At 31.9% G+C, this 69,883-nt stretch overlaps 1 protein-coding gene across 1 annotated transcript; it reads left to right on the forward strand.

The window, feature by feature from the left end:
• Nucleotides 1-13,882: 13,882 nt before the first annotated feature.
• Nucleotides 13,883-42,106, forward strand: LOC127706646 (uncharacterized). The gene is made up of 10 exons (XM_052211301.1): nucleotides 13,883-14,046; nucleotides 18,333-18,497; nucleotides 20,290-20,426; nucleotides 20,735-20,916; nucleotides 21,679-21,826; nucleotides 27,004-27,168; nucleotides 34,081-34,137; nucleotides 36,200-37,736; nucleotides 38,796-38,887; nucleotides 42,000-42,106. The coding sequence occupies exons 1-10, from the start codon at nucleotides 13,919-13,921 to the stop codon at nucleotides 42,104-42,106; spliced, it is 2,718 nt and encodes a 905-aa protein (XP_052067261.1). The 5' UTR covers nucleotides 13,883-13,918.
• The last annotated feature ends 27,777 nt before the right edge of the window (nucleotides 42,107-69,883 follow it).

The raw sequence follows: 69,883 nt of genomic DNA on the forward strand, positions 1-69,883 counted from the left end.
GATACATGTAACTTCAGACAAATTTAGCTTTGGATGGCTTCTTTTTCATCAATACCTTGAAGTTTCAAAACATTTAAACAAGTGCTGTGATTTCAGATGAGAATATTTTTGAAAATTAACAAATCAGAATTAAAGATAATTAAAGATTGCTTGTCGCAGCCATATGTTTCATCTTATCATAATTAAATAGGAATCGCTTGAGTTTCAAATGTGTGCCATTAATGCTACCTTGTGTTTCATGTGTTTGCCTATGAAAATATCTGTACTACACATAGTGAAGATGTTTATATATGTTGAGGAACCAGCTGTTATACAACTTACAGTAAGTGATGCTATACTGTACAATAACTTTCATTTCACGGAGGTTACAGTATACATTAATTCCCCACAAAAGTTCATACCACATATTCTTATTCTTATATTGATAAAATATACATATGTTTATTTTTAATGAACTTGTACACATTTTTATTAAGGGGCCAGCTGAAGCCCGCCTCCGGGAGCCGGATTTTCTCGCTGTGTTGAAGACCCATTGGTGGCCTTCGGCTGTTTTCTGCTCTTTGGTCGGGTTGTTGTCTCTTTGACATATTCCCCATTTCCATTCTCAATTGTATATGTTTGAAAACATTTTCTCTTAAATCTTTTACAATTTACGGAAATAAGCATTGATCAATAATGCCAAACTACAGCAAACCAAGATAAAACCCGCTGTACTACCAAAAAACTGATGACCGAATTCTCGCTAAGAAAGCCTGTAAAAAATTGAATTTCAATATGGTGATTCGAGTTTTTGATAAGGATTTTATATTTAAAAGGTTTATGATTAATATCCCTTGAATTTGTTTCACTCAATCACGAGATAAAATCCCTTACGTTATTGAAACATAGTGCAATTTTGCTTAAAGAATTTAGCATTGATTCCCCCATATATCCGTATACGCATAACATTTAAATGTTAACGATTGTTAAAAATTGTTGTTGACGACTATTTAAAAAAAATCAAAATTTGACATGTTAGTCGAATTTGCTTTGAAAGAATGATCGATTAATTTTTGCGTAGTCACCCAGTGACAATAAATTCATGTATATTCAGAACAAATATTATAGACGTCGTCAACCAAACTTAATTCATGTCTAAAATATATCTAGTTTCAACTCTTTGGAAATATTCCTAGTACCTTTCGAGCCAAATCCATTTTTGTCTTAATCCATCTTCTACAGAAAAGTCTTTTTCGAGGACTATTTTAGCTACACGTATGCGCAGATCTTTTGGTAAAGAAAAAAATCTATAACGCAAAGATAGGAAGAAAATTATAAAAAAAAATATTGTGTGGCGCTAATACGCGTCCGTAGACCTGTTATGAGGAGTACCTAAATTGCATCCATGCTTAACTTCACATCCCTAAAAATCAAACAACTGATTTTTTTTTTTATTTCTCCATATTCTTAGAACAACTTGGCAACATTCCATGCTTACTATGCATTTTGTAAGAAATGTTTGCCTGTGACATTATATAAATAACACATAGCTGAGAGGATGGTAGAGCAGATTGTTACCCCGAGAAAACATTGTCAACTGAAGCGAAGCCAAGGTTGACAATGTCTTTTCGAGGGGTTACAATCGGCTCTATCACCCTCTCAGATATGTGTTATTTAATTTATTATACTGAATGTTCTGTTATTACTGTCTATTAAATTTTCAAATTCAAAGTAATAAACTATGTCGTCGTGTACATAACAATCATCCGTATTTATTAAAGCGCACACTTGAGCAAGCGTCTCCGTGAAGGGCAATAGAGTATTTGCTATGGGATAGAGTAAATTGTCTCCCTCGTATTAACCAATCAAAATCTGGCATTTTGACTTGAAGTATAATAAAATTCAATTGTTCATTTTTTAGCGTTGACGTTTGTCGATATTTCCGTAGATTTTACTTTTTTCGTGCACTGGATACTTCATCTGTTGGTATATAATGTGGCCGTTATGTGTATATAATAAGAATAAGAATAAGAATATTTTATCACATTACATACAAATACATATGATTATGTACAACAACTGTTATATATATAAGGTCAGGACAGAACCAGATAATACAAATAACATCTATAAAATATACCACTAAAATAAGTATACGCGTGGCTAATTATATCATATATATATGAATATGTTTAGCAATGTTCAAATATGTGCATACGGGCAAATTATAATATAAAACACAAATTGTTTAGTCTCTAAGAAAACTTGTAAGATTTCAGTTGCTTTTTAGGGTATACTTGGTGCAGTTTGTCTTCTGTTACGTTAATTACCCTACTAATTTAAGGTGATTAACTGATTTTTTTTATAAATATTTTAATTAAAAAATAATATATTTTGATGTGTCTAATATCAATACACTGAGCATTCTATTTAGAAATGTAATCATCAATTTTTATTTTTTTATTTTTAACATATTCGAATAAATATCTCATCTAATGAAACTAATGTATTTCAATATGCGTCAAAGCTGGGACATGATTCTATTCCTAGGTCAAAGATACAATTTATTCATATTCATTTACTTTTATTTCTTGTAAATATTTTTCATATAGGGGCCGAATCGACTTGGGACGGAACAACTTTGGACGGGATCGACTTTGGGCCGAAACGACACGAAACCGTAATTCTATATGACTTAATTTGATTGGAGCATAAAGTACACAGCCAACCAATCAAAAAAGTTTTTATGGTACCACCGATACAAATAAGGAAAAATGAGTAGCAGGCGCAGTATTTACAAACAAAGTAGTCAAGATAAACAGCACACAGTGGAACAGCAGGACATTGAAGAACTTGGAAAAATCATTGAAAGCGAAAAAAGTAATTTTGAACAAGATGTTACTGCAAAAGAAACCAATACGAATCTGATGATACCTCAGAAAAAAGGAGGTCAATGGAAGGAACACGTCTATGATTTAACTCAATGCACAACATTTCACGGAATTCGGTATCTTGGGTTGAAAGATGCATCGTTAATCAGCAAGTAAGAACTATACATCATTACCTCACATGCGCCTCAACAATAAACAATCTGTTAAAAAAGAAACATCCGATGCACACCCCTATACATTCCGGCTTTTAGACGCTCAACCAATTTCGATTGGCTTACATTATTGTTTTGATTATATATATATATTTATTTAAGATAAAAGGCACAGATATAGCACTAGACATAGTGGTCCTGATATTGTTTATAGACACTAAAATGATTTACATCATACATGTTTACTAAAAATTATAATTTAAAAAATAAAATTATGAAATTTGTCATGATATTATGATAATATGATTGTGATCGTGTTACATATTTCTGGTTAAAAGCTGGTAGTGTGCACACACACCCCCCCTTTAAAAAAAAAATGATACAGGTATCTCTTATTATATCTGTATTGTGAGTTAAATCATATTTTCTTTCTGATTTTAATTGTACATGTTTATGTATACCTTCTTTTCCACTGATCTAGGGTTTGATTGTTATGAAAAGGTAAGCTTCATCTTATCTTTTTGGCATACATTTCCAGTCGTGTTTATGTAAATGCTCTTTTGTTCCGACGTTGGAAAGTTCCGGGCGGAAAGAACTAACTAGCCGAAAAGTTCCGGAGGAACTTATTAACTAGTTACTTTGTTCTTCCTCTGGTTTAAAAGTTCCACCGGGAACAAAGTGACTAGTTGAAAAGTTCCACCGGGAACAAAGTGACTAGTTGAAAAGTTCCAACGGAACATATCAACTAGTTAGAAAGTTCCTTTTTGCCAAATTAGTCAAAACCGGAACTAACAAACTAGCCCTAAAGTTCCAACGGAACTTATCAACCAGGCAGAAAGTTCCATTTGGAGAATTGATGCAAGGTAAAAGAGAAACATGTTATATTTGAACCTTTCAAAGGGAAACCAAGATACTGATTACAAAAGTCAACAGGAACTTATCAACTAGCCACAAAGTTCCTCTTTGGCAAATAAGTCAAAACCGGAACTAACAAACTAGCCCAAAAGTTCCAATGGAACTTATCAACCAGTCACAAAGTTCCATTTGGAGATTTGGAGAATTGATGCAAAGAACCACATGAGGAGGGGGGTATTCTTCGGTTTCATGTCGATCCGGCCCCACGTCGATCCGGCCCAACGTCGATCCGGCCCATATTTAAAGTCGATCCGGCCCAATAAAAAAATATATTTATAAGGAATAAAAATAAATATATAAATTAATTGTAATTCATAAATGTTTATGAATTTTATTATAATGTAAAAGGTGTACGGTAAAAAAAAATTGGCCTTTGACAAATATTTTTTTTAGATGAGTTTAAAACAACTATGTTGATTATGTTTTCATTACAAGTTTTCAAGATTATTGGGTATAATTATAATAAAAACGTATATAACAGAATTTAGTACAATCAACAGACATCAACATTAATCAGCAGTAATTAGCATTTTCTTTCAATTGACTGTGATCTTAACAAGTCTTTCATCCTGTGTAATAACAAATAGTTACATACACAACGGTACAAGCCGATCCCCAAGCTGATACATACAAACTCCACTTCTACAAGATGGTTCCAGCGCTCATCAAGGAAGCCAAAACTGTTTCGAGGCAGGTGCGTCTGGTAGATGAACAGAGTCTTGCCCGTTGGCAATGCACCAAGTATCAACGGTCACAGGGACGCCTCTCTTCACTATGGGAGCAACTTCAAGACGGTACCATCACCACCTTATTCTTCCTTCATGCCGTCGGACATATGTACGACATTCCTGTGCCAGACACAGAACCAGAAGAAGACACTGACAGCGAGTGATTTAATTGACATTGAGTGAACTGTATGACTTGTATTATGTTAGTGCGGCTACAATCTATATGTTTATATAACATTTATTTATTAAATGCTTCATGAGTATTCTTTATGTTTAGAATAATATATATAGTGCGTTTGTTCTTGGTGAGCTAATCAAATTGAACAATTATAGTGCTGTTAGTTCTATATATTATATATGTACTGCGTATGATAGTTACTGTATATGTTATTGTAGTGCTGCAAGTGTGACCCCTTTTATATTATGTAAGTGACAGTGTAACTGTTAGTGTAAATGATTTAAGTGTTAAATATATTTATGTGAGTGTCAGAGATAGTGTGTTTGTTAGTGTGTATGAATTTATTGTTATATTATAGTAGTGATGATCAGACAATTGTTGAATAAACAAACCAATTATCGACTAATGATTTGATTAAACAAGTCATTATGATGAGTTAAAATTTATAGGTTCCATTGGACAGTAAATATTTATTTAGCTATTCTGTGTGTGAATTAAATAAAATAAAAATCGCCATGACATTCAAAGTTATCATGGAAAATAACTTGATATTAATATGTTGAAGCTGCTATACAAACAGACACAATCACACTCATTTTCGTATCGATTTAAAATAATTCTATGACTGGTACTCCAATACTTCACTTATTGTCATCCATCATCGATACTTTTTACAAATTCCATTTATACTGTTAAAATTTGTCACAAAATCCTCCAAAGTCAATATAGTTTATTCATATTTTATTATGGGGCTGGATCGACGTAGGGACGGATCGACGTGGGCCGGATCGACTTGGGACGGATCGACTTTGGGCCGGATCGACTTGGGGCCGGATCGGTTTGGGGACGGAACGACCGGATACCTATTCTTCCCTCTCTTGAGGGTACTATGAATACTAAATTTGCATGATAATGCAACTTATTCCGTTTTATGTGAGCTATGAAATACAACTTAAATTTTGCATATTTGTCCCCAAAGAAACCCCTTTCAGTGCGTTGGGTATTCTTGTAAATTAATGATTTGCTCTTATATATACTGATTCTCATTCTTCCCCCTCTTTCTACAAAAAGGACGAAATATGGTAGATTCGGAACAATGTAACTAGTTGTTCTGTTCCGCCAGAACTATTCACCTAGCTACATTGTTCCGGGACTTTTCAACTAGCTACTTTTTTCCGGAACTTTTCGACTGCACTCGGAATAAAATAACTAGTTGGAAAGTTCCATCGGAACGAAATAACTAGTTGAAAAGTTCCACCGGAACAAAGTGACTGACGGAACATAGTGGCTGTTACATTTACACATAGAAATTGATTCTGTCAGGAGTATTTAGATAAACCATGACCATGATGACTGGACCTAGAAGATAAAATTTAAAAACATTCAATGTTGCCCAAAAATCGAAACCTTTCCTGGATTTTATGTGCATTTTGTACCTACAGAGGTGTCTACAGAAGGTACCAAAATAAACTAAGTTTGGAAATTTGTGTTGTTCCCCTTAACCAAAGACAATAACTGTATAGTGATTTGCATTGGTTGATATGGGTTTTACATATCTGCATAAATAAAGGCAACAGTAGTATACCGCTGTTCAATAGTCATAAATCGATTTAACTAAAACAAATCCTGTTCACAAACCAAAATCGAGGGAAACACATCTACTATAAGAGGAAAACAACGGAACAACATAAACACTGAACTGCTACAAAAACAAACGCCAACATACATAGATATCTGCATAACTGTGTAACTGAGCGATCACCGTCAGTATGAAATGCAATTCGGGTGTTCAGGTTTTTTTTACCGGCATCTGCAACCGGCAAATGTAAAACAATTTAAATGAGAAAACCGAGTAAAATTTTGTGGTGATAAATCAAAATCATGTTAACGTCTGTTTACCAACGAACAGATTTTTCAAAACATGGACCCATGCATATGAAATATTTTTTACACAGATTTCATAAAAAAAATGCTAACGAAACAAAGAACAAATAAATTTCACAGTCGAGTCTAGATTACTCCAACTCACTAACAGGACGCAACTTGAGTGTTCAAGTACAAGAACATAATTTATGAAAATTTCGAAGTGGGCAGTAGATTATTAGATACCTTTTTGTTTTCAGAAATGATAACTGAAGCTGCATGACTGCATGCGCATTAAACCAATTAAAGTTTTTACAACATTTAGTTAGAATATCAGGACAAGTAAATGACGAAGTCGAGCCATATGTACACCGTACAGTGTGCATTTACATTTTGTTAAGCAGGTCTCGCAGTTAATTAAACTACAAAGCCGAAATATGATGAAAAGTAAGAAACAACTGAAAGTGTAATGACTGATACTTTGTTATGAGAGAACATGATTTATCTATTAGAACAATGTAACTGCGAGTACTCTTAGATTGGTGTTGTGTGTCATGTGTCTTGTATTAGTTAATATGTTGGTTGTTTTTGTGCCTCGTGTCAATCTGACGATTCAAGCTATTTCCAACTATCATTTACAGTTTGTTCTTATGTTGTACTGTTACACTATTGTCCTAGATTATGGAAAAGGGATGGGTGAGCGACCACATACAATTTAACTGCGCAGCATTCTTTGTGTGTCTGTCATAAGTCAGAAACCTGTAATTCAGTTGTTGTCTGTAATTGGTTGCTGACTGTCATATTTGATTTTGGTTTATTGTTTTCTCGATTGAATTATTTCACATTTTGTCATTTTGAGCCTTTAATAGTTGATAGTTGATGATAAGGTATGGGGTTTGCTCATTTTTGAAAGCCGTTCTGTGACCTATAGTTTCTTCAATTCACTTCATTTCAACTCTGGTTGATAGGGTCTCATTGGCAATCATACCATGATCACGGCTGTCATTCAGTATATCGAGTAACATGATCGTGAAAGAATAAGTAGCAGTGGTCAAGTATTGCGATTGGATCGTGAGAGATCTGGTATAAGGTTGTGAAGGAAATTTTTTTCGAGAAGACACATGCAACGTCAGTAAATAATCTAGTTTAATGAATTATAATGACAAATATTGCAAAAATAAAACTGTCTGTAAAAATGGATCAACATTATGGTCAGTATCCAAGAAAAATCAATGTTTAAAGGTACACCGTTTTTACAAAATTGCTCATCGAAATTTCAAAGACATGAAAATGTAAACGAACATGTTTTTTTTCTTCATATTTTGAATGTATAAACAACTTTTATCTTTAAAATGTCATTCCATAACTGTTTAAAGTGATTCTGAAAGATATTTTGTAGTAATTTAATCAGAAACTTTGAAAAAATGGAAATATTTGTAAAAATTTTATATTTCGGATCATGAAAGATCAGGTACCACTTTTTGATGATCGCAAAAAGGATAGTGAAAGATCTGTTAACGCTTATTCTTTATTGCAAAAATCCGCCAAAAAATCAGATCATTCTTTAAACACATGATAATTTATATTTGTAATTGGTATAGCAAACGATATTGGATTTACATGATTTATTCCAGTTCTCTTTGTTTGTTTTGTGAATTGGGCTATGATGGTTCAATGCCTTTGGATCTGATTATTTGATAATACCACACAGACTAGTTGCCCTATAACAATATAAGTCTGTCTGTTCGTCCTGTATAAGTTTGGTGTATTAAGAGATTGTTTCTTCTGATTTCCATTTATTTTTATGCACATACATTTGTATTTCATATCTATAAAATGAAGGTCCTTGTTGATTTTTGTAAAAATTGTTTGAAAAAAAACGATGGAAAGCAACTGTCATACATGTATACTTGACTTGGCACAGGTATTTCATAAGAAAATGGTGGGTTAAAGCTGGTTTCTAGCTAGCTAAAATGCTCATTTGTACGACAGGTGTTTTTAAATTCCCGTAATATTGCCAAAATGGATGAGCAACCCAAACAGACATATGGTGGTCTGCTGTTGTCCTTGGTTCATGTCTGTCATATTTGTTTTTTCGTAAATTGTTCTGTAATAAATTAGGCCATTAGTTTTTTCAATTGAATTGTTTCATAATTTTCATGTCGGGGCCTTTTATAGCCGACTATAGTATATGGTATGGGTTTTTCTCACTGTTGCCTATAATTGCTTACATCCACTTCATTTTAACTTTGGTGGATAGTTGTCTCATTGGCAATCGTACTACATCTCCTTATTTTTATAATAATTGGTTAACGTGGCAATACAATGTATAAATGGGATCCATCAGCGAAAACTGTGTAAACATACATCACAGAAATACAACACAACTGAATAAAACATTCAAACACACATACAATTAAATCAAACAAAGATGCAAACATAAAAGTTTTTTGTACTTGATAATACAGTCAGTATAGTAAAGCATAATGACATATTATAACACTTTCCGGATAAAATACAAAATAAGCAAAATATAAATACAAGGGTTTATGAGATGTAACAACACTACAAAAACATCATGTGCCCGAATCGCGTCTCTAGATCTGGACCCATCCACATAAGGAACTAAAAGCCCAAAACCTGAAAGCTGGATGAGCATATACCGAGCCACGTCAAGATTCACATACAATCAATAGGAACATTATAGTACTAAGACAAATAAAAGAAATTCTGTAAAATAGATAAAATTCTACACAGCTTCGACTCCTAGAATCTATAACTCAAGACCATCCTGTATTATTTATGAAGTAGACACTCAATATTTATCTATTATAAGTCTTGGTTAATAGTGAACTTGGTACTTTCCAATGAATCTTTTGAGAACATGGACGAGTTGTTCTTTGCCATTAATTGCCAAAACCCTGGCTCATTTCTTTTTTGCTCAGACACTGACGTTTTTACAATTCTGAGTAGCAGCTGCAAGCTCCTAAATATCGTATGAGTTGAGAAATGTATAATCCGTACGCGGGTGAAGTTGGTATATTGCTGCTAAGGTGGGGAAAAATTATAATTAAAAAAAAATCATCTCGTTTGTCATAGACTCTGGTATTGAGATAACATATGTAGTCAAATTCGGGGTATGTCTAAAAATGAGGCTGAGGGAGCCGTATATTATGTGGTGTCTGTAATCTTTAGTTCAGGACTATTAAAAAAGTTTGTTTTGTCAGCATACTTTTATTTTACTGAACTATCTTACACACTAAAGATCAAGTTTCAAATATATCATGATATATTGGAATGCGACCATTGTAGATACGAAACGTGATTGTTCCTTAATGATTCGAATAGGACCGTTTGTCGCCTTTTATGTTTTCTTAAAAAGTACTGCATTTTTTCTTTACCATAGTGCTCAGTATCATTAAGGAAGTTGAATCAATTTGACAGACATATATTTTTTTTTTCTGATTTGTTCCACCTTTTGAAAGTACAGCAGATTTTGAAGTAAAATTAAAAACTTAATTACATTCACGGTCTGATACCCGATCTTTCACGATCTGATCGCAATGCATGACCAACGTTAGTTATTCTTTCACGATCGATTTTCTTGATATACCGAAATTATGACACCCGTTATAATGATATCTCCTTATCATATAAATATTATTTTAAATGAAAGATTTGTAGGTTGAAAATTCGAAAGATGACTAAGAATAAACCAAAAGAAAATTGTGTGAAATTACTTCTATTACAAACATCTTGAAAAAAGCCCAATTTGATTTGGTGATATATACGAACTTAATTGATGAACGAAAACTCCGTCAGGAACATCCACACTTTATTTGGTATTTTACAATACATAATCTAGTCATTAATTTATTCATTGGATTCTTTCATTAGGTCGAATGAATTCACAGTTTATTTTGGATGTTCATTGTCAAGGTCAACAGCAACAATGTATTAGTCTATATACCATAGTTATATGTTCATAAGTTTTCAATCACATCACGATGCGAAGCTATTAGTTTCAAATGATATACATGCCATCTTACAGGAGTAATTGCCCATCAAAAACGACTTTTACATATTTTTGTATTTTTGGTCAAATCTATACCCTTACAGAACTGAAACGTATGCTGCAGATCTGCAGCAGACTTCCTGCAGGTTTGCTGCAAACAAAAAGCTTGCAGGAATTCTTTGAATAATGTTTGCAGCTATAGCTATATAGCTGCAAACCTCCTGCAAACATTGCAGCTTTTTGCTGCAAGTTTGCAGAAACAATTATGTTTGCAGTAAGATTGCAGGAAAAACTAGAATATAAGGGATATTCACAGCTAGATTGCAAAAATCTTTGACAATTCTATATGTTTACAAGAGCATTGCAAGAATCACATAAAATGACTGAGCATGCCTATTGGTAACTTCCTGGAAGACAAAGATTTGAAATTCAGTGCTTTATTATGTTGATGGTGTTTGAGTCATGTTATATATTAGTATTCAGAGAGGCATATTAGGTTGGATATTAAATGTTTAGTTTTCAAAGACATTTTTTGTAAGTACAAATTCTTCATAAAACTGTAAACTTATGAAATTTGTTCCCTCTGTCACGGAATAGAAGTTCCTTCATAATATAAGTTCCAAATGGAAACAATATTCTGGAATATTACTTCCACTGGAATAAATATTACAGTAAATGTTCCTAACGGAATATATGGTATAGAATATTTGTTCCAACAGGCTTACAGCAAATATTTGCAGGAGGCTGATTTTTTCAGTAAGGGTAGTTACTAGCTAATTTAAAAAAAAACCATGTAAAGAACAAAAATCATGAGCAAGACAAGATCTGCAAATAAATCAGCATGGCAAAAATTGTCAGTGACTACTCCTTTTAGTAGTTATTGTCCTTTCATGAACCTATTTTACCCAATTTTTGAATTGTAAACTTTAATTACTGTGTGCATGCAAAGATTCAGAGAAAGACAAGATCTATAGTTAATCAAAATAAATGAAGTTGTCCTTATATACACAATGTAGGAGTAATGGCACTTATATGAATATTTTACCCATTTTCTTGCGTTGGCCAAAATAAGACAGAGAAAAACTATAAACAGCAAAAGTGATCAGCATGGCAAATAGGTCAACAAAGTCGAAATTAGAAATGTACATTCTTACAGATGTTATTCTCTTAAATTACAATTTTTACAAATTTTTTTGGTATTTTGGACAAAAAACTATAGGAGAGAGAAACTGCAGCAATATAAGATCAACAAAAAAGAAATCTTGAATAATATTTTAGTCTTAAATTTTGAAAATGCAAATAGATCTGGGTAAGCGACACAGACTCTTTATAGCCTCCATTTTTTTCAGTTTTTGTTTATAGTAGTTTTCTAGCCTGGATGAAGTGCTGTTCAGACGGAGTTTATGTCAGTTAAAGGGGAACCAATTATAAGTCAATGATATTTGGTATGCAGTTTTTGGTATCAACATCTGCATTTTATAGCTGACTATGCGGTACGGGCTTTGGCAATCATACCACATCTTCTTTTTATATTTATATAAATTCAATGGAGATTATTTGGTCCTGCATCATCAGTCATGGTTGATTGACTTTGAATGTTTTGCATAGTTTACATGTTTTGCCATTTTATAATTTCAACATTTGCATTTAACTATCAAAATAACATAAAGTTGAGACTAATATCTCCGTGTCAACGCTAACTGTTGTCAAACTGATTAAAATTCCTATGATGACAATAATGATGGCTGTTTAATGCCCAGTGGCACATTAAATATTACATATTCAGGACAAGAATATATTAATGGGATACGAATATTAACCCTGCTTTTTACTGAGTTGGATTTTGAACTTACTATTTCATAAGGATCGAAGCAGTCCCCAAGAAGGCATGTCACCTTACCCCACCACATTATTCTGACTACGAGCCAACCGGTCTTTGCTCTTTCACCTTGATGTCACGTGCTTAGCGAAGAATTAATAAATACTTGGTTTTACCTTACCGTCGTTTAAATTCAGATCTATCATGACTCGCTTAATCGTCAAAGCAATATATAGGCATAGCCAAATCAAATTGTTATTTTAAACATATGTTAAATGTCAATTTTACATTTCAAAGTTAATTTTTGAGCGATCTGTGTGTTTTGTTTGAATACAGTTTTGAACTTCAAGATTAATCCATGTTAAAAAAAACCTGAAAAGGGACGTTTCGTAGGAAGGCAATATGTATTGATTGTTAATAAAAAATAAGATAAAATAAAATGTTGTCTTGATAGATTTTTTTATCGGGGAATATGAACAAATAAGTCCTTCTTTGTAAATATCCGCCTGGTTAACCCAGTGGTTTCCAAGGCTTTGAGAAATCATTCTTCTTAACTGGACCAGACTATTTTTTACAGGACATTCACACATATGATATTATTTGGACAAAATTAAAATTTTCACTGGTCATTTGGTCCAGTAATGCATATCACTTTTAATACTGGACCAAACCAATTTTTACTGGTCTTTGCCCAATGTCCTGCCAATGACTACTGTTGACCTGTGTTGTTCGATTGTAGTTTCATCCAAATATCAATACTCAAATGTTATGGGGATTTTTCAAAATTCCAAGAAAGGTCCTAGAAAACCCAACATATTTCATTGAAATAAGGTTTATGTTTGCATATTATATATAACAATGTATTTTCGATGAACTTTCTCGTGTCCAAATAACCATTTAGTCTATATTCAAATGTAAAAAAAAATGTGAATTAACATTCAGGGCTGTAGTTAGTTTAGTCAAGAAATTTTTATTAGATCATTTACCCATTCAGACATATAACTACTCTGTGAATATTCAAACAAAACATAAATCTTTACATAAAGTGTGGTAATTGTAACGTATTATTTTTTTTTTTCATTGAACAATTAGAGATCATTGCAATTTGATATCGACTGATTAATTTAATAATGATGTAACCAAACAACAAATTTAATAAAACAGACAAAGTGAGGTGTAACCTCTCCATCAGTTTTGTTATCATGTTGAAAATGAAACACAAAATGCGAGGCCCGGTGACCATAACTATAAAAAGAAGTACGAAAAGTAGACTTAAATATTAAAGAGAAGATTGTTCTCTCATTTAATAAATTCATCTCATGTGTTTTGTTATTGCAGAGTTTTATGGATTTGCATAATAATTTTCTGTGGTAGTATTATGACATACAATATGGCAGACAGACTGATGTATTATCTACAGTCTCCAGTAAACGTTAATGTGAAGATCCACCACAATACCTCACTCATATTTCCATCAGTTACCATCTGTAATCAGAATGCATTCAGGTATGTATTTGTTAAACTCATTGATTTGAACAGAAATAAGTTTAAGTTTTTTAGCATTGAAATTACAATGTTCTTCTTTCATTTTCCTCACATCTCCCAAATTATTTTCTGGCTGTGTCAATGGTTTATTAAAGTAAAAGTTAAGTTGAACAATCATAGTTCTACTATTGTTTTACCCCAGCAAATAAAAGGGGGATATATTGGTTTACATCCGTCTGTTCGTTTATCACATGAAATTTTTTCTCAAGAACTACAAATGATATCTTTCTGAAATTTAGTATCAAGCTTCATGTGAGCATGTTATACTGTGTGATGCATTTTGAGATTCATCTCTCAATTTCTCCCTGTTTATTGGATACTTATATATTCTTACTAGTGTTGTCAATGGTTAATCGGTTAACCTTTGGAAGGACCGAATATCGAATACCAAAAATGCTAACCGGTTAACCGGACCTTTTTTCAATTTTAAAAGATTTGATGTAAATGTGTATCGAAATCATTAATAAATTTTAAAATGACACTCTTGCTAAATAATTTGACAGATCAATTAATCAGTTTATTGATTACTATAACTGTTAACCTTGAAAACACTCCAATTTTACAAAATTAATTAACCCAAAAACAACTTGTCTATCAACTAGGGGCAAAATCTAAAGTAAACATAATTAGCGTACATTATATTTTAAACAGTTGTAAGCTGATTAAATTTAACAATTTACTTTATTATTTCACTTTGATTAAATATTGCGTAGACCTACAAGTAAAGATTCCACCTCCATCTTCTAAGGCTTTGTCACACTTTCGGGGCACACTTTAAACGAAATGACGACTTAAAAATGTTAAAACACAAATTATGTGAATGGAATTAAAGTAGAGTACATTTGTACGAGTAACACGCTTAAAATCATTTCAAATTGTAACACTATATATTTTTTTCTGAAACACCAAAGAAAATGAAACAATCACCGCTTTTATACTTTGTCAACTCCCCGAGATCAAGAAGATTTTCATCTCAATCTGATGTTATTAGAGGTTGGTTAATTTAAAACGTATCCAAAGTATCCGATACGTTGACGTATACGCATCTGGGAGAATATGCTAAAATAATAACCACGATCGAGAGTATTACCCGATATACAGTCAAGGGTACTACTTGTACAAGTAATCTTTATTTACTTGAAGAAGTAAAAAAATATACTTATATAAGTTAATTATAATGTTTGAATAATCTCCCCTTAATTTTCTCAAAAATTCACTTGTATAAGTAATTTTTTTTTACAATCCCACAAAAATTCTCAATGTATGAGATGTAAAAACATGTCTTTAATGATCTTTCCCAGGTTAGCTCATAGTTTTTTATCCTAAGTATTTGTGCAAGGCCTACAAAAATTGCTCCTTGGGGACTTGTAAATGAGTAGTGTTCTGAAGATAACAGACAAAAGAGATTTTCATTGTCCATGAAATTACACTTAAATGATTAGTTAAGACATCTGCAAAGGACAGACAATTTAAAATTCTATTAGAACAAAGAAGTCCTAAGAATTCAAGAAAAGAAGTCAGATAGGATGACTTTTTCACTTGTATAAGAAAAAAAATCGGAATGTCTAAGGGACATAACTATGCCAATTTTTTTTTTACCTATACAAGTAAATAAAATACACTTGTATAAGTATCCTACAAATTTACTTATATAAGTATATTAACATTACTTCTTCAAGTAAAAAAAAATTACTTGTACAAGTAGTACCCCTGACTGATATACAATTTCCAAAGAATATAAACGTGAATCTATCTTTGTGGCCATAACTGATTAATTTGCACCTGTTTATTTTTAAATGCCTCATTTAAATTTCGAACCATAGAAGACAGTCAATTTTAAGGTTCATGTGGACCCTTATCTCAAAACTTACTCTGAGTACACTCAAACCTGTGCATCTGGAAAAGTTTTAAGGCATAGCATGCCCTAGATAAATAAAATTCAAATGCATTGTATGTTTTAGAAAATTTAAAACTTTTACTGGATTTTGCAGTGCACTTTTTTTCGTCCCTGCAGAAGATGATAAAATTAACCAACAGTTGAGTTTCACTTGATAAGGTCCACTCAGGTACACAGTTTTAATCATAAATTATTGTCAGATATCTATTGTCGACTTCAATTATTACATGTGGGTAAGTTCTCAAACCTCTTTCACAACTTAGTTTATTTTGCCACCTTCTGGAGGAATGAAAAAAAGTGCACTGCAAAATCCTTAAAATTTAAGTTTTTAATTTTCTAAAACAAAATATATTTGAATTTTATTTATCTAGAGCATGCTATGCCTTATAACTTTTCCAGATACACAGGTTTGTCTGTACTCAGAGTTAATTTTGAGGTGAAAATGCAGTCATTTTAGCCAAAGGGTCCACATGAACCTTAAACGTCTTCTTATCTGGAGATATACTTTCCAAAAACCAACATATTCTACAGAGTTTTAAGGTTTATGGTTTATGGCCCTTCTGTAAGCCTGTTTATTACGAAATTTTCAAATTGTACTTATTTCAAAACAGTAAAAATACTGATTAAAAGAGACGTGCCATTTTTTACATATACCAGAGGGAAATGTCGTTCATAGAGATTACATTATTGTCTAATTGCATTTAAAAGAAAATATGGATTTTGTGGCAAATCAAGCTAAGACTTTATTACAGAGACTTTCGTTATAAAATTTAAAACCTAGATTACTAACTATATTCATGATATTATCCATGTTGTTCCAGCGTTTAATTATTGTTTACAAAAAGTCCTAAACAACCTTTACAATCCAAAAAACCTCGTGCTGAGTCACTAAAGTCGAGCGCATCCTAGAAGTTGTACTTGAATTGGTCCATGTTTGTAGTACTTGTTTTAACTAATATCTTTACAAGGTAAATCATTGCTAGCACTGCATGCAGTAATCCCCTATCTATTAAGTACAGAATTGTCAAATATAAGAGTACACGGAGAAAAGCTGTGGATTTTCTATAAAATCTCTACATGTTTAGCATTGAAACAATTAAAGGGTACATAACCCTGAAGACCTTTCTATAGGCCTGTGTATAACGAAATTTTCAAAGTACAATTATATCAACCCAGTCAAAATACTGTATAAAGAGACGTGTCATATTGTACATATACCGAGTGGAAACTCCGTTCAGAGTAATAATATCTATTGTTTCGTTGCAATTAGAGTCATTTCCTAATGCTTGTAGTTTAAAGGTTTGGTTGGCTTGCTTGCTTTGTTTGTATAAATGTTTGCTAAAGAATTGTAATTAAGATTGACATCTGCAATCAATAGATAGGCGGGGCTTCAGCTTGTATACATTATACTTAAATGTTATTAGATGTTAAGAATAATGCAGAGTATAATGTATACAAGTTGAAGTCCCGCCCATCTATTGATTGCAGATGTCAATCTTAATTACAATGCTTGAGCAAACATTTATAAAAACAAAGCAAGCAAGCCAACCAAACCTTTAAACTACAAGCATTAGGAAAATAGCTCTAACAGAAAATTGGGATTGTGTGGCAGATCAAGCCAAAATTTATTACCCATACTTACGACATATGACATTGAAACAAACCAATTAACCACTATGCCATATGGCACAAAATTTAAGGGAGGCATTCAGAAAAAAGCAGATGCAAATTAATCAGATGTGGCCACAAAGTTTTTGATCCCCGTCATTGTTTAAAATAGTACATTGAGTAATACTCGCGATCGGGGTGATTATTCAAGCATATTCCTCCAGATGCGTAGACGTCAACGTATCTGATACTTTGGATACGTTTTAAATAGACTGACCTCTAATAATTAGAAACGTCATAGTAGATATGGTAGCATCACATTCTTTTCAGGAACTTCAAAATCCAGGCTTTCTCAAACTTGGAATTAAGCTTCATGTGAGCTTCCTATACAGTGTTATTTGTTTTCACATACATTGCTAAAAAAATTCCTTTTACCGAATACTTATAGCGGCGGCCGGGTATCATTTAAAATTCAACTTGTTGAAAACTCTCTGCAATTATCCTACAACAGAGGCAAGGCAAGGTACATTTGGTACTGATTTTGAAAACCAGTGAAGATGAGATAACGGGAGTGAACATTCTACAACAATGCAATCTTTTCTTTGGTTTGGAGGGCTTTCATAATAATCATGATTTCGTATTAGAAAAACATCACTAGCATTTTTTCTACACAAATCAATGCATTTATATTTATTTCTTCTTTTGAGCAAGTATATCTAATATAATAGTGTATGTCTTCCAGACTAACAGCAGCGGACGAACATAATTGGTATGATTTTATAGAAACATTGTATAACTCAAAAAGAACATCAACGGGTATAGATTGGAATAAATACAATGCTACAAATCTGACGTTTAGTGAATTGTATTTAAAAACAGGTCACACAAAGGAAGATATGATACACAGGTATAATGCTATGTAATGAAAATGCAAATTCCATAAATTCAAATAAGATTACTATTTTTATCCGTTCTCGTCTCAAGTGTTGGAGGTCGTGAGTTCGATTCCAACTGGGTGAATCCAAAGACTTTAATATTGTTATTTGCTGCGTCTCCGCTAAGTAAGCAGCGTTAATGAGAAGTTATACAAAAGACTGTTCAGCTCGGGATTAGAAAAATGTATCAGGTAGCTAGACATGTATTCCTGCGGACTGTTAATTGTAAAAAAGCATGTTCGGACTTAACGTGTCAGTCTTGTACAAAAGAGCATTCATATTCATATCACATTAACATGTTATCGTCCATAAATGCATGTACCATTTGCCACTGGATGTTAAACACCAATTCATTCGCGTCATCATGCATCATATAAACATTTGGTCCAATTAACTTATTCGCTTTTTGATATGGCTTTGTTAGTTTGTTTTTCGACTTGTGATTTTTTCGACTTGTGATTTTGTATGTCCCTGTGGTATTTTTTGCTTCTCTACAAATGAAGCAGTTTTTTTGTGTCTACCATTTAAAATTTTTAAAAAACTTAGTTTTTAGCAAGATCGTAGTTTGTGACATTTAAAGCATTTTTAAAATTAAAATTTTATGCTTTGTGATGTCTAATAAACCATTATATCCAGTATATATGTATTTGTTGTCATTTGATGAAAAAAAACGAACTTGTGGAAACATTGTACATCCCGCCATTATGTTATTTTGCTATGGTCATTTTTTGTATTCTTGCCTTTCATTTTTGCTTATGTGCTTTGTCTATATGCCATTTTGTTTTTCTTTGTTGACATCTTTGTTTGTTTTTTATAGTGATTACGATTATAACACAATGTTAACTGTTGTACACCTATTTTTGACATTTTTACCTATTGTGTCTGTTTACACATTGTTGTCAATATAATGGACATGAATACAAGTGAGAGGTTTAGCTTTAACTTTAAAACCAGGTTTAATCCACCATTTTCTACATAAGGAAATGCCTGTACCAAGTCATGAGTTCAGTATTTTTGTTATTTTACTTTTTCATCTAGTATCCACTGTAACTGTCTTTTTGACATTGTTACCGGTTTCATCATGTTTTGGGTTAGACATGTACTTGTACATCCGTCTATTTTTGTTTGCTTGACACTTATTCTAAAACAGAATTAAAAAAGTCAAGAAAGCTGATATTTCTTGGACATTTAATTATTATGAAAATAAGGAGATTCGTCATAATTGCCACTGAGAAAACTTTCTATAAAAGACCAAAGGACAAGGATGTTAAATAGGACATAGTACGTACTGCCTTCAACAAGTGAGCAACACCTATATCATACAGTAATCTATAATAGGTCCCATCATAACAAAATGCGATACAATTTAAACGTGAAAGTCAACGGCTTGATATATTCTTCAATAATATACGAAAACAAATGTAACAGATACATGTAGCAACCAACGACAACCACCGAATCACCGGCTCTGGCTTGGAATGGGCATATAAAGAAGTAAAGAGTGTGGCGGAGTTAAACTTGTTTGTGAGTGGTACTTCAAAGCCAAAAGCAAATTGTAAATACATCATGTTTTTCCTAGACTAAAACAGCATATAGTGTCAACAATTAGAGCAAAAGACATTATTGTAATATTTCTTTGTGTAACTGTTTTTGATAAATTCATTGTATTTATTTTATGAATAACTTAATCACTACAACTATTATGTATAAATGGACTCTCGTGTAAAACTGTAAAATTATTAATAAATGCAATCTTACTTATAGTTGCAGTTTTGCTGGTAAAAAATGTGGCGCTAAAGATTTTAAAACTATATTAACAGATCAAGGACTTTGTTTTACCTTTAAGCCAGACATAGACTCTAAATTAAGACACCGTCATGAATTGCGATCATGGCACACAGGTATGTTTGTACACCACTGCTGTGACATAAGCCTATTTACTGAACATTCATTTTTTTTTTTAAATCAGTGTTTTTTATCCTTAAATATATTCACTTGTTTAGATAATTCAGTTAACAGATGATATTATGGATTTAATGCTATACTTAAGACTGAAAAGTTATTAGAGAACTCTACTAGACATTGATGTAAATTTGAAATTACTCAAAAATAGTCAAATTTTTCTGATAAAACACATGGTTTTATTGTATTTTTTTTATCATACCTATGCACCACACGTTTTATATGATATTCAAGATAATTCTTACAGGATCAGATAACGGCTTGAAATTAGTTTTGAATACAGAGCAATATGAACATATGGACGGTCCAAATATCGCTTCTGGCATTAAAGTGCTGGCCCATCATGACACCGACATACCAAGAGTGAAGGAACTTGGGATTTCTGTTCCAACATATTCGTATGCTATGATAGGAGTAGATCTGACAGTCGTAAGTTCACGATAATCCACCCACTTAATACAAACAGCATTCAATACTGGTATAAACAGGAAGTTTAATTCAATAACGATAATATACAACATTTGTAATTCCTCGAAATTAAACATCATGTTATTTAGGAACAATAACTGTCAGACCTCTAAGACTTTGCTACCCTTTAAACGAGTCCGATAAAAAAACTTGTTCTTATTTAGTAGCAGTTAAACATCTTTATCATTATTGCAAATATTTTAAACAACCATAAGTATTTCGAATGCCTCCACTCAAAATAATTCAGAGAAATCTTTAGTAATAGTACAGTTGTAATATGAATATCAATGACCTTATCTATTAACCAACATTTTGACTGATTATTTCATTTACATTGCTCATTGCTTATGTAAATATTATACTTAATGACATACTTGTAGACTTATTAATTACAAGCTTGATCCCAGGTAAATATCACTGGCATGCATGCAAGATAATAATTATGATATTCTTGTGTCTTTTGATAAAATATATTGATAACCAGAAGAAAAACAGCAATGAAGATATAAATAAATAACGAAAAAGAAGAAAAACATGTATGTAACAAACGGTATATGACAAGGCCACATTACCTTTAGCCCAAGTTAGCTGACAAAAAATCAATTTATAACTAATTACATGAAGGAAAGACAATAAATCAATAATTCTGTGTCATTTGTATTATTACAGAGAATCTGTCTTGACTGGTTAATTTAAAAATAATTATACTTTTTTTTATTGCAGATCAAGAGTTTAAGAAAACCTTTTGGGAATTGCAAGGATAAACCTCTCAATTACAGCAGAGAGTATACAAAGGATGACTGTTTATTTGAATGTTTAAGTAGAGTTGCTGAACAAAACTGTAGTTGTAAAAATTACCTGATACCAAAAGGTAAGCCAAGTACTTGTGCATTGCAATTCTGAATTTGGGGATAAACAATTTGGGGCTTTCAGTTTAGGTCATGACTGGCAAATATGACCGTTTCTTGACCCTTGGGCTCGTGTCAACAAATCATACTCAATAAAATACTTTCTATTTCATTTTGTGAATTTTGTGAAAAAGTAAAAAACCTAATAATATTTTTTTTCTCTTCATGTGAAGAGGAACCAATCTTGACATTTTCACTCGTTATTGACAATGAAAATACAGATCAAAGAATTTGAAAATTTTGATAAAATATATCTGACAATTTGATTAAAATATGGTCGCTGTGTCTATGCCTATATATAAGAGAAGCGTTGACACGGTCTGTATTTTAATCAAATTGGCTATCTGACACAGACATATAATTTTTTACGATCATGAAGAGAGATAAATTTATATGTATATATAAAAAAGTACAACAAAAATACTGAACTTCAAGGCAAATTCAAAAAGGGGAAGTCCATAAAAGCTGACAAAATCAAACGCAATCAATAAATGCAAGTGAAAAAAACAACTGCCATAATCCTGGCTTGGTTGAGGCCTGCATGTTTCGAAGACAATTGTGGATTAAACCTGGTTTTATAGCTAGCTAAACTTCCCACTTGTATGACAGTTTTTTTTAGTTCCGTTATATTGACAAAATTGGGTAAGCAACCCATACAGACATAGGTTAATGTGACAACAATTCGGATCAGCAGTCAAAACTGTGTAAACATACATCACAGACATACAACACAACTGACTAAAACATTCAAACAAACATACTAATCTAACAGAGACTTCAACAAAAAAGGTGAACTTCAACAAAAAAGGTGAAGTCAATTATTATCAATTTTGAATTTTTGTAACAGATAGGCCCGGGTCAGAAAATGGACAATCCTATTCCTTTTGTACTTCAACTATATTGTCGTTTGTGTTGCTGACCATATAAACTTCTTCATTACATATGCTGTTTAACTAGCAGAAAAATTAAAATAATAATAAATAATGTTAAAAAAATCAACAACACAGGAACAAATTTACTAGAAATCATAATAGGTCAACATGGCACATAAGCATGTTCATGTATGGTCTTATTTCTGGTTGTCATGGACACAGCTTATTACTTTGTGTATTGTAACTAGGAATGATGGCCTGTTGAACACAAAGACGGTCGATTTTATTTTTATTCTCACATCTCTTAGTAACATAGTCAACATAAAGATAAATCTGGATCCTAAATAAAAATAACAAGATTATTCAGGAAACCTTAAGCTTCACAAGCATTTTCACTATCAATAGAAAAATCTACTATTAGCCATCTTAAAGTATATATCTTTAATACTTTAACTAGATGAGCCCCAACTCTGAAACTACAAAATGGCATATAAAAAAAAAGCATGTCGTAAAAAACCCGAACATCAACAACAAAAACTTATCTATACATATATATACAATTAAAATGAGGGTCTTATTAATCTAAGCCACAACTCACTGAAAAAACAAACAGCATAAAAACCCCATCTAGCAAGAAGAAACCAAGAAAACACAAAAAAATAACCCTCACCTAAAAAAACAAACAAAACAATGAACTGACAAGACAAACAAAAAACACACAATGAAAAACAAAACAAGAATATTTGTCCATAGAAAACCAAGTTCCTTTGGCACAATCACATTGTAAAAACTCATCAAAGATACTAGGCTTATAATCTAGATCTTGTAAACTGTAAAATCGGGTTCATACTGTAATATAAGGCATACAATTCAAAATGTTCACACCAGGAAGAACACTTGTACTAAGTTTTCAAGTCAATGCGACTACAACTTTATTATAAACTACCTCAACCAAAGAATTTAAACTGAAATGTAATGGTTTCACACTATCTCACTGCCATGTTCAGTGAAACATTTAATTGGGTTCAAACCTTAAGGGCATACGATACAGTAGCAAGGGCAGATAATAACGTTTTCAAAACTTTTCGTGTTGTGTTCGCGATGTTGTTAATCAGAACGTTGTAATTTCGCGATGTTTCTTAAAAGAATTTTGTGACGTCGCTTTAGATGTAGTCACATTTGCGGAAAAATCCACTGACGTCATAATCCGATTGCGTGAATTTGAAAAAGGCACCTGCTAAAAAAATTGACCATATCACGAAAATTGTAATATCTATTCATTAGTAATGAAGTCAACAATTATTACTTGAAATGTGAAAAAAAATCAAATCCACAGTCATAGTTTTGTATGTGTTTTATTTCATATAGGAAATGAATAAAAGATATGTAAATAGAATAATACGTCAAGGAGACAGAAACCCAACTACACAAAAAGCCCAATAAATAATTCAACGTACTGTCTTGACCATAATATAGTATCTATATATACACCATTTGGCAAGCTCTAAATCGTATGACAATTGTACAGATAAATGAAACAGACTATCAACAAAATGTTAAAATAACATAAGAAATAAAGACAACGCCTCATACTGTTCCTGACTTTGAATAGGTACATTAAAAAGTTTAACGGCATTTTTAGAACTAACCCAGTGGAATATTTATATGTGTATGAAGAATAACTCTCAGTTAAGTAAACACAGTTATGAGCCCCATACGTATTACAGACCAAAACAAAGACGCACCCGTTCATGCGCTAAACTTATCCCCTATGTACATATTGAGAGAAAACAATCGAAGTATCGGCACACCGGAATTAGGTATCTGACAGACAAGAAAAGTGTTTACAAGTTGCAACTCACTGTCGTTAAGCTACTGACCAAATACGAAGTCTTACCGTAAGGTAGTTTATCAGATAAGAAACAAAAATTTGTTGGACCACCGGATGGAAGGACAAACAATGGTGTTGCACCCAACGCTAGATTGGAGGTATAATACAGACAAATATGTACCGTAATAAAAAAATACCCTGCCTGAATACAAGCTAAGGTAACCTATCTATTGATACAGAATCATGCAATGGTATGCTCTAAAATCGTCTGCTGTACTTCCTATGAAATATTATACTACACCGCAATGGACTATATATATATATTGAGATGAGACAAATACGAAATAAATGTGGCTTTTTTGTGTGTCGAAGGCCGTACGGTGACCTTTAATTGTGTTTATCTTCGTCATTTGAACTATGATTGATAAAGTTGTCTCATACCAAATGTCCTTATTTTTATATTATCCCATTTACTTTTTTTTTGTAATTTATAACTGTTTGTCATGTCGGGGCCTTTTGAATAATTATATGTATGCTCAAGCTGTGTTGTCTACATGAAATGTAGGACTAATTTCGGACAGAGATGCAAATTTTTTTTTTTATTAGATTTATTTTTTTTTTTGTTTCCGGTCATTTTTTTTTAAAAGTAATTTACTAAAATGCTTTTTCTATCCAAGTTTCGTAACAATTCATAAAGGTTTGGCGAATAGTTTATGCTACTTTACGAGTAACTATCTTTATAAATATTGATGATAAATATCATTGATTTTTTGAAAAAAAAAACCTTGGCTATACCACTGAACTTGACAACATAGTCGTGAACGATGGGAAAGATTTCACGACGTTGTTGCGATTAAAACTTATTTCAACGTAATTTAGCGCCTTATTGGCAAACGTCCCGTTTGCCATTAAAAATCATGGTTTATTGCTTTTATTGAGAAAACAAGCACATGGACCCCCATTTTTTTCTTTTGCAATCAATCAAGGACTGTTTCAGGGACGCTCCGCCAAAATTTTAAGAAAAAATCAAAGATCAAATTTTTTCTGCACTTCTGAATAGACGCAAAAATATTGTCAATTTCTTTATTTCACTAATAGTAATATAATTTAAAAAACAAAAATTAAGTTAAACCTTAAACTTGTTACAGCATTTTGATGCCGTGGTTCAAAGGAACATTTTACAAAAAACCCGGTTAAATTATGACTGTTCGTTCAAAAGTATTGTTACTTTCCTTAAAAGTCCTTATTTATGCAATTTCAGTGTTTTTCCTTCAAATATGCAAATTTCAAACCAAATTATCTCAAAAAGTAAGTCATGAAGGTACATTTTTCTTTGCACATTTCAAAAGTACACATTAAAATTGACCTTCTACCAAAATTTCGAAGAAAAAATCAACGAGGGATCTCTACTGTATCGTATGCCCTTAATTTGGCAAATAATTTAAAACTTTCGCATCAATAATGAACATTTTACCAAGTTTCAATTCAGTTGATATTATCACTATTTTATTGTAAACTACCTCAACCAAAACATTAACCTGTTATTGGACGAATGTACTAACGGATATGCATACCAGAGAACATAATACCCCAGTGCTGTCATAGGCGGGGCATAATAAAACAAAAATTATAAGCATATAATTTGTCTGTAACAATAAGTACTTCTTTAAGGTAGATAGGGTGTCTTCCTCCATCTTGGATTTTGAATACCTGAAAACAATGGTCTAGATCTTTAATAGAATGTGCAAATTTTGAGAGTAGTAGGTAATTCATGTGTAAGAATTTTCATTTCAATATAGAAAATGACATGTTTATTCATATTTATGGTTGTATTTTACAAAAAACAGAAAACTTTTGTTTGATTCAATTTTTTCCAACTTTGCCACATAAGGGGAGGCAACTCAAATGTAAGGGCAGATAATTCAGATGAAGGTACTTTTATTACAATAGAATGTGTTAGGAATTTACCTATTTTATTTTGTAGCAAGAAAACAGGTCCAGTGACCCCATTTTTTCTTTTTCTTATCTGAAAGCATACTATTAAAGCTATCTTCTCATATTTTATCTCAAAATTCTATGGTGTAGATTTCGTTTTATGGCAGAAAATTGGGTTTTCCATGCATAATCTATACAAAATCTGTTAATTTTGAACAACCTGTAGCGTGAAAATAAGCCCCGTGACCCATTCTTTTTATCATTTTTTATTAAAAAGCTTGATATAAACTACATTTTGACAAATTATTAAAAAATTCTATGGATTATAATTTAGACACCCCATCTACCTTAATACGAATTTAAATTTGATAAGACAATAAATTAGAGTAGCTTTCATCCTATTAACAAAATTAAGAGAGTAAGGTAATTTTGCAATTTCACTTGAAGTCTTTTAAACAGTTTTTTTTTTCAGATTTCTATAATTTACTAATTTTTCCTTTAGAAAAACCGAAAACACCACCCGAGTATGTCTTTAACAGCATGAAATCCTTCCAGTCGTCTGATAATTACAACTATACTGATGATGAAGATTATGAAGAAGATGAGGAACCAGATTTTGTACCGGCAGACTCCCCTGTGCATGCGTCTTCTGGAAAACATGTTCAAGGTAAATGGGTTAGCAAACAGATATGCATGTGAAAGTTCTTCATACTTTTATTCAATTACCTTTACTACTATCATATTTCTATGAAATATGCTTGGAAATTTTTGTTGTTGTGACTGCATTCACATTTATTTGAAAGTGGGATAGTCTGTTAACAGAAGCACATTATAGACCACAAGAATCACTCGGAATTAATTACCTATATACAAAGGATTTTTTGTTTTTTTGAATTGGAAATGTCTTCAAGGATGATTAAATAGGCATCAACAGACAACTTCTAGTGTGATTTTTTTTTTATATTCAACGTTGTTAAATATATTTCGTAGTTGTAAAGTGCATTCACCTTTTTATACGACCGCAAAAATAAAAAAATTTTTGGTCCTATATTGGTATGACGTTGGCGTTGTCATCGTCCGAAGACATATTGGTTTTCGCACTCTAACTTTAGTTTATGTGCATGGATCTCCATGAAATTTTACCATAAGGTTCAATACCACAAAAGGAAGGTTGGGATTGATTTTGGGGGTTATGGTACCAACAGTTAAGGAATTAGGGGCCAAAAAGGGGCCATAAATAAGCATTTTTGTAACTTCCAGACATAACTTGTGTGTTAGTGTATGGATCTCTCTGACATTGTACCACAAGGTTCCATATCACAACGGGAATGCTGGGATTGATTTTGGGGGTAATTGCCTCAAAATTTTAGGAATAAGGGGCCAAAAAATGGGCAAAAAACAAGCATTTTTCTAGTTTCTTGATAATAACTTGTGTGTAAGTGTATAGATCTTTATGAAATTAAACTACAAGGTTCCATATCACAAAGGGAAAGCTGGGTTTGAGTTTGGGGGTAATTGCCCAAAAGGTTTAGGAAAAAGGGGCCTAAAAACAAGCATTTTTCTAGTTTCCAGACAATAACTTGTGTTCAAGTGTATGGATCTCTCTGAAATTGTACTGCAAGGTACCATACCACAAAGGGAAGGCTGGGATTGATTTTGGGGGTAATTGCCTCAAAAGTTTAGGAATTAGGGGCCAAAAAGGGGCAAAATACAAGCATTTTTGTCGAGCCTGCGACTTTTGTTGCAGAAAGCTCGACATAGGGATAGTGATCCGGCGGCGTTGGCGTTAGCTAACTTCTTAAAAGCTTTATATTTTAGAAGGTAGAAGACCTAGATGCTTCATACTTTGTATATGGATGCCTCATGTTACGAAGTTTCCGTTAGTCACATGTCCAATGTCCTTGACCTCATTTTCATGGTTCAGTGACTACTTGAAAAAAAAGTTAACATTTTTTGTAATGTTAAATTCTCTCTTATTATAAGTAGTAGGATAACTATATTTGGTATGTGCATACCTTGCAAGGTCCTCATGCCCGTCAGACAGTTTTCACTTGACCTCGACCTCATTTCATGGATCAGTGAACAAGGTTAAGTTTTGGTGGTCAAGTCCATATCTCAGATACTATAAGCAATAGGTCTAGTATATTCGGTGTATGGAAGGACTGTAAGGTGTACATGTCCAACTGGCAGGTGTCATCTGACCTTGACCTCATTTTCATGGTTCAGTGGTTATAGTTAAGTTTTTGTGTTTTGGTCTGTTTTTCTTATACTGTATGCAATAGGTCTGCTATATTTGGTGTATGAAATGATTGTAAGGTGTACATGTCTAGCTGGCAGGTGTCATCTGACCTTGACCTCGTTTTCATGGTTCAGTGGTCAAAGTTAAGTTTTTGAGTTTTGGTCTTTTTTTCTAATACTATATTTGGTGTATGGAAATATTTTATGATCTATATGTCAGTCGCGCAGTTTTATATGAACTTGACCTCATTTACACGGTTCATTGCTCAGTGTTAAGTTTTTGTGTTTTGGTCTGTTTTTCTTAAACTATAAGCAATAGGTCAACTATATTTGTTATATGGAAGAATTGTTAACTGTACATGTCTGCCTGGCATGGTTCATCTGACCTTGACCTCATTTTCATGGTTCATTGGTCAGTGTTTAGTTTTCTTGGTTAGTGTTAAGTTTATGTGACAGTTGTAATAAAGCTTTATATTTAGGACTATCAACATAATATCAATGATTAGTAAAGAAGGCGAGACATTTCAGCGTGTGCACACTTGTTCTAATTTCAGGACAATAACTTGTGTGTAAGTGTATGGATCTTTATGAAATTGTACTTCAAGGTTCCATATCTCAAAAGGAAAGCTGGGTTTGAGTTTGGGGGTAATTGCCTTAAAAGTTTAGGAATTTGGGGCCAAAAAGGGTCCTAAAAACAAGCATTTTTCTAGTTTCCAGACAATAACTTGTGTTCAAGTGTATGGATCTCTCTGAAATTGTACTGCAAGGTACAATACCACAAAGGGAAGGCTGGGATTGATTTTGGGGGTAATTGCCTCAAAAGTTAAGGAATTAGGGGCCAAAAAACAAGCATTTTTCTAGTTTCAGGACAATAACTTGTGTGTTAGCAGTGTTCTCCCCAGGCCCTTAAAGGACCGCGGGCTCGCGATGTATAATTTTTTACAGTGGTGGTATTGTTCTTACCGGGATGTATTATTTTTCTCCGTGGTGCTAAAATTTTCAGTTAAAAAATTGTAAATCGGTAAAGTTTTAAACGACTTGTTAAATCTTTTCCGTGCGGTATACAATTCCAGGTGAAATTTGACCAGTTCAAACCAGTTCAACACAGATTGTTTACATCACGTGATCAATTTACCTTATGAGGTTAACCTTGTTGATTGGATTTAATCGATGTTATTAACACTTGTTACATGATTCTTTTGTGTTTTAATTAAGAGTTCATAACTTTATGATCACAGATAACTATTTTATGGCTTCACTCACCACCCAAGCACTGACCTGTGACAAGTCGGCAAATACTTTGTACACAAACAGTGTCTTGACCCGATAGGTACATTTTTTGTACATCATAAAGGTGGCTCATTACGTATAATTGACAATTATACATTTCTCAATTCTTTTATTATAGTATTATATGTCTCTGATTAAACCATGGCCAATATTATCTTTAATTATGGCATAGTTATTGCATGATAGTCGGGTTTCAAACTGTAGTATCTGTCTGTACATATCACATGACCCAGTTTATAGTTCACGTAGAATATTCAAGTTTATTTACAATTAATTGCAATCTATTCTATTTTATAAATAAAATGCATGACTGTACCTTCAAACTGGATATCTATATCCATAATTAATGAATAACAGAAGCAATCTTGCAAATTTTATCCATAAGCACATGTTAAATCTATTTATATCTACTTCCTGTCATTTAGGCGGAAAAATAGGGAGACTTAGTTGTTGACATTGAATATGGTTACTTATAGATCTATAGACCAAAGATAAATTTATAGATTTAGAATTTTTTTTTTTAAATGGTTCATGACAAATAAAGATTTAGATTTCAGTGCAGTATTAAGTCTGTATCTATGTTTGATTATCACCAAAGACAAGAAAGGTTAATATTTACATGAAATCTATGGCAAAATGTTCTAAATTTATGAAAAATTTCTTTTTATTAAAATCTAAGATAGAAACTGGTTCAAATAATAAAACAATATTTGCAAATGTTCTTATTAATTTTATATCTTCTTATGACAGGAATCCTTTCACATACAACAACTTTCTTTCTAGAAACTAGAAAGTTTTTTTAAATTAAACATTTTTGTTCTCTTTTGAATGATATTTTATTTTTATTGATTTTGGATTTTATAAAAGATTTAATTACTTTAAATTCAGATGAATATTTTATTATGAATCATAATTTATTTATTTTAAAAAAATATTAAAGTAAACAAACTGTTATTTGATTTACTTCTTTTTTACCAATAATTTTCTGACTCAATGTCTACATAACACAATGCCACAGTATTAAAACAAAACAAGAGACATAAAAACTACAGTAACTAGAAATAGAGCTAAGCGACGCGACCCGACACGACGCGACACAACTGATTGTATGAAATATTTCACCAAGCTGTCCACACGCGTTACCCTGGTGCTATCCAAAAATCCTGGGGAGAACACTGGTAAGTGTATGGATCTTTATGAAATTGTACTACAAGGTTCAATATCTTAAAAGGAATGCTGGGTTTGCGTTTGGGGGTAATTGCCTTAAAAGTTTAGGAATTTGGGGCCAAAAAGGGTCCTAAAAACAAGCATGTTTCTAGTTTCCAGACAATAACTTGTGTTCAAGTGTATGGATCTCTCTGAAATTGTACTGCAAGGTACCATACCACAAAGGGAAGGCTGGGATTGAGTTTGGGGGTGATGAATCATAAGTGGGTTCAAAAAATTTAGGGGAGGTATTTTTTTTTTCTTTAAAATTTTCCATTTTAAATTGGTTATTTCTGATTTATATATAAAAGCAAACAATAATGATATGGGTTGAATAGGTAAATTAAAAATTTTTAAGTTCTTAGACCACATTCATTCTGTGTCAGAAACCTATGCTGTGTCAAATATTTAATTACAATCCAAATTCAGTACTGTATCAAGCTTGAATGTTGTGTCCATACTTGCCCCAACTGTTCAGGGTTCGACCTCTGCGTCGTATCAAGCTGCGCCCAGCGGAGCATTTTATTTTTGCATGGTTTTACTGCATTAGGTTTGACCCAGTTTTTGTATTTTTGTTTTGTTTGTAGTGCTATTCAAAAAGAGATAGAAGATACAAAGAGGAATCAAAATCCATAAGAAGAATAAAAACAGACAACCCTGAGGGGGGGGGGGGGGGGGGGGGGGTTGTAGGGGTCCTGATCCCGAAATCCTGGGCATAAAAACATGAAATCCTGAGGTCCCGAATTTAAAAAAATTTAAATCCCGGCATACCGAAATTCGAAAAAAGAATTCCCGGATCCCGAAAGGATCAATCCCGAAATCCCGAGCTTAAAAACAACCGATCCCGGAGTCCCGATAAAGGTCCGACCCCCCTCAACTCTATGGCAAAAAATAAAAAGAAAAAAAGTCAAACAAACAGTCCACAAATTACGACGAAGAAAATAAAAGATTGAGCAACATGAACCCCACAAAAAAGAGGGGATGTGAACTCATGTGCTCCGAAAGTGAGATCAGTTCCTGCTCCACTAGTAATATCCATCGTGTTACAACAAGGGATAGAGGACGAGACTGTAGCTACAACAAGTTTAACATATCGGTACTCATTTTTAGCACAGATAATCAATAAAGGTCAACCAAATCATAATGGCATCCGTTAAAGCTAAAGTTAAAGTATCAGACTTATTGAAACCGATGTTATTTCATAAAGTTGCCTGGCAATATAATAAAAAAACACTGGTTTTCTGATATTGTGAAGCTTTTTCTAACGCTGTCAGCTATATGACGACCAAAAATAAACTTCCGCGCTTTTGGTACAAAGTCATTCCACTACACAAGGAACCTTCATGGTGATATGATTGAAGTGAAAATCAAATAAACTATTTAATATAATTCAACACTTTTCCTAAGAGTACAAGAACATATACTTGTAGATAAAAACTCGGAGTGTATAAACATTTCCTTACAATCCTATGTAAAACTTTGGAGATGTGGTATGATTACCATAGAGACAACTATCCACCAAAGTCCAATATATATATATATATATGTCTTCTTTTTGTCGAGCCTTCGACTTTAGTCGAAAAAGCGAGACATAGCGATCCTACATTCCGTCGGCGTCGTCGTCGTCGTCGTCGTCGTCGTTGTCGTCGGCGGCGTCCACAAATATTCACTCTGTGGTTAAAGTTTTTGAAATTTTAATAACTTTCTTAAACTATTCTGGATTTCTACCAAACTTGGACAGAAGCTTGTTTATGATCATAAGATAGTATCCAGAAGTAAATTTTGTAAAAATAAAATTCCATTTTTTCCGTATTTTACTTATAAATGGACTTAGTTTTTCTGCTGGGAAATATTACATTCACTCTGTGGTTAAAGTTTTTAAAATTTTAATAACTTTCTTAAACTATCCTGGGAATGTACCAAACTTGGACAGAAGCTTGTTTATGATCAAAAGCTAGTATCTAGAAGGAAATTTTGTAAAAAAATAAATCCATTTTTTCCATATTTTACTTTTAAATGGACTTAGATTTTCTGCCAGGAAACAACATATTCACTCTGTGGTTAAAGTTTTTAAAATTTTAATAACTTTCTTATACTATTTTGGATTTGTACCAAACTTGGACAGAAGCTTGTTTATGATCAAATGCTAGTATCTAGAAGGAAATTTTGTTTTCTTCCAGTTAACTTTACATTCAGTCTGCAGTTAAAGTTTTTAAACATTTATTAGATTCATAAACTATCCTGGATTTTTACCAAACTTGGACAGAAGCTTCTTTCAATCAAAAGATAGTATCAAGAGGAATATTTTTATTGATTGACTTCCTCATTTTTGTTGAGCCTGCGATTAACAGAAAAAGTAGGCGAGACACTGGGTTCCGCGGAACCCTTACGAATTTTTTTATTTTCATGACATAAAAACCATGAAATGTCCAATTAAGTTACATTATAGATATATTTATTTGTTTATATGCACAGAACAGTTTGTGTTATTTACCAAAGGAAAGTAACTGGAAGGGTTGAGTCCATTTGATTCCTTGGAAATTTTCAGCTTTTGATTGATCTAAACAAAAAGATTATTCCTTAGAAAATTTTATACTTAGATAAAATTAATCTTGGTCAGAATTTTTTACCTAAAATAATGCATCACATGTATAAGTATCTATGACTTTCACTATATTTTGAATAAGAAAATAGAAATGTTGAAAAGCATAGCTTACCTTTGTATTAAATGTACAGGAAGTATTAAGTTGTTTTTTTAATTATAATAAACACAACTTTAGGTAATTTATGTGTGTGTGTGTGTGTGTGTGTTATGCTTTAGTTCTAACATATTGAAATATTTCAGATATAATCGAGACATGTTCTATTGAAAAGTACTTACAATGTTATCAGAAAAAATACGGTAAGTTGTTGAACACATGGAACACTGGTTTTTGAAAAAATCCTTTCGTGATACTAGTTTATATACACAGAACAGTTTGTGTAATCTACTACATATCCAGCATTGTACAAATAAATTTCACAAAATATATCAACATAGATATAACAAACAATCTAATATGAGTAGTTTATAATGAAATTATGAATTGTAGTAAAATACAAATAGTAACATTCTGTATGACTTTCAGCTGTTCAGCATCTTCACCAATAAATCATTACAACTGATATGAATATGTTTGTCATTTTGCATTCATGAATCAAATGATATATGTTTTCAATAGCTAATAAACACAATCTATATAACTGGTTTGAAAGATTTCTTTACGAATGAACATTTTTTGGTTTAAAAACAATATTCTTGCATACTTTTTACTCCATCAGAAAAGTTTCCATATTTTGTTTTGTACAAAATTTTATCTTCGATACTCTTTAATCTTTAATTGTCCTGTTAATATCACCAATTAACAACAATTAAGCATAATCACTGTTTGCTGATCTTTTCACAGTCACGCATTTCAATTAATCATACTAAGATTATCAAAGACAAGACAAATACTGTATTAAAGTCTCACCACTTGTAACACATCAAATATACAGCATTATAAAACAAGTTAACAAGAGCCACTCTATAAAGAGTTATGAGAGACCAAGTTAGAACTTATATTAATCCAATATATACTTATTCAATAAACAGTTAATATGATATAATCAATTATGTTCTTATGATGCATGCTTTAACTGACAATTGTATACGCTAAAACATAAAAATAATGCAGCAGAAAAGGGGGGGAAGCTTTCCTGAAGTCTAAATAGTTTTCGTATGATATTTCCTTGTAATTTGTACTGGATTTTTCCTGTTTTTTTGGAAATACCATTGGCACTCATATGATCATTTGATCAAATACTGCAAAAAGCATGTTTCATATAAGAGACTTGATATAATATATTTGAACTGGCATGAAAGAAAGAAATTTCTGATTGAAATTTGCAGTTTTAAAATTTAGGAAATCGTTTGAATTAAGAAATATATCTCCCTCATGGAAAGATCTGATTCCTTTGTCTGGATTTTGTTGTAATTCAGATCTTTTTTGGTTTGATCAACCCTTCAATGTTTCTACATCAGGTTTTGGATATTTAAATATTTTGGGTCTGAGAATCACTAAAGAGGTATTAATTGTCGAAATTCACATCTGTTGTAGTAATATTGGTACTGTTGATATTATTAATACACATTCATAAATTAAATAATTATTTCAGTGTTTTGTTTTCCTATTTTTATAATTTTTATTTTGCAACTAAATTTTATCCTACTTTTCTGCAATACCATACAGTACATTTTAATAACATTAATCGAAGTTGATGATGATTCTCAATACTGTTAATAGACGTCTTGATACTTTAGAATTGCTCATTGAAGCAGAAAAATGTGCACATAAGTCGTGCAGCTGTTTTTAAAAAATTGTTTTAGGAATAATTTCCGAATTTCACAGACTTTGGACTAACAAGCAAAATTTTCAAACAACGGCTCCAATTTTGTGTCATCAATTTTTACAGTTTTTAACCAAGATTGTTACAACTTTATAGACAGATTGCGCGTGTATTGAAGTTGTGAACCTGATATTGTAGAATTGTCTGAAGAGTTTGTTCTATTTTTTTCCAGACTTTGGATTTTTTTTCATCACTTTTTTAAGGTCGGTTCCAATATTGTGTAATAAAGTCCTATATTTTCAACCAATATCCTTAAAACTTGATAGAAACGTTTTACACAAAATAAAGTTGTGCACCTGCAATTACAAAATTGTTTGTGAAATTTATTCCCATGACTCTAGTGGCATGTTAATTTGAGATCATCAAACATTATCAATTTTTCGTATACATTGTATAAAAAATCAGAACTTTTAAATAAAATAATAAAAAATGCAAAAATAAAGCTGAAAATAAATTGAAATATCAGCATGGACTTAATAAATGTCCTTTGTGTCTTAAGATAATAAGTGTGTTTATTAGATTCACTTTGCTTGTAGATTTGGCATTTCTTGAATACCATTCCCATTGCAACTGCCCAGCACCTTGTTCCTCCAGGATATATAAACCGTTGATGTCTTATGCCTCAACTGTGGAGAAAGATGATGATCAAAATAAACAAACGATTGTTTATTCTAGTGGCACCGAATTACATGGAGATCTCACTTTACAAGCCAAAGTGCAAAAGGCAGTTGAAACAAAACACAGAAAGAATGCAGTCAGACGAAAAATATTCAATCAAATACGAAGCAACTTTATGCAGGAATATATAAACTATAAAAAGTTGTTTGGCTATGGCATACTTATGTATAACTGGAATACAAAATTCTCAAACATGTTAGAGTATGATCGGAAAAGTATAGAAAAGATGAAAGAATTGTATCTATTTCAGATATACAATCTAGAATATAATTTTATTTTGGCTCGTAAAGTAATGGAAGAAGAAACGATATCAACTGTGTGTCAAGGATACAATGAAATCAGATCAATTGTGGAGAAAACCTTAACGTCCTTTTCGGGGAATAAGGGTGAAAACCAAGCAAATATTTTATTTTACACAACAAAACTGTTTATTCAAAGCAAATTGGAAAATGTTGACAATGCTGTTGATAATATAACAACACTTTACAATTCTTATAAGTACGGAAATCCTATTTTTCATCACTCGTATAAAAATTTTAGCGAGAACTATAATTATTTCATTGTCCCAAAGAAGTTACTAAAAGAATCTCTGGGCCACTATTATGAATATGCAAACAAATATCCGACACCAGTAACAGGTGATATTGAAAGTATACATCTCAGCTTAAATGAATATTTGACGATGCTAAACAGTGTTATGGAGTATGGAAATCTCAATGAAACGTTAATGTCTGTAGTTAGCAAAAATTACAAAGACAACTGTAGAGCTTTCTTGTACAATAAACGTGTTTTCCAAAGGGAATGTGTTGATAGACCACTTGAAATATTAAAAACACGTTATAATAATTTCACATCTTTGACAGATAAGTATTTAAAATCTATGGACTTTGTTTTGAACAAATATTACCAATTTAATTCAAAACTTGTAGAGAAGCCTCATTTAAAAGAGTTTTTACTGTTATTACAAGACTACTTGGTCAAACCGGATATAACAAAAGATGATTTGTACAGAAAATCGCGCTTAACCAAATTAAGCATTGCGAGAATTGTATTAGATTTTGATGGATTGAGAAGAATACAAAGTACTGTATATGATAAATTGTTCGAAAGTAAAAATGCAATAGCCGATATCTGGAGAGTGATCAAATACGATGAAAATATCAAGCCGTTTTATGATTCAATGAATAAATCAGAATTTTTTAATTCTCATTTCACTTATTTTAAAAAAGGGTATAAAAATGGAGGATATAGTAACATTGAAAGTTTAGCTCGATGGTGGGGGAGACCAAGTGATGTCGTGTATAGCATTTCAAATTTAGAAAAACGCTTTGACGAGTTATATGAAGACTTGAATTTATTCAAGAAGCAAACGAGAATTGATGATAACTTCAACAAGTGAGTTTGACAATATGATTTCTCAAATGGTTTAAATACTTAGTGACAAAAAATAAACCAAAAAACAAAAAGCGAAATCTTATTAATTAATCTTTTACTTAAAAAAATGTTAATCTTGACTGATATCTTCATAATTCAAATAAAGTTCATTTATTAAGACAAGTTATTAGTTGTCACTGTTTTTTTTTTTTGAAAATTCTTATTTAAGAATTGAATACCTCTTTTTATAATTTTATTTAGGTGTAAAAGTGTTGTCCGAAGCACGTTATGTATGAAGCACAGTGCTTCCTATTAAGAATGTGCACACAGTCAACGCTTTCACAACCCTATGAAATTATACAAAAAGGGAGTACTGTAAATTCAGAAATTATTGCGATGATTTAATTATTGCCATGATTTTATTATTGCGAAAAATGCGACAGGGTTATAAACGCAATAATTTAAACTCGCATTTTGAAATTTTGAATATGAATTAAACAGGATTTTTCTCAAAATCGCAAAAATTAAAATCGTATTTTAATCTAAAATGACAAAATCGCAATAATAAATGCACGCAATAATTTCTGAATTTACAGTATTCAATTCTTATAATTACATTTCTATGCTACAACCATGAAATTGAGAGTAATATATAGCTTTTCATTTGTTTTTCAATGCATTATTTTAACATTGTCACGTTATTAGCACGTGCAGTTATAGCTGTTGTATTTGATACGGAAATAAAATATGACATTGAAGTGCTTCACGGTTGTCGTTATCAAAATTAAGGATTCTAATGAAAAATACATGTAATGTGATTATAACCATATATGTAGCTCCAAAATGGAGCCTGGTCCCCTTAATAAATGGTTGCATTCTTCACCACTGAAAGATTTATGTGTGCAATATAGCTATTGTCGAAGTTTTTATCCCACCAACGAAAAAGGATAGTTGTATGACCCAAATAGATTTAGTGTCGCAGATTCCTAAATAATGATAAGGTCTATAGAAATTCATATTGCATGATTATTTTGATTGTATAAAACAACAAGAATTCATGTCAGTATTTTTATTTTGTAGGACAAATTTTTTGCCAATAGATATTTTCTTCAGGGAACTGAGCTATATGGAAATAAAACAACAAGAAGCCTATGATGTATGGGCATTTTTTTGTAAGTATTCAAGTAGAGGTAATGAACGATGATGTATTTTCAAATATATCAAAAGAACTAATATATATATATATATATATGTAACGGGGTCTAAATACAGCACAAACAACATTTTCCAAAAGACCAAAAAAGTGAAAAAGTATATTTTAACAAAACGCAATTGACTAGCAGGTCGAACAACAGATAATCTTTAACCCTGCTGACTGCCATGGCGATTGCCAAATAAACGGATCACCAGATGTAACAAAATGGATCTTAATTATTAATTTAATAGCAAACAGAAAACAATAAACTTGCGGAAAAGATGGAATACCGCAAACATAAGGTGCAAAAAATGGTACACTATATCCGGATTTCAACAATTAATGTCTCTTCAGTGATGTTAGGAATCGAAACGGTATTTGGAAGGCCATATAATTTACCTCAATTTAGGATTGACTCTTGAATTTTGAAGAGTCAAAATAGTATGAAAGGATTATATAAACCCGAAGGCAAATATAATACAAGCCCAAACGAAAAAATATAAACAAGTCTAAATTGAAAACAACGTTCAAACCTATGATTGCGTTGGATAAAAACCACAATTTTTATATGTGTGCATTCAAAACAAATTTCTTGGTAGAGGGGTCTAAATACAGTACACATAACATTTTCCAAAAGACCAAAAGAGTGAAAAAGTATATTTTAACAAAACGCATTTGACTAGCAGGTCGAACAACAGATGTTCTAAAACCCTGCTGACTGCCATGGCGATTGCCAAATAAACGGATCATCAGATGTAACAAAATGGATCTTAATTATTAATTTAATACCAAACAAAAAACAATAAACTTGCGGAAAAGATGGTATACCGCAAACATAACGTGCAAAAATATACTGGTGGTATTATATCGGAAAATCTCGTAAAACGACTGTAATAGGAAATATTATGTAATTTACTGTTATATTCTAAACTTGATACAATTACTAATGTAAAAGGAAGTGCAAGTTGAACCAGGTTTAAATAGTAAAGACCGAATGTCCCAATTATTTGGCACTAAATTTCAGTTCCAATTAAAAATGAATGTTGACGTCCTAAATCGGAGGAGACTATTTTAACACATCCTGTCTATCTTGACAGGCGTTTCCCAGCAGGAGGTAGAATCCTTCAAAGAGTTAAAACATGGCAAAAACTTATTTGACTACAACACCTTTTTGTTAATATTGCATGACGTTTTGAACATTAATTGAAAAAACCTTATTGAAATACAGACATTCTATCAACGTTTTATTGGTTGGAAAACTAGTGCTGATTTCAAAAATAAACTCTTCACTGTTCTTGTCAGGTGTCATGGAATTTTACAAAAGTTTGGACAGAAACTTTTTAAAGATCAAACAGTTTTCATGATTATGTTTTCATTTTTCCGTATTTTTTTTATAAGATTACTCAGCTTTCTTGCAGTAAACATGTAGATACAGTCTGGTGTTCAAGTTTGTATAATTTTTATGAAACTTATAGGTAGAAACTTTTTCTATGATTAATATGGCCAGAGACATATATGGCTAAATACTATATCTGAAGCAAAATTTTTAAAATATATTTTTTTGATTTTTCTGTAATTTACTGATGGATAGATTAAGTATTTTTAAAGTTAACATTAACAGACAGTCTGGGATTATTATTTTTCACTTTGTAAACCTTCATAGATTGTTATGAAAATAGGACCGAAGCTAATCTCTACAATCAGAAAACCCATCATCAACATAACACTTTTACACTGACAGCAACGCAATCACAGGCGAGACACAGGGTTCTGCGGGGTTAATGATTAGTTTCCTACTTCAATAACTTGGTCTAACCTGCATGGAATTTTACAAATTTTTACAGCTTCTTCATAATAAATATAACCTCCTTTGTAATCTTGTGGTAGCGTGTTCGCCTCGAGTGCGGGAGGTCGTGGGTTTGAACTCCGGCCAGATCAAACAAAAGACTTTAAAGTTGGTATTTGCTGCTTCTCCGCTAAGCACGCAGCATTATGGAGTAAGAGCATAGACTGTTCGGCTCGGAGTCTGAATAATATGCCTGGTTAGGTGACAAGTCTTCCTGCGGACTGTTACCTTGTAAACTAGCAAGTTAAAAATCCAGGATTAATATTCATATAAAGTTAACATGTTCTCGTCCTGGATATGCATACTTATTTGCAGCTGGATGTTAAGCAGCCACCCATCATCATCATTATCATAATAAATATTCATAACAAAATTGTGATTATTATTCCCGTTTTTTACTGAAAAATGGAGTTAACAAATAACTTGGAAACTACCCTGAGTTAATGTTTTCAACACATCAATAACATTACTTAACCTTCGTTATTAGAAATATAGAAATATATGAGACTTTGACAGAAGCTTTATTGATTATGAGATAATATCTGAAGCAAAATATTGAAAATATTTCTTTCATTTTTTAGTATTTAAACTGATAGATAGACATAATTTTTCGCACTTAACGTTTAATTGCAATTTGTGTTTTTGACATCAATGACTTTACTAAACCTTCATGGTATGTTACATTTCTTAGACAGAATATGACTTATGATCAAGAAAAAGCACTAGCATTTGAAGAACAAACGAAAAAAGAAGATTTTTCTATATTTCCATATTGTACTGATTAATGAACTTAGGTCTCGGCAGTCAATATTACAATCTTACACCGAAAGCAGCAATCACATACGCGACAAAGGTTCAAAAATGTTTCCACTAAATTTCACAATATGCTTTGGTTTTTTTATACCAAATAAGACCAATCATATTATAACTATTACGTCCCACGTGAAATGTGCTTGTTTTGTTGCCAGAAAGTCTATGCTACAAATCATTTTTTAAGTTTTTATACATCAGGATTTTTTTAAAACTCCTCTCATTCAGACTATTTTTTTCTTGGGATCTTTTAGTTAAACATTTTTTGCTACAATTCCAAAGCAGCAGATAAGCGAGGTGGCTGGTCCAGTCTCTTTTAGTTAGTCTACATCTTGTTTCTCACAAATTGAAAGACACACTAGGAGATTCTATGTCTCTTTCTTAATATTTTAATTTATTGTTATATATTTCTATCAATATATTACATTTGCAGGTGATGTTGGAGGAGCACTTGGTTTATTTGTTGGTGCAAGTGCAGTGACGCTTTTTGAGTTTATGGACTGTTTGGTACACGTGGTGTTAACTTTATGTAAAAAATAACTTGTGCTTAAAACGTTATTTGAATTTCAATAAACAAACATATTTTATTTACCTCTTTATTGGACCAGCACGTACATGCCCTAGTAAATGGGAAAAGAAAGCAAGACTTTATTATGTTCAAATTGTCAGTAAGTTTCAAGTAGATAATTTCTTATTTAATATATTTTGATTGAAGATCGGTCAAATTTATGCTCAATTTTATAAGAAAAAAATGAAAACAACACTTTATAAATTTCATGTACGAAGTGCTTTTCTGGATTTACCTTTATCAGGAATCTTCAAAGCCGAATATTTGATACCCAAGGATGTATAAGAACCGAAGACAGTCGAAGAGCTATATAACCAAAAGAGGACCTAAAATAAATCCATGTAATGTCAATTATGCCTGAGGGAGTTGAAACCTTAGTTTCTTAATAATTTCTGAATTCATAAACGGACAATTTAAAAAAAGGTTTGTTATAAACCATGTCAGTACCAAAGGACTGACTACTGTGCTGATAATACCCTCGGTATCCATCTGCAGCGGTATCGACCCACTGCTGTAAAAAGGAAAATATCTCTTTATAAATTTCATGCGTCCGAAGCACTTTTACCTTCCTTAGGAACGCTCCAGGCCTAATATTTGAAAGAAGATGTAAATAGGCCAAATCTGGCCTATTTCAAATGAACCTACTGAAAAATGCCAGAACAGATCTGAAAAAGTTGTATCCACAATACTTAAACTAAATTTCTAGAAGTTAACAGATTAACACAATTTCGACAATCCGGATGGAGGATAGTTATTAAGACAACTATAAATCGACCAGGACATGCACAGAAACAACTCACAATGATTAAGATAATGTTTCAATGTCTTTGATGTGTTGTGTCTTTGGATATAATCACCTCTAAAACCTTTAAAAAAAAAAAACGCCTCTGTTTACATAAATTAATGTTATGTGTGCAAATAATTAGTTTTCGTGTGCAAATCTGATATTATGTCAATTGAGTATAGATTAAACAAATTTCCTGAATATTTTGTCTATCAACTACAAAACATATTGTACCTGCTCCCTAATCTGCATTTTTGTATTGTATTATAGAGATGTAAAAGTGAAATTCAAATCCACTAATCACTGTTTGTGGATCGACTAAAACATTTGTACCTCCTTTTTATATAAAACACTCTGGTAACGGAAAGGAATCATGTCCGTCTCTTTCTGAAAAAAATCGCAATGGGATTTGACAATACTATTTAAAAAAATGAAAACAACACTTAAGAGATTTAACCCGATGGAACCTGATATATAAACATGTATATTTACCCACTGGGATGGAGAAAATTTCCTTTACATTGTCTACATAAAAATAAGAAGATGTATGATTGGCAATGAGACAACTCTCAACAAAAGACCAAATGACACAGAAATTAACAATTATAGGTCACCGTATGGCCTTCAACAATGAGCAAAACCCATACCGCATAGTCAGCTATAAAAGGCCCCGAAATGAAAGATGTTAAACTATTCAAACGAGAAAACTAATGGCCTAATTTATGCATGTGGTTTTTGTTTTTTGCTTTTGTTTGTACAGCTGTTTCGTTGAGCCCTGTACTGTTGGTTGGTGACATCAGTTGTTCTGTCAAAAAGTATTGGTAATTCCTGTTAGCATTATTATGTATTATTACATTGGTTGCAGTAAATCACCGTGATTTCCAAGTAAAAAAAAAAACACGATAATTTCACATGTGAAATAAACCTGATATTTTCACTCCACTGACTTTATGCAACAGTGGGTGATATCAAGACTAACCAATACAATTGAAAATACTTAGAAAAAATATATTAGTTCCTTTCATTTTTTACTTTATTTCCATTAAAAAGTACATGGTCAATGTAATAAAAAGAATAACTTCTACAAGAATTTAAATATAGATAAATATTCAACTCTAGATCTTGACAAACAACACTGATTATTAACTCGTTCGTGCATGAATGTGTTGTTCGGTCACTGAATATTTTTCTATTTTTGATTTCTTGGATTAGTTATTCTATAATTATCAAACATGCACAATAACATATGTACTTGTAGCCATATAAAATTAAAATGTTTAATTTCACCTGTAAGTTCTGCACTGGGTGAGTCATACCTTCAAGTAAACTTCTTCCCCTGTAAACTAAAATCAACTGTTTGTGGACTAAAACATATGTACCTCCTTTTCATATAAAACACTCTGGTAACAGAAAGGAATCATGTCCGTTTCTTTCTAAAAATGTTCATATTTACATCCCTTAACTACACTAAATATATTGTAAATTGCTGTGAGAAGAACTTTTTAATGCACTGTATATTTTGGACCGGGGACATAATCTATGGTGCACTGGAAGACTTATAAAAACTAAAAGAAACTCCCTGTTGAAGGTTTATCCCGAAGCGCTTAGAACGCCAAAATTGATAAAGTGTTATGTTCATTTATAGTTTTGTTTCAAATTAAAAATCAAAGTACTAAAGTACTGAACATCGGATGACTGCAAGTTCTTGTGGATGGTTACAAGCACTTGTCTCAGAAAAAAAAATCACATCTCTATACCTGAAAGTGAGGTTAATGTACAGATATAATTTTTTTTCTTAGACAAGTTCGTGAGTGGATGATAAATAAATGACCAGGAATTCAACCACACCGTAATAAATATGATATTGAAGTGATACAAATCAGTATACTCTGGTTTGTTGTTATATATTATATTAATATTTGTATATTACAGTTACATGTATATATAATTTTCATTCATTTGTATATCATTCTGTTCTACTATATTAATAATAGTGCAGTGCAAGTGCATGTGCATGGTGGACACTTCTGTAATAATAATTTGATTTTTTTAATAGATTGGAATTGAGAAGGCATTCATATTTTCCCGCCAAACTTTCAATCTCCCATGCAGAGTTACCGGTCCTTGAGAGAGAGGGAGGACCGATAACTCTGCATGGGAGATTGCAAACGTTCTTGAGATATTCTTCCATATGCGTTAACACACATTTTCTGTACGGGTGCATAGATATTAAAGATTTTTTTACTTATATATATATTTCTAACGACAAAACATTTTCATATTATTAATTTGTGTTCTAAAAAAAATATTTTTAGGAGTATCAATTGAAAAAATGAATTTATGACAAGCGATAAGGAATATTGTTTTGCACTCGATAATGTCCGCGTATTTATTATGTTTATAGATAGGTTACAATCCCAACACGAAAGTTACGTAATGGAAATCTAGGCGACAGCAATACATCGGAATGCCCTCACGGTCATCCGATGTAATTAGTAAATAAAATCACCAGACAATGATGAGTAGAAATGCTTAAAAGTGGTATTTTTTAGTTTTAACATTCGTCAAAAATTGGATACTTTCTACTATCGCTTTTGCTATTTTCTAGGTTCATTTGGTGATGTTGATGCATACTTCGCTTTCAGATCTGTTTTATTAGAGTATTTCTTGTGAGGGCCAATCAAGAAAATCACTTTGGTTCCTGAACACTCGATCGTTGTCATGTATGACCATAAAGTCTTAGAGGAAATTAAGCATATTTAATATCTAAAATACAAGAATTGTTGACCCTTTCCAGGTTTATTTTATATTTCAGTACTTCATGTACAAATCCTTGGAATTATACAGTCAGGAAAAAGACTAATCAGTACAATTCCATATTTTAACAACTTGTATTAGCTTTAACGGTATCTATTTCACTGTACCAGATGCGCATCTCGACAAATAATGTCTCTTTAGTGATGCTCGAGGCCAAATGTTTAACAATCCAAAATCAAGTACAAACTTAGATGATATGATAAAAATAGACCAAACTCGGAGGCTGTAAATAGCTTGTATCGTCCACTGGATATTGATACTTAATTATAACCTATTGTGTAAAATGTTGCTAAGAGCATGTATTGGCATTTCCTTTAGGCTTTAAATAAGAACTATGTGCCACCAATATCCCCTATCGCAATTTTCTAAACCTGATCAAAATCATATCATTTATCATTACTTACAACAATGTTACTGCACAAGATCTGCATTTCGACAAATAATGATCAATAATATCTCTTCAGAGATATTCGAGGCCAAAATATTTAAAAATCCAAAACATAATTCAAACGTTGAAGTGCTGATAAAACCAAAAAGAACAAAGTAATGCCAAACCAACCGAGGAATCAGAGCTTTGCATGAAAGATTATATATACAATTTCTATTTATATTATTAATTTTATTATTATTCAATAAAACAGCGAATCAGTGCTGTGTGGATGCTGTAGAATGTGTCCCAGTGCTTGCAGTGTATGCCTTGATATTTTACATTTATGGGTTTTTTGCTTGTGAGCGAGCTGTCTACTAATAGTTTTTATTATTTAATTTTTTTTTCTATTTTTCTGGATAGTTGTCTCATTGGCAATCATACCACATCTCCTTATTTTTATATTGTAAATAAAGCTTCAAGTGGGGAAGTTGTTTGTGACTACAGGGAACTTTAATTTATCTAGATATGCCTGTTATGGTCTCAATGACAGTTACCACACCTTCTTTCAATTTCAGCACATTGTCTCTATTGTTTATTAAAAAAGTTAGTAACTTTATAGATAAAAATACATTTCTGGAAGAACATGTTGAAACGAAGGATGTTTTTCTGAACAATTGAGCCAAAAAATATATTTTCTTTATTGTAAGGGGAAGCGTTGGGTGTGGGTCGCATGACTCCATACCCTCAGCATGCTCGGGTCAAAAAGAAAAATAATTCACGTTAAATGCCACACTTGACTCCTAGATATCACTTGAACCATCGAAATATATGCTCAATCATGAGTTTTGCGATTATTAAATCCATTAAGGAAACAACTTTTAATATTATTAGTGTTTTATTATAAGGAAAGGGGTATAATATTTTAAAAGAAGACTTTCGCGAAAAACGTCAAAAAACTGAACGACATCAAACCATTATTCTTCACCATGTTCAACTCCAAACAAACAGAAGATGGTCATGACTCACACGAATAAATCATTAAACATTGAAATGAACTTTGAAGCCAAAAATTATGACAAAAGTTATAGATATGACCTCTGAATCAAGTGTCAATCCCCTTCTGTTGAATAATCAGATACTGATTTAGAGTATATTCATCAAATTAGCTACAATTTGTTCATGTCTGAAATATAGAACAACCAAAATCTTGTAAAATGTTTTCGATGCTCCCCCCGCCCCCCCCCCCCCCCCCATCTGAATTATTGAAAAATTTAATACCTCCCCTTTCCATTCCCCAAATTTACCGGGCCCCTTTCAGGATGCAAACCAGCCCCTTGGGAAGGACAGAAATACCCTGTTTTCCCATGTGCGTTGAGCAAAACTGATTTTCCGAGGTTGACGTATCATCGTCTAAATAATATTCTTATCAATCATATTATTTGCTTTCTGAGTATTTTGTGAAATCAATTATATTTCAAATACTCAGATCGGTGAAACGTACTTTAACAATCTACGCAATTGCATGTGTATCAAACAAACCATGACAGGCGAAGTTGTTGCGGTCCATAAATTTTCCCAAACTGTTCTTTGAACTTTATAAATGTTAATCCTATCCAATATGCACTTAATCATTCCATCTCCTCTGACATGGTTTGATATCCATACTAAAATGTTGTTTTAATATAAATAAGAAGATGTGGTAAGAGTGCCAATGAGACAACTATCCATCCAAGTCACAATGTATAAAAAGTTAACAATTATAGGTCAAGTATGGATAGTAAAATAAGGTGTTTTAACAGAGTTGGTAAATTCACTCGAAACTAGGTGAGACATACGCAGTAGAATAGATAAGTGGTATAAACATAGAAAATTGAATATGTCAATCAATAATAATTAATAAAAATTAAACACACAAAAAAGGGGGGTTTACCCCACAAGCGCCTGTGGTCATTTTGACATATATTTTTTTTTATAAATAGTTTTAAAAAGATTTAAATTACTCATATGACCAGTTTTTTACACTAAAAAAGTGTTTCCATCGTTAGAGGTTGACAGGTTTGATAAAAACTTCTTTGCAACAGAAATCATTTTTTTAATTGGTTCAAAAACTATAGGTTTTCTTTTTCATTATAAACTGATAGATTTATTTTTCTGAAACTTGAATACCCAATTCAAAACACAGAGCAAACATACGATTCGACAACAATGAATTATTTCAAATCATCAAAATTCTGCATTCGTTGTGATTGAACATATTGCAAAAGTCGACTAAGTCTATTTGTGATGTACATTTCATCATAATGCATTCAACAATAACAAACAACCACATTGTATCGTAAGATATTTATCACTCTCGGAAACTTTTAAAAGTCTTCATTTATATTGTGAAAACCTTTTTAAAATCGGTATATGTTATGTTTCCATAGTTATGCATTTCTGTCTATTAACGTATTTTGCATCCAAATACACCATCTTTTAAGTTTTGAGTACGTTTGTAAATATACAATAACCTCTCTTAAATGTTCGTTCGTCAATATCCTCGTCATCTCTAATATGTGACAACTTTACGACAGACGTTCCCCATCGGATAACCTGTGGTTATACAGGGCTTTTGCATTTAGCCCAACAATTTTACCCCTACATCTGAGACATCGTGGCAACACCACCTGCACTGTGTACAGCGCCCTTGGCCACTCTACGAACTAGGCTATAAGGTATAGCTTTCGTTAGTCGAGTAATGCCTTTCCTCGTCGGCTTTATTTTTATATATATCATATCAAATGATTAATAAAAAAAATTATAACAGCAAATTTCAATTAAACCAAATATGTAGTTTTGCTTCTACAAATTGATTATTTTAAGACGCTACTGGAGAGGGTATCGACCCAGTTGTAGTAATGATAATGACGGTACCAATTGGACTGCATGCTCCTTTAATGGCATTTAGACAATAAATGCTATACATGAATTGATATATTCCTTAATTTAAGATAACTTCCCAAATGTTATAACAGCAAGTATTTAAAAAAAAAATCTGTATTGTCATGCCAGAACCTATAAGTACTTGCTACTGGGATGTTATACGCTCGGAGACTAACAGTTACCCAACAGGATGATGTATCGACCTTGTGGTAATATTGACATTAACGGCACAAATTTTACTGCACCAGTTACGCATTTTGAGACAATAAATTTATCTTGATTGATGCTCGAGGCCGAAATATTTGAAAATCCAAAAACATAGAGTTAAAGTACGTTTAATATTCTTTGTTTTTTTATAATGAAAAATAATATAGATTAAAAAAAAAACACGAGAACTTTTTGTAAATCAATTACAAGAAATAAACGCCTACAGGAATAGATCTAAACAATATAATAACAAAATTTCATGAATAAATGAAAATCAAACATTTTGAATAGAAGCTGGATTACAATCTGGTAGAAAAAAGTATATGTATAAGGTACCCTATAGTTGTTAACATTCTCGTCCTTTGAACTAGTCTGGATAAGTGTCGCATTGGCAATTATATAACATCGACTAATTCATCTATTTATTTAAATAAGATCACTGAAAATAACCAATTAGGTTTTTCAAAAATCTACTGTTTATGAATATATTCATCATCATTTAATCACACAAAGTAAAGTCATTGCACTGTAAAATTCAGACCAGTTTCAATTGTAACAGTTTAAGTCATTAGGAATTTGAGTAGATTTTTGTGATTGGTCATCTTAGGTCTTTTAAAATTATTTCGCGCAATCTTTGACAGTTTATAGTGGGTCTCATTGGGGGGATAAGCGTGATCTGGGATTGGCCGATTTTTTGTAAGCGTGACACGTGAAAGTCAAATCGTTTTGCGTGAAAACGGGAAACGAAGTCGGGCGGGACGCGTGAAATTACAAGCGCTATTATTACAATGTAAGCGATATACGGGATTCTGACAAAAACAATAAGCGGGATCCGGGATCAGATCCCCCTCCCCTCCCTAAATGAGACCCTGTTTATATAAATATATATATACATATATATAATATATATATATATATATATATATACAAGTCTAAGTTGAAAACAACGTTCAAACCTATGATTGCGTTGGATAAAAACCGCAATTTTTATACGTGTGCATGCAAAACAAATTTCTTGGTAGAGGGGTCTAAATACAGCACAAACAACATTTTCCAAAAGACCAAAAAAGTGAAAAAGTATATTTTAACAAAACGCATTTGACTAGCAGGTCGAACAACGGATGTTCTTAAACCCTGCTGACTGCCATTGGCGATTGCCAAATAACCGGATCACCAGATGTAACAAAATGGATCTTAACTATTAATTTAATACCAAACAGGAGACAATAAACTTGCGGAAAAGATGGTACTAATATTCCGCAAACAAAAGGTGCAAAAATTAGTACATCATATCCGGATTTCGACAATTAATGTCTCTTCAGTGATGTTAGGAATCGAAACGGTATTTGGAAGACCATATAATTTACCTCAATTTAGGATAGACTCTTGAATTTTGAAGAGTCGAAATAGGATGAACGGATCATATAAACCCGAAGGCAAATATAATACGAGCCCAAACAAAAAAATATAAACAAGTCTAAATTGAAAACAACGTTCAAACCTATGATTGCGTTGGATAAAAACCGTAATTTTTATACGTGTGCATGCAAAACAAATTTCTTGTTAGACGGGTCTAAATACAGCACAAACAACATTTTCCAAAAGACCAAAAAAAAGGAAAAAGTATATTAACAAAACGCATTTGACTAACAGGTCGAACAACAAATGTTCTTAAACCCTGCTGACTGCCATTGGCGATTGCCAAATAAACGGATCACCGATGTAATAAATGGATCTTAATTATAAATTTAATAAATTTAATACTAAACAGAAAACAATGAACTTGCGGAAAAGATGGTAAACCGCAAACAAAAGGTGCAAAGGTTTTTGTACACCATATCCGGATTTCGATAATTAATGTCTCGATCTTCAGTGATGTTAGGGATCGAAACGGTATTTGGAAAGCCTTACAATTTACCTCAATTTAGGATAGACTCTTGAATTTTGAGGAGTCAAAATAGGATGAACGCATCATATAAACCCGAAGGCAAATATAATACAAGCCCAAACGAAAAAATATAAACAAGTCTAAATCGAAAACAACGTTCAAACCTATGATTGCGTTGGATAAAAACCGCAATTTTTATACGTGTGCATGCAAAACAAATTTCTTGTTAGAGGGGTCTAAATACAGCACAAACAACATTTTCCAAAAGACCAAAAAAGTGAAAAAGTATATTAACAAAACGCATTTGACTAACAGGTCGAACAACAAATGTTCTTAAACCCTGCTGACTGCCATTGGCGATTGCCAAATAAACGGATCACCGATGTAATAAATGGATCTTAATTATAAATTTAATACTAAACAGAAAACAATGAACCTGCGGAAAAGATGGTAAACCGCAAACAAAAGGTGCAAAGGTTTTTGTACACCATATCCGGATTTCGACAATTAATGTCTCGATCTTCAGTGATGTTAGGGATCGAAACGGTATTTGGAAAGCCTTACAATTTACCTCAATTTAGGATAGACTCTTGAATTTTGAGGAGTCAAAATAGGATGAACGGATCATATAAACCCGAAGGCAAATATAATACAAGCCCAAAATTAAAAAATATAAACAAGTCTAAATTGAAAACAACGTTCAAACCTATGATTGCGTTGGATAAAAACCGCAATTTTTCTGCAATCTTGCGGCAAACATATAGAATGGTAAAAGATTTCTGCAATCTTGCGGCAAACATTCTTTATTATCTGAACTTTCTTGCAATCTTACTGCAAACATTTATGTTTCTGCAAACTAGCCGCAAACTTGCAGCAAAAATCTGCAATGTTTGCGGGAAGTTTGCTAGCGGCAAACATCTGCAAACACTATTTTCTGTTTTCCTGCAAACTTGCAGCAAATCTACTGCAAATTTGTTGCAAACATTTCTGTTCTATAAGGGCAAATATGTATTCAAGGTGAGGACATGCAGATTTTGGTCGTTTCTCTTGAAATCAAATACATGTATTTGAAGTTGCAAATATACTAATAATTTCATGCATTGAAAACATGTGTACATTAATTTTCGGACGCCATTCCTCATTTTAAATGTCGTTCATGATACTTATGATTTTACATTAATTCAGTTCCGTATGCGTCTACCAAATATAAAGTAAACATACATTTTGTCGGAAAGGATGTTTCAATTAAATAATACATATATATGTGGATATATCTTATAAACCAAAATGATCTTGAAATGTAACTGCTCAAATTGGCACATTGTTTTCATTATTATTATTGCCCTTTTCTTTTTTTTTAATAATTCGACCCTTATAATAAGATATCACTTAATGGAGCATTTTATAAATAGTTGCCTGTTCCCTACGAGTAAGTATTAGTTTAAACATTTGGTTTTTTTCCGCAGTAAATAAGCTTGTCGTAAGTACAATTCCTTTAAAATGATAAAATAAAAAGTTAAACTTTTAAATCTTTTAAATCATTTGTCAATTTTCGTAAAATATAGATTCATTTGAAAAGACTTCGAGTTACCAAATTTCTCAACACTTCCTTTTAGATAAACATCAATTTATTGTAGCTTATCAGTATTTAACCAATCAAATTTGCTTTTCCTAAAATACTTAAGAGAATTTTGAACAAAACACGATAGATTGTTTAAAAAATAGAGTGTTAATCGATGAATTCAAACCTACTGATGTTTTGTTTTAAAGATAAACAAAAGTTTGGAATTCAGTGTTGAGTTTACAACTGACAGTTTTACGCAAAAATGGCAGCAAGAGATATAAAAAATATCAAAGATCATATAATATGTGCTATATGTTTGGAATCTTTGACTGATCCGAGGAAATTACCATGCGATCACTGTTTCTGTTTATTATGTTTAAAAAAGCATATATCTGAGGCACGAAAAGGTAATAGCGGGATCTTCCGAAGTAGACAGTTTCAATCGTTTACGTGTCCAAGTTGTAGAAATATCGTTAAAGTAAACAAATCTTCGCTAAACGATGAAGAAATAGCCAAGGGTTTTCCAGCAAATGCACTTCTTGCAGATATTGAAAAGAGAGTAAAATTACACGAATCTAATGTCCCGTCATGCGATAAGCATATTGAAATTCCAGCGGAATATTTTTGTGAGAAGGATCGTGTTTTTCTGTGCACTGAATGTGCTGTCACAACTCACAGAGGTAGTAAATGTAAAATTCTTAATTTACAAGATGCAAGTTTAAAACTCAGACCAGAATACAATTCAATAAAGCAACACTATGAAGCAAAACTTAATGAAATGAATAGTATGCTTACAAATAATATAAGGAGAAACTAGCAGAGCAAATTAAGTTAAACACTTTGAAAGACCTTGATGACTTCGGAAAACAAATTGGTGCATTCTATCAAAAAACTTTACAAGATATCGAAGATCTAAAGAAAAAATTGGACGCATCATCTTGCAAATGTGTCAAAACTTACGATATACAGATTCGAGGGCTTATACGAGATACTGAAATTCGTAAAAAGGAACTTGATGAAATGGACAAGGACAGTGGATTTCTTTTACAATTACAAAAGTTTAAAAGGAATAATAGTACATTTATGAAGGATATTGATAAGAAAATAACATCATTTTCTGAAACTGTTTTTGTGAGAAATGCAAATGTAAATGATATGATCAAAAATACATCTTCCGTTGGTGAATACCCCAGCAATTAACTGGTTCATCTGTACCGTAGTAGGTATCTAACACAGGGAAGAGGGAAAATACCTACTTTTGAATGTGATAGTTATATTAATATAAGGAAGTAGTAATACTTGTAAATTCTACAATTGCGCTTTTATACATGTACACAAGGAGAATGACAACCAATTTTACATTTTGCATGGAATATTGCAAACGGTGAATAAAATAAAATATGTGATTGGAAATACAAAATGAATGATAAGACTATTGTTATGACTTTATCTATTTTGTAAAAATTCTTTGGATTAGAGAATGATTGACTAGGTAAAGGACAACGTGGATAGATTATGTATTATAGATACAATGGATAAGCCGATAACCTCCGGGCTCATGGTTTCTTTTTCAAGAATCAACGCTTATCCATTGTGTCTCTAACTTAAACTATTGTGTTGATGTCTTTTCACAATTAAAGCCTTTTCTTAATTAGAAGATATTGTAAGTGAGTTTGAATAACCCTGTTATCATGTTCAACAAATCATTAATAAATCAAAGTTCAGAATTAATTGGTCAGAGAACTACAAATATAACATAACACGTCTGTCTTTAAATTTTTATGCATCTGAATACTATCCGTAGTTTACAAAATAAGACATACATGACATATTCGAACATATTTATATAAGCTAAGTATATATAATAAGTATGTTACCGACATTTCTAGCAAGAAACCTTTTTTTTTTGGCACATCACAATTTACTCGCATAGGGATTTGCGAATAAACATTTGTAAAGATATGTAGTAAAACAGATGAAATCATACTATATTTTTAAAACAAACAATGAACAAATTAAATGAAATCATTTTCTTTTCAAATACCTGAAATAGCCAATAATAATCCAAAAAATAAAAAGGAAACCCGGTAATATTACAACACTATCAACAATAACATACAAAATAAGAAAAACGGAAAAAACTAAAGAATAGGGACAACAAAGACAAAACAGGGATTCGAACCTAAACCGACAAGTCCCTACTTCTAAATTGACTGATGGCACGGATAGTAACCTCGTCATATCGAGGAGCGTTTAGTACAGTGATTTTGTCATAGTTTGGTTAAGTTAGACATGACGGTGTTAAGTGTTTTTGATGACAAACAATGCCAAAAAATAAACATTCGAATATTTTGTTAAAGGAACTTCTGACCATAATTCAAGCTGGTAAGTGTCTTTGTTTATAGCTAATATGATAGTACAACAAAGATTTTATCATATATTTAATAATTTGACACAGAATAATGCTTGCGTATGTCAAAATTTAAAAGTTGTGCTTCGTTTCTAATGCATAAAGAAAGGTGGTTTGCTAACCGTCTGTTACATCACATTTTTATTAAATTGTTTTATTTGGAAATTCCAAAAGGTTATATGAACGCACATACAATGTAGTATTATATAATAAGTACATGCGGTTTGATTGCCAATGAGATAACTAGCCACCCGAGACCAAAATGACGTAGATGTTAGCATACGTGAGGGTACCCAAATTGCACCTATTTTGACAGTTTCATCACCTACGTTTTTTTACGAACAAGACAAAAGTTTCCATTTTATGTTTATTTTGTAGATACATCCTTATTTGCTATATAGTCCCACCAATTAAATTTTGAATCTATATTGAATCATAGAAAAATTGGTTTGAACCGACCTCCAAACGACCCATGATTCGGTTATGAGGAGTACCCAAATTGCATCTATGCTTAAATTCCCGTCCGTAAAAATCGAATAACTGATGTTTTGTGTTATTTATTCAAACATTTAGAACAATTTGACAATAGTCCATGCTAGCTATTAATTTTTTAAGAAATTGATGCCTGTAACATATTGTATTTGCTCATTTTTAAAAGATGACTTTTTGTGGACGTCAACACTTCATCTGTTGATATCTATAGATTCTACCACTACATCGAGTGTGATACGATATTTATCCACTCGAGACAGTTAAATTTTCAAATTTAAAACGCGAGGCTCGCCGAGCGTTTTAAATATTTAAAATTTAACTGTCGAGAGTGGATAAATATCGTATTTAACGAGATTTGGTGGTGGAATCTGTTTCTCTAATGATTTTCAAACAATATGCAGGCAAACTTATTCCGTTTTTTCGAATGATCTGTAAAAAGATGTATTCTCTCTATGTGACGTCATCAGGCATGGTCACCTTTTTTCATGCCGTCACAATAGGAAATTCAGAGGAAAGCAAGAAAATTCGACGTAATAATCGGATTTTAACCAATGAAACACTGAGATCAAACGAACCACACGTTGATTAAATTTTTTTTATACAATGGGTGCAGAAAGGGATAAATTGACGAAGAATTAGAGAAATACTGTGAACGTTTTGTGAATATTTAAATATATTTACCTATTTGAAAGACGTGCACAATGTCAAATGATGAAAAAATGCAAATTATTTAGTCCCTAAGAAAACTTGTGAGATCTTCGCTGCTATTTTTGCTAATTAGGTACAATTTGGGTACTCGGTGCAATTTGGGAACTGTGACGTTATGTGTAGCCGTAAGGTCTTCAATGATGAGCAAAATCCATACCTCTTAGCAAGCTATTAAAGCCTCCGACAAAATTAATTGCAAACAAATCTAAATGAGAAAACCAACGTATACAATACTACAAAAACATAATCACATTTTCATAAAAATGGACACTATATCGGCTTCATTCTAATTCGAAATTGTGACCTTTCATATATTTAAATTCGGAACTTTGTGTGTATTTCTTTTATTTTGATTTCACTAATATTTTACGAAACAAATAAGTTTTAACTTTTGTCCATGTCACACGTTAACATTTTGCTTTTCGGATCGTTGAAGCCTTATATGGTGTCCTCTTAATATCATTTGGTTAGTTTTGTAGTTGGGTTACTATATCATGGGCGTATAACCCCCACATCTCCTTTCATTCATCATAGACTGATTCAAAATAAAACAACAGATGTATACTTTGCTAGAAAAAAAATGTAAATGACTAGCTGATACGTTTTGCAACTTTAAGTAGACGTCTTTAACTATTTGACAAGTGATGCCGCTCACGATATCCCCGGCAGAGTCAATCATGGACATACGGAGAAAATATTCTATGTGAAACAGAAGAGCGCTTTCTGTTTTTGTAATTATCATATCGAAAGCTAGTTTAAAAGAGCAGTGACTATTTAAATTATATTGCAAAGAAAAAGTAAAATAACAAAAATACCGACCTCCGAGGAAAATTCTAAACGGAAAGTCCCTAAGCAATTGGTAAAATCAAATGCTTAAACTATCAAACGAATGGATAGCAACTGTCATATTCCTGACTTAGTACAGGCATTTTCGTATGTAGAAAATGGTGGATTAAACCTGGTTTTATAGCCAGCTAAACCTCTCACTTGTATGACAGTCGCATAAAATTCCTTTATATTGACAACAATGTATGAACAAAACATAAAGACATAATAGGTAAAAATGTCAAAAATAGGGTTACAGCAGTAAGCATTGTGTTATAATATTAATCACTATAAAAACAAACAAATATGTCAACAAAGAAAAACTAAAAGGAAAATAGATAACGCACATCAGCAAAAACGAAAGACAAGAATACAAAAATTTACCATAGCACAATAACATAATGACGGGATGTATAAGTACCGAGCCACGTCATGTGGATATTGCCAAAAATAGACTAAACAGTTAATTTATAATTTACAAAGACAAATAAAAGAAAACTATAAGACGTCATTAAGAAGACAAACAACGACAGTAACTAGAATCTATACTTCCAGGCCATCGTTTATTGTTTGTGAAGTTGATAAGGAATATTTATCAACAAGGTCTTGGTATCTTAATTCCAATGAACTTTTTTTGAGAAAAAGGACGAGACGTTCTTTGACATACCTCTAGTTCATCAACTTTCTGCTTAGACACTGGTGACGTTTTACAAAGTCTGAGTCGCAGCTGCAAGCTCTTGAATACCGAATGAGTTGGGAAATGTATATCCCATATGCAGGTGAAGTTGGTATATTGCTACTAAGGTGGGGAAATTGAAAATTTCAAATTAAAATCGTCTCGTTTGTCATAGATACTGGTACTGAGATGACAGCTGATGTCAAGTTCAGTGCATAAGTCTAAAAATGAGGCAGAGGAAGCCGTGTCTGTTGTTTTTTTAATTTCTAGTTCTGGGGGATATATTAATGGAACCAAAATATCATCCTTTTCAAATGTTTTTTTTTTGTATGTGGGATTACATAAGTGCTCATTTATTCCAAATTCTTTTACAAGACACTCGTAGTGGTATGATTTGCATACAAAGACAAGTCACGAAAAATAAAATTGTTAATGTATGACGATCACACCCTCCAAATTTGGTTTAAAAGGCTTTTCTTCTTCTCAGTCGGTTGGTAAATTATGTAACTTCGTTTAATTACAAACGTTTTCAAACAAACTATCAATATTGAGATTAAACACATATATATGAACCATGACAAACTTGATCAAAACCATGACGAATTTCTAGACACTTAACCGAACCATGTCATCGCTTAACCAAACCATATCAATTTCGATAGTTAGCTTATTCTGCGTTAATTTCTTGAAAACAACAATTCCAATGTAGAACGTTTGACTTACAATACAGATTCAAACATCTTATTTGCTTTTTATTTGCTCGTTTGAATAGAACTGAGGTAATAGTTCGGGGAAGTAACTTAACTTAACCATGTTCAACTTACCAAACTATGACAAAATCACTGTACTAAACGCTCCTCGATATGACGAGGTTACTACCTGTGTCCATATAACTCATTGATCATAACCCCGCGGTTACCAACTTATACTATACTATTGTCTGTTATGTATATATATAAAGGTACAAGTTCTGTGTGTTCGTTGTACCGATATGTATCATATGTTCATTTATATATAAAATAAACACCCAAAATTGCAACCCATTGGTAACCGAGAGGTTTCGTCGATGTGTTGATGTTAGTCACACATAAGATATTGCAAGGAGGGGTTTGATTCCCAGTGAAGGCATATACAAAAGTTAAAGATAAGTTTTTAATTATAGGTTAGATAACACTTGGTCATTTTTTATGAATATTTAAAGCCCGAGGCGTAGCCGAGAGTTTTAAATGTTCATAAAACATGACCAAGTATTGTCTGACCAATTTAGAACATATTCAGTCCTTCGAGTGACATAACAAAATTAGCCTCTCATTGTAATAATAAAACATTGATATTAGCTCACTTTAAGTGTTTACATGTTTAGTATAATGGATGTAAATTATTTAATGGTCATTTCAACTGATGGAATGAAAGAGCAATGAGATAGTTTTGTGATAACAAAAAAGGATAAATTATTCAAAAATGGAGATTTCCTCTGCTTCAGGTACAATTTAATCTTACATATCTAAAATTCCTTCATTTTAAAAAAGCACAAAATGTTATATAAATCAACTTTTCTAAAATTTTATGATTTTTAATAAGGAAAAAACTTCATAAATAAATTCCAATTTACAATCGTTTCAACATCACATGCTTGTTTTTTTTTATTGATGAATGTATTGGGTTTTTTTCAAAAATTTTCTTTAATTATTTTATCAACAGTCATTGTTTTTTAAAACATTGAGTTTGAGGTTTGGTATAAAAATTTGATTAAATATTACATGTATTTTACCAACACCTTTGTCCCCTTTTCATTTTTTTTCGGGGGGGGGGTGTCTAAACATAGACCATCAAATAACATTTACAATATTGAAATCTCAACTTGAAATACTTTTTTATTTCTATTCTCCTGATTTAATTTATAATACCGAGTAATTAAAAAAACAACAGTACTCATGATTTTTCTTTTTCTCTTATCCCTTGGACATTGCCTTGAAGGGTTGTACACTTCTCTTTCATGATTAATCTACAATGAAAAGTCATCCACGTGTAGCATTTTATAGCGCATGGAAAGCCATGTACTAGGAAAAATAGAGGAGAAAATACTGAGATTCCATTGGACGAGAATGGGTGAGTATGTTCTGAATTAAAACCATTAGTGAACAGAAATCAGTAAAAAAACGAATTCAAACTTAATGAAATTAGGCACACAAAAAGGAAACAATTGAATATTATATGGTGAGTCCATTTCAGCGATAGATTTAGGAAGCGTGCTTCCAGAAAAAGAATCCACAGTAAATGAATAGGCTGACGTCACGGCAATGGTTTCAAGTGTTGGAGTTAAACAAATGTCTTGCCTACAATGTATCTAAATTAGCCCATACTTACAACTTTTCGTTTAATCAAATTGCTGAAATTTGCCCTCTAAGTTTCATAGTATACTTTTTCCGTGTACTAAGTAATTATGCATGAATGACCACAAGGGTCAGACATCATTGTGTCGTAATTAAGATATCAAAAACAAAATTGCCACTGGCTATTTTTGAATAAAACGCTGTGTCGCAAATTTAAACAAAATGTTTGCATTTAGTTTTCACATTGATTTTTATATATCCTGCTATTAAAATCTTTGGTTTTGACAATTGCAAGTTTCTATCATTATTAAAGCTTTTGTTTATTGTGCAATTGGAGAATATTTTCAAAACATGTAAAGCTCCCACTGCAATTTAATTATGTATGCCTGTTTTTTTGTCAATTTATCTTGTCATCTTACCATGTAATGAAGTATATGTAGTAGGACACCGCTTTATATCAATACACATACTTACATTAGTAGCTACCATCTTTTCAATCTGCTTTTTCCCCAATTCAGGTTTGCTGCATTTATAAACTCATGATCTGGTAAATCACTGTCACAAGATAAACAAATGCGATAGCTTTGATACTGGTGTATTAAATTACAACACATAGCCCCTCGCTCTAAATTTCATAGAAAGTTCGACTTTCTCTTCGAGTTCGAGTCAAAGGTAAAGTCGAAGTTCGAGGGAAAATTAGAGTTATTGTTCGAGTTGTGTTTCGAGTTACACTTCGAATCATGTTCCACCGTCATTACATAAGAATTACATATATATTTCGAAGTTCGGTCTTAAATTTCGTAATTAAATGTTTAGTGACCTTTCATATAAATAAAAGATATCAAATCGTACAGGATTGTTGATATTTTAGGGCAGAATTGATTGTGGAAACAGTATCATGGTATCTACGTAGTTCAAATGCTAACTTATTGACAACTTTAAAAGACAGTGAACAATGGCCACGAATTTAGGCTACAGTAGTTTACCGATGTTCAAATCTCATAAATTGATTAGGAAGATACAAATCAGAGAAACAAAATATAAGGGAATAGAATAAACTCCAAAAAGGAGCGGTATGGGTGCGCTGACAGGGAAAGCATATCTTGCTATGCACGCATCACTCGTAATACAGATCAACGCAGATTTGTCTTAACTAATTGAAAAACTGACATAATTTTTTACAAAATGAAAAATTTTGAACAAATATAGAATTTGTTTGCACAATAGAAACTTGTATTGAAGAGGGACACCATTGTAGTTGAAGCTACATATACATTAAACAACGAATTTATTCGAATAACTTTTGAGAAATAAACGCCCTACTCCATGTCCACACTAGATTGCCAATTTGGGCAGGCGAAAATGCAGAATTCATACGGACTAGTGTATGTAAAATAATAATTTTCGGTCCTATTTTTATTTTTGAGGCTTCAGAATATGCATATCAATATTACCAATCAGCAATGTCAAGATTAATGTTAATACCGATCCATTAATATTTTTCATATTAGTTGAAAGGGGGTCAATAAAAAACTATGTGAATTAAGTGATTTTCTTACATTGAACTTTGATGTGGTCTCTAATAAATCATACCAGCGTTTCAGACTTTATATATTAAACAGAAAAATTAAAAAAATCAATAAGTGATGTTCATTTTGAGCTAAACTCGGTGTGTTGTTAGTGTACTTAACAGTAAAACTAAACTCTATTACCTTCCCATTGATAAACACCAATGTTTACATGTAGTTTAAATCAGGTTCTGACCAGATGCAGTCGATACTCAATGATGTAGACCGTGTGTGGGTTAAGTGTAAAAAAAAAACTAGATATTAAGTACGTGGATTTGTTTATGATATATTTAAGGAAGTTATATATATTGAAAAACAAATGATTATAATGATATTATGAATTAAGTTGTTTACTTATTTATATGAAAAAACTCAAAAATTGCTCAGTAAAAACATGATTAAATCTAAATAGCCTTAGAAGATAGAAGACTATTTGATTTTCAGTGGAGGGTTTTTTTTTTGCTGATGGAATATTCATTTTTCACCTGTTGATAGTACGGTTTATTTATTTAGCGCGAATTTTTTTTTCACCTTTTGTACAAAACTATTTTTTGCATAGTCCTGCATTTTGTAGGACAAAGTATTCAATTCCATTGTGTCTTGGACAAGGTAATTTTTTACAGTTAGTACCAATCCAGAATACTCATTTCCAAAATCACCCCAAGGGTGACCGGGAAATAGAAATATGGCCACTAAGGTCTTCATCCGATAGACAGTAAAACTCTTGCTTGGGACCTTCGTTTAGCTGTGATGGGTGTACAAGTATGTCCTTGTACCTTGTATGGTCAGAAAGGGGACGTTAAATCCGATGCCTCGTGTAGAAAGAGTGCACGTTAAGACAACAACTTAAAACATAAATGATTAAACATAACAGATACCCTCTTTGAAAATATCACTAATGAACTATACAATAGGGTTAAATGACATGTATTTTAATTTTCGAACCTTAAAAACAACATTACTGTAAAAATATATGAAATCCTGTTTGTAATAAGATCTTTACGGTTTCAACGAACTTAAAAAACAATGTTTTGTGTTCAGAAAAAAAAAACATTTTGGAATTCAAGAACTATTGATTATTTGAATAAACATAATAAACAAATAATGAAAACAAGAGTTATGTTTTGTGTTCAGAAAAAAAAAACATTTTGGGATTTAAGAACTATTGATTATTTGAATAAACATAATAAACAAATAATGAAAACAAGAGTTAATATCATTTTTGTTCTCTCCTGTTTTTTTCAAAAAAAAAGATTTGAAGTTTTTTTTTATGTCAGAACAAAGAATAAAAATAAACATCATTTAGTACTATGGTTGATCTATTATAAGCATGCAAAAATAGGTATGTCTATTAATGTCTATACACATTCGCCACTAATCTGCAAGATTTTTGAAATACGTTTTCATCTTTTTAAAATAACTTCTTTTTTTAAGATTAAGATGTGCAATAAATCACACGCCACGTTAACTGCATAACCGGATTTTAAAAATTGTACTTAAAGTATATCTTTATTTTATTACATATAACACTATCGCCGATAAACCATTATGAAGATAAATAAGCATGTTTAAATGGTTCTGATTTTATACTCGACAATTATAATCCATATACATTTTATTTCTAACATGCTGATATAGACAAAACGTGAAACTCTAGATATGTACTGTACATATATGACTGTATAAAAGATAGCTGAAGATCCTTAAATATTCCCTGTTGTTCAAAATTGACAAAATATGATAAATTAAAAAAACACTTTATTGATAACAGTCACACGAAAGATAAAACGCATACAGAAATATTCAGAGTACATTAAAACAAAACAACTACACAACTTTAGCATTAATCAGAAACTAACAAGATAAATGAAATTCAAATTTAAAATCACACATATTGAGGCTTTCACACAACCTGGGAGTATATCCACTCGAAAAATACATACATATGATATTACGCAAACTCTAGGGGTGGGTCGGAAATGAAATGACCTTGTCCGTTCGGTCTATCCTTCCGTAACTCATTATATATTATACTCATCTTTTTGAATAAAGGGATTATTTATATTATTTGATCTGAATTTTAAGATAAGTAGTTAAAAGAACGATCTACCACAATATGAACCTGTATGACTACAAGTCTAAGTTTTGATAACTGTATAATATCAAATGTTTAGTCATGAGGAAAGCTAGATATATATAATACATATGTATTATAATTTGTCCCTGATTAAATAATTGTCATTAGAATATAGCAAAGTGCTCTCGACCAATGAAAGTGTAGAATTTGGTGTTCCTTAATTGTGAATAAAATTGAGAATGGAAATGGGGAATGTGTCAAAGAGACAACAACTCGACCATAGAGCAGACAACAGCCGAAGGCCACCAATGGGTCTTCAATGCAGCGAGAAACGCCCGCACCCGGAGGCGTCCTTCAGTTGGCGGCCCCTAAACAAATATGTATACTAGTTCTAGTTCAGTGATAATGGACGTCATACTAAACTCCAAATTATACACAAGAAACTAAAATTAAAAATGATACAAGACTAACAAAGGCCAGAGGCTCCTGACTTGTGACAGGCGCAAAAATGCGGCATGGTTAAACATGTTTTTTGAGATCTCAACCCTCCCCCTATACCTCTAGCCAATGTAGAAAAAACAAACGTACAAAAGTAAGCGCAGTAAAACTCGGTTTAAGAGAAGTCCGAGTCCGATGTCAGAATAGGAATTAAAAGAAAATAAACAAAATGACAATAATACATAAATGAACAAAGGACTACTAGCAGTTACTGACATGCCAGCTCCAGACCTCAATTAAACTGATTGAAAGATTATGTCTTCATCATATGAAAATCAAGTACAATCCCTCCCGTTAGGGGTTTAGTATCATACCATCATAAAATATATGAGAAGAACATAACCCGTATCATGCCAACAACTGGTTTTAGAATAAATGTGTTTAATTCCGATGCAAAGACCCTATAAGTATGAAGAATGAATGTAAATTATGTTCTTAGTAAGGAATTACCTTTTGTTAACGCCTATTTAAAGTTCAAAACAAAGAAGTTCTATATATGAGTTACAACTGCCCGAAGCGCATTTAATAGGATTATAGATTGAAAGTTGAATTTTGAAACAAACAAACATGATCAAAATAAGTTTGAGGTTTACTTAATGTGCAGTACAATTGATACCGTTTATGTTATTATGTGAACATTTAGAACTTTCAAATTACAAAAAAATAAGCAATATCAAAGCAATGCTAAAAAGATGAAAAAGAAAAAAAAACAACTTTTAAAATTCAGTTAGTAAGAATAGTCATTTCCAGTATACCGGTACATACAGGAAATTGAATTTACTTTTGAATAATTATAAAATGCATTTTCATTCCACATTTGAATTTTAGTTGATTAAGCAGTATTTGATGTAAAGAGCTGGAATAAAATTGGCTGTGGAATACAATTTAGTTGTAACACTGATTTTGAATTCATTAAATTAAACTGTAAATAAAAAAAAAAAAAAAAAAAAAAAAATGATTTCTCACTAAAATATTACATAATTTACATTCATACTCACAATTATGAAACTTATACAATTTCCACAATTTCATTGTAACGTTGTGACATCTAACGTCTAAAACACAATTTATTAAAATTTTCCAAATCAAAAGTAAGTGCTCACATCACTAAGACCAATACATAAATGAAATGCCTAAAAGGGAAGTCATCCATTAATTATAAACATTGCACTGACAATGAAACAAATTCTTGAATAAAACCAATCAAGAGGTTATTTGAGCCTTGAGCACTTTACAATATTCTAAGTTTGTAAGAGGATGATAATCCCTTTCATCATGATAAGTACTCGCTAACGCTCGTACTTAATCATGAAGAAAGGGATTATCATTCTCTTACATATACTGAGGCGTGGGTCAATTACAAAAAGATTTTATGTTAATCAGTTTAATGATCTTTCTCTTGATTAATGTGACAGTTTATACGGTACATGGGTTGCACAGTACAGTTGCAATAACACGTAGAAGTTTATCAAAATACTGTAAGACCATAAAACAATGTTTAATCTAATTAAGAACAGCTGTTTATAGCACGATCTTGTGAAAACTTTATGTATTAGTCAGTTGTCATATAGACGAGAATGAAGTAACAGTTGTAATATAGATGAGAATAAAGTAACAAGTTAAACTGGAAATTATATTGTGAACCTATATATTTATATCATACATGTACTGCTATAAGAATATCTATACGAATAAACATGTGAACATTAAACGGACTTCGTTACTAGTATAGACAGTAATGAGCTTATGGTGAAATATGCAATAGCTAGTTCCCTATGTTAACGGGCAACAAGATGGATTACGATCCCGGATACGTACATCCGAAATAATGACATAGTTCCAAAACACACAGAAGAAAGCCCCGTTACATTTGGTGGAGGTACCCGAATTAACAATGTTGGCCGGATTTATAATGTACGTGAAATTGGGGCGAATGTGCCAAGTCAAGGCGTGTGCGGAAAGAAAAAACAATTTGTACATGTATTCAAGAGGTGAAACTAGCGGAGCAGTTTTGGTCAGATTAGGCGAGAGATTGGATTAGGTGACTTTGTATATACCATAATGTTAGTGACGTTGATGTAAATATGTGTATACTTTTGTGCCAGTCAATTTGTTTCTTTGTTTTTTGGAAACGCATTATATTCAAACTTTGAAGAACTTTGGAGAAGACGCTCGTGAGAATTTTCGATGACTAGAAACCTGAGATGACTCTGAGATGTTACAAAAGACTAGCAGTAAACGTGTATATCGAAACTTTTGTGTTGGTGACAATGTATATATGTAAATACCAGTATGGACTGGCGAACCTGTCGATCCGAAACCAGCAAACTATCAACAGGAACCGTCAGAAATGAAAGAAAATTACACTCCTGTTGAAAGATTCGAAGAAGTGGTTCCACACGTTCAAACCGATGAAGTCATGTGGACAATATTTTCATTTTTGTAAATAACTTTAAGTTTTCATAAAATATTTTTATTCATTTAGAATGTTTTATGCCTATGTTTAGTTTTTTATTGTATATTATTTGTTTTTGCATTCTATTTTGTTTGAATTTTGTGTATTACACATGTTTGATTAAGCTAGTTTTAATCTCTTTTCATTACGAGAGTGGGCGTGTTGTGTGTAGTAACAGTTAACCGAGAAGGGTTGCTTATACTAGTTTGATGTACATGGGAGTGCCCATGAAGTTGATGTAATAGTTATACACCGAGGGATAGGTGTGTCTGGATAAGAAACCCCGTCGGCCGGAGGCCGGAGCGGTTTCTTATCCAGACACGCCGTATCCCGAGGTGTATAACTAACTTACTACCCATTCTAAACCCTATATTTGTTAACATTGATTATTAAACGAAAAAAAAAACAAAACGATAGCATATTTATTGACAATATCAAACCATGATTTATAAGAATATTTTTTTATTACATGAAACCCCACTAGTAACCTTTCTTTGGTTATCTTCGTGCAAACTTTGACAAGTGAGTATATTTTACAAATTTCAAAGTTGTTTTGTATATTCCCGTTAAATCCATGTGCTAATATGGATCAGCAGGTCAAGGTTGAGTGTTACGTGTATTCTTATTACAAATAAAAAATACATCATGCTCCTCGTATACAGTTGTCAATATGGACGGGTATAAGACGGACGACATTTTGTGGCAAGCGTTGGATTTGGTAGAAGAGACTAAAGATAAAGGCAATATTATAACCCAAAGTACTTACCTGTATCAGTTTAATAAAGGTAATCATAGCTGTATTTTATATCTTACGATTTTATCAAAAACAACCCCCCCCCCCCCCCTCTTCTCTAGAATAAACAAACATTCATATTCGAACATACTAAGGAATATGTGTGTCTGCATTAGAAACCCGACTACCAGACACGCCCAACATACAATATTTAATATTGAGGGGGGTACGGGAGTTAGAATCCCCATTTTTGTTTTAAAAGATTAATGCTTTAAAATAGAGACATATGGCTGGGATAAAAAAAAATTACCTTCAAGCAAAATTATGAGTATTTAAAGGATTATTTTTGTATTCCGTATAGATGCTTATTGGAATTTCCTAAAATGTGTTTTTTTTTAATATCATGAAACAATTTGTAGTGAACACTATTAGTAATTTCTTATGTTCATGCTATTTAAAAAATAATCAATTTCTATTGTTACGAATAACAATGGACTTTGTTTGCGGGATGTAGAAGCAGGGGTTTCCAGAAACCCCGCTCGTCACACCCTGTGGTCAAAATCCATTGTTATTCGTAACAATAGATCTATTTAATTTACACTTGTTTCAGAAATAGAAACTATGAAGTATAACAATAGAACTGGGGTGTAATGACAGTGATGGTCATTCTATGGTGATACGGTCACATAGAGGTGAAAATTGCAGCTAATTAGTGCTGATTTTCTTAATTGGATTGCCCAGTGATAATGATTAGTTGATTATAATTGACGCTTTTAATTATTTGATCATTTCGTTTACGCTTGGATTAACGGTCAAAATTCCGGAAAGACCTTACCATAATGTATTTGAATAGATTAATGATTGTCAAACTTATGTGTAATATATTTTTTTGATTTTTGTTTAGTGCCTCTTTTGTAGTTATAAATATCAAGAGTTTGAAGTTGAAAGGATAATTGTTAATTATGATTTAAAGAGTAATCTTTTTGCAAGTTTTCCAAAACTATTCACGACGTAAATTGATAAATTACATGGTATAGCAATTATCATTATTTTTTTTATTATTAGTTTAGATTTTTTTTTTTTAGTTTTAGTAAAAGAAAAAAGTTTATTTTTTAATGTTCACATCGCCTCCCCTTATTATTTGACATGGCGATCAATAATATGATCAAAATAAGTTTGAGGTTTACTTAATGTGCAGTACAATTGATACCGTTTATGTTATTATGTGAACATTTAGAACTTTCAAATAACAAAAAAATAAGCAATATCAAAGCAATGCTAAAAAGATGAAAAAGAAAAAAAACAACTTTTAAAATTCAGTTAGTAAGAATAGTCATTTCCAGTATACCGGTACATACAGGAAATTGAATTTACTTTTGAATAATTATAAAATGCATTTTCATTCCACATTTGAATTTTAGTTGATTAAGCAGTATTTGATGTAAAGAGCTGGAATAAAATTGGCTGTGGAATACAGTTTAGTTGTAACACTGATTTTGAATTCATTAAATTAAACTGTAAATAAAAAAAAAAAAAAAAAAAAATGATTTCTCACTAAAATATTACATAATTTACATTCATACTCACAATTATGAAAATTATACAATTTCCACAATTTCATTGTAACGTTGTGACATCTAACGTCTAAAACACAATTTATTAAAATTTCCCAAATCAAAAGTAAGTGGTCACATCACTAAGACCAATACATAAATGAAATGCCTAAAAGGGAAGTCATCCATTAATTATAAAAATTGCACTGACAATGAAACAAATTCTTGAATAAAACCAATCAAGAGGTTATTTGAGCCTTGAGCACTTTACAATATTCTAAGTTTGTAAGAGGATGATAATCCCTTTCATCATGATAAGTACTCGCTAACGCTCGTACTTAATCATGAAGAAAGGGATTATCATTCTCTTACATATACTGAGGCGTGGGTCAATTACATAAAGATTTTATGTTAATCAGTTTAATGATCTTTCTCTTGATTAATGTGACAGTTTATACGGTACATGGGTTGCACAGTACAGTTGCAATAACACGTAGAAGTTTATCAAAATACTGTAAGACCATAAAACAATGTTTAATCTAATTAAGAACAGCTGTTTATAGCACGATCTTGTGAAAACTTTATGTATTAGTCAGTTGTCATATAGACGAGAATGAAGTAACAGTTGTAATATAGATGAGAATAAAGTAACAAGTTAAATTGGAAATTATATTGTGAACCTATATATTTATATCATACATGTACTGCTATAAGAATATCTATACGAATAAACATGTGAACATTAAACGGACTTCGTTACTAGTATAGACAGTAATGAGCTTATGGTGAAATATGCAATAGCTAGTTCCCTATGTTAACGGGCAACAAGATGGATTACGATCCCGGATACGTACATCCGAAATAATGAC

Source organism: Mytilus californianus, unplaced genomic scaffold (genome assembly GCF_021869535.1).
Source record: "Mytilus californianus isolate M0D057914Y unplaced genomic scaffold, xbMytCali1.0.p SCAF_6, whole genome shotgun sequence".
Taxonomy (NCBI): domain Eukaryota; kingdom Metazoa; phylum Mollusca; class Bivalvia; order Mytilida; family Mytilidae; genus Mytilus; species Mytilus californianus.

Coding starts and splice junctions, on each gene's coding strand:
- LOC127706646 (XM_052211301.1), top strand. CDS start 13,919: ATGACATACAATATGGCAGACAGACTGATGTATTATCTACAGTCTCCA. Junction 21,827..27,003: donor AAATTACCTGATACCAAAAG/GTAAGCCAAGTA, acceptor TTTTTCCTTTAG/AAAAACCGAAAACACCACCC. Junction 34,138..36,199: donor ATGTTATCAGAAAAAATACG/GTAAGTTGTTGA, acceptor CTTTGCTTGTAG/ATTTGGCATTTCTTGAATAC.